The sequence below is a fragment of the Zingiber officinale genome, chromosome 10B (genome assembly GCF_018446385.1).
Source record: "Zingiber officinale cultivar Zhangliang chromosome 10B, Zo_v1.1, whole genome shotgun sequence".
In the NCBI taxonomy this organism is placed as follows: domain Eukaryota; kingdom Viridiplantae; phylum Streptophyta; class Magnoliopsida; order Zingiberales; family Zingiberaceae; genus Zingiber; species Zingiber officinale.
Window position 1 is genome coordinate 53145752 of NC_056005.1, and position 72089 is coordinate 53217840.

The 72089-nt window shown below is 37.9% G+C and overlaps 1 protein-coding gene across 1 annotated transcript; it reads right to left on the minus strand.

The window, feature by feature from the left end:
* Nucleotides 1-17199: 17199 nt before the first annotated feature.
* On the minus strand, nucleotides 17200-29162 carry LOC122029141 (arginine--tRNA ligase, cytoplasmic-like). Its single transcript, XM_042588090.1, has 5 exons — nucleotides 29128-29162; nucleotides 18984-19059; nucleotides 18723-18824; nucleotides 18428-18643; nucleotides 17200-17286 (listed from the first exon to the last, which is right to left on the minus strand). Exons 2-5 carry the CDS (start codon nucleotides 19047-19049, stop codon nucleotides 17200-17202), a joined length of 471 nt encoding a protein of 156 aa, XP_042444024.1. The 5' UTR covers nucleotides 19050-19059; nucleotides 29128-29162.
* Nucleotides 29163-72089: the final 42927 nt, after the last annotated feature.

Below are 72089 nucleotides of genomic sequence, written 5' to 3' on the forward strand. Positions count from 1 at the left end.
GAACCACGAGCCCATAAGGCAAGTAAACATATAGAGCGTAAATACCACCTGATACGAGACATCATCAAGTAAGGAGAAGTTGTCGTCGCCAAGATTACATCAACAGATAACCTGGCAAATACTTTCACTAAGGCCATTCCGGCGAAAGCTTTTGATCGACATGTGGGAGGGATGGGAATCAGATGTATAAGTGGGAGATTGTTGGAGGGTATACCAAAAGCCTAACTTTTGTAAACATTTATTTTTGAAATAAAAGAATCACATTGGTCAAATGTCTATATTTATTTGTTGAATATAGTTGTTCAATTAATTTATTAAGTAGATAACATGGTGTATGTTGTCACATACAGAAGATCATATTATCAGCTCTTTATAAATTATAAACAGTTGCTCACGACTAAGATGGAAAGGAACGAACTATTGGTATAGTCGTAGTGTAATTAGGTATTAGTTTATCTTGACTAATAAATTACATTAGTACACTCTAAGTGTATTGAGTAGGACCATTTTAGGTAAGTTCTTTTTATACTGACTTAATAAAAGAACAAGACCTTAGTTATTATGGAAGTATGTACTCTTAATCCTAATATAATAACAAGCATATATATTTAGTATCTATTTCTTTAACTTATCAAAGGGTTAGATTTAGCTTGATAAATCAATAGGTCCGATAAGTTGGGAAATGATATTACTTATAGTGTGTGTTGTTGATTATAGAAGGAAATTGTGTCCTAGTTATCTAGGTTGAGAATGTCCCCAAGAGGAGCTCATAAGGATTGCCATGTTAAACCCTACAGGTGGATTTAGTCCAACATGACAATGAAGTTGAGTGATACTACTCTTGGAGCTAGATATTAATTAAGTGAGTTGTCAGTAACCTACTTAATTATTGGACATTCGTTATCTTAAACACAGGGAGACTAACACACTCATGTTAAGAAGGAGCCCATAATGTAATTTGGGATTGGTGCGGTAGTGCAACAATAACTCTCTAGTGGAATGAGTTATAGTTGATGAACTTGAGTTGTGTGTTTGGGGCAAACACGGGATACTCAAGCTCTTCGAAAGGCCAAAATCAATTTCTCCTCTAGGTCTCTGTCGTAGTCTCATTAGTGCCTTATAAACCACTTATTAAAAGCCCTTCTTAGTGTCCAAGAAAGGAGGTCAGCCCATTGCTTGGTGACCAAGCAATAGCCGACCACCATCTCCTTAAGAGGGCCGTCCCTCTTGCTTGGTGACCAAGCAAGTAGGGGTCGACCATAATAAATTCAAATAGGAGGGGTGTTTTGAATTTTTAAAATCTTCTCTTTGTAGAAAACTATAAGTTTTAAAAGATAGATTTTAATTTTTAAAACTTTCCTTTTTTGAATTAGGCCACATGGTTTAATAGAGAGTTTTAAAAGTTTTAAAACTTTCCTTTTTTAACCATCCTCATGGTTTTAGAAAAAAGGAAGAGAAGTTTTAAAAATTAAAATTTTCTATTCATGTTAAAAAAGGAAATTTTTGAAGAGAAGTATTAAATTTTAAAACATGGTTTTATTTTTCAAAACTTTCCTTTTAACATTCACATTAGAAAAGAGAGCTTGTAAATTTTATAAAATTATAAATTCTTCTTGTAAAATTTTAAAAAAATATTATTCCTCAAGAGGAAAGAAAAGGAAAAATAAAAGGAAAAACTAGAGGAAGATTTTAATTTTTGTAAAAATCTGGCAAGTAATATAAAAGAAGGGTGAGGAGGCCTCATGAGACACAACTCTTATTCTCGTGCTTGGTGATCCTCTCCTCTCCCTTTGCTCTCTTTTATTTTGTGGTGGTGGTGGCCGAATATTACAAGGAGAAGCTTTTGGGTGGTGTTCATCTTGGAGGATCGTCTCCCACACGACTTCCAAGGCGTCCCTAGAGCTCATTCGATGAATATGATTTTGAGCTTGTTGTATTATATATTCTATATAAATAAAGGCATTTGGTTTGGTTATTATACTTACTTGTATTGGTGCCAAATAAACTAAGTATAGTAACGTCTTACCTATATCAATCGATTGGTTGAATCGATAGTGAGATGATATAGGGAACACTACTCTTAATCATTCCTAGTCGAGTATTAACATTCAGGGACAATGTTAATGCAATAAGACTAGCATGTAGGTCAACTCGATGACTTGATCTCACAAGTCATGGATATAGAGATATCAAGTTGACACATGGGTATGCATTAGAGAATGTATACTGAATGACCCGCCATGAGAAAGTATCATGGATCGTTATATGAGTGTCATATACTTTCTCATGTGGCTATTAGTATGACTACTAGTCCTTAGACCTGAAGTCACCATGGTTCCCTACATAAGGAGTTATGTACTTTAGTTTCGTCAAACGTCACCCGTAACTGGGTGGACTATAAAGGCGATTACTGGGTATGTAACAAATTATGCGGAGGGATGTGAATGATGTAGATGGGATCTATCCCTCCTATATGACGGGAGTGACATCGATATTCTTGATAGAGTGAGACCACGAAGTGCATGGCCATGCCCAAATGAGTCAATATGAGATATTGAGCTCATTTGATTTAGTGAGTCTACTTGGAGTTCAAGATTTAGATTGATCAGAGGATGACACGGTCTATGCTTCACATTGATCAATCTAGATGTCTAGGATAGAAGGACCCTTGTCATATTTTGTGAGGAGTCACAATTAGTAGTCACAAGGTGATGTTGGATCTCAACATTCTTGTAACTTGGGTAGTAATGATGTGTTGCTAGATACCGCTCATTACTTATGCTCCTAAATGGGTTTAGGGGCATTACCAACGTTACAAGAACCTATAGGGTCACACACTAAGGACAATTAGATGGAGATTAGGTTCATATGATGAACCAAGAGGATTAGATTCATTTGATGAATCAAATTGGATTAAGAGTAATCCTAATTGAGCTAATTGAGTCAGACTCAAGTTGATTCATGTGTTCAATGAGTCTAATTTAGATTATGACTCATTGAATCAATTTAATTAAATGAATTAGATTCATTATATTAAATTGGCTTGAATCAAATGGTTGGATTAGATCAACCCTGGGAGAGATGTGGTCAAGTTTGACTTGACTTGAAAGGAAGATGGAGAGTCAAGTTTGACTTGACTATTTGCCACATCACAAGTGAGTTGGCAAAATGTGGACCAATGATGATGCTCCACATCATCATGGTTGCCACCTCATGGAAGTTACTAGTGAGTGCCACCTCATGGAGGTTACATTCCTCTCTTTAATGTGGCCGACCACATTAAATGTGATGAGTTACACAAAGTGGCCGGCCACACTAATGTGATGTAGGTTTTTCATTTTGTGTTTTTACTCTCATTCACTTCATCTCCTTCCTCTAGCCATTTTTTGCTCTCCCTCTCCTCTCCTTGGCCGAATCCCATAAGGTGCTAGCACACCTTGTTTTGGTCATCTCCACCTAGTGTGTTCGTGTGGATACGTATAGAGAAGTATCTATTTTGATACTTTCAAGATCCGGCGAATTTTGGACGAGCGGGAACGCGAAGGGCTTCGCTTCAAAGGTATAACCTTTTCTTTTGTAGATCTAAGTGTAGATCTAGGTAGAAACTCGTATTCGTATATTTTCAAACCTTTTTTCTTCGCACGGATCCGTTGGCTAGGGAGTTTCGGGGTTTCCGCGACGCGAAAAGCGATTTTCGCGGCCCGAAAAACCCAACAGAGAATACGGCAGAAGATCTTGAGGTCATTAGCTTGCAATGAAAAGATATAACTAGTAATTTTCTTCCGCATGTTACTAGTTATTTTTCTTTGTTAGAATTCCAAACATAAGAGGCATGAGATCTAGTTTTTCAAATTAGTAATTCGTGTTTGTGTTTTTCTTTGTTTTTTGAATTTGTGATTCGATTGTTCTTTATGGTTAGACCTAGAGTTATATAAGGAAATTAAATATTAGCTTTCCTTAAAAGGCTTTGTCTAGGCAATGGTGGATGCTCCCATACCCAAGAAGGCCATGTGCCTCGCCATGCAGTCGTGGAAGCCAATTTTGGAAATTAATATTTAATTGAATTTATAACGTAGGTGGATTTGGATCAATATTGTTAAGTTCTACTTACGATCGAACAGATAAGTTAAATTTGGAATCAATGATGTTAAGTTCCATCTGTAATTCCTAATTTAACTACTAAAGAATACAATAGGTTGTTTAGGAATGGTTCGATACTTGTACAAAATTTTTGTACAGTGGAACCGGTACGATCTTCCTAGGACCAACCAACACTATACCCCATGGCCTTAAAAGGTCTCTTGGTCATTTTACCTTCCAAGCAAGATTCACAGGTTGGAAAGTTTTCCACCATTAATGAATCCAAGAGTCCATCAGCTATAAGCCTTTGAATCCTACTTAAGTTAATATGTCCAAGCTTTAGATGCCAAAGATATGTTTGGTTCATTTCCGAAGGTTCCTTTCTCTTATTGGAATTAGAAGATGTGTTATTAATTTCCATTTGTTGTTTTGTGGGAGAAATTGGATTTAAATTATATAAATTACCAACCAATGCACCAGAATAGATAATAACCCTATTTCTCTTTATAACCACATTGTTATTAAAAGAAATAGAATATCCACCCAAATACAGTTTAGAAACTGAAATTAAATTCTTTCTGAAACAAGGCACATAAAGATAATTTCTTAAAACCAAATTTCTATTCATTTCAAAAGATAAGTAGACGTCTCCCACTGCAACAACCACCACCTTAGTAGCATTGCCCATGTAGACGGTTATCTCTCCTTCAAATAGTCGTCGGGTTTCCTGGAACCCCTGCAAAGAGTTACAGACATGATCAGTGGCTCTCGTATCTATACACCAGGTGCTGGTAGATAACACCGCTAAACATGTTTCAACTACTAGAGAATGAGATATACCTTTATTGTTCTCTTTCCTACGAGGATAGTCAGCCTTCCAATGTCTAGCCTGCTTGCAGATGAAGCACTTGCCCTTCGGCTTCTTCTTTCCAGCTTTTGGTCCTGCACCTAGAGGTTTATTCACCTTCTTTGCTGAAACAACTCGTTTCTTCTTCTTCTTGCCTTTCGACTTAGAAGTAGAACCATTTTCAGCATAGTGAATATGAGATCTGTGATGAAATATACCTTCTGTTGCCTGTAGTTCCGTCAGAAGTTCCGCCAACGAATACTCCCTTTTGTTCATGTTATAGTTTAGGCGGAACTGCTCAAAACTTCTAGGTAGCGTTTGGAAAATAATATCAACCTGGGTTTCCCCATCGATTTCACCTCCAAGGATCTGTATTTCGTTCAGATAAGCCATCATCTTGAGGATATGATCCCTTACGGGTGTCCCCTCTGACATGGTAGTTGTCATTAACTTTCTCATTGCCTCTTTCCTAGCAGTCCGACTCTGGTGTCAGAAGAGTTCTTTGAGATTGTTCATTATATCATAAGCCGTTGGTAAGTCTTGATGCTGATGTTGCAATACATTTGACATCGAAGCCAAAATATAACACCACGTCATCTCATCTACCTTTACCCATTTCTTATGTTACTCAATCTCCTCTACACTAGAATCACAATTAGGTGCATTAGGGCAGACCTCTATCAGTACAAACTTATAGCTTTCAGCAGTTAAAACAATGTCCAGGTTTCTTTTCCAATCTATGTAATTGTGACCAGTAAGTTTGTTCTCTTTTAGTATAATGGCCAGTGGGTTGAAAGACTTCCTAAGAATCACAAAATAAAATTTGGTCAAGACTTTAAATTTAGAATAATATTGATTCATCAAACAATACTATTTAAATTTCCCAATACCTCAAAACCCCATGAGTTTTGTATGCCATGATAGTGTGGACGTATACAAAATCAAACATTTGTAAGAGGAGATTTTACCCATTAATTTTATTCTTGTCAACCTACCTTTATGACAAATAAAATTAATAGTTGGTTTTCCTTCGGTCACACATATAATAGCAGTGACTTCGATGGGGAGGATACTATTAAATATGCCTAAGTGTATACCATTACTTGATACTTAGTCCATTAAATAAGATTGTGCCCCTTCCGATGGGGAAGATCACACGCTCCTAATTAATTTTCTATAACCATCCATATGGAAGTTTGATCTAGTGATCCACAAACAAACTCATCCGATATGGAGGAAGACACTCAGAGCCAACGCGCAAGTTTGTTTGCATCACTTACAAACCAGTAATGGAGACCGTGGAATTTATTTAAAAATCTCTCTCCCACTTAGTTATTTAAGGTGAGGAATTTTAACCTAGCAAACACACATCACACACATTACAGTAAATAAAAGCCATAAATATGGAAATTAATTTTCCAACTATTATGGCCTTTTCCATCACTATCCTTCGCGTGCTGCCAACCCTAGGGTTTATGCCGTCGGGTCCATCGAGCTTCCTTTTCCGCTGCGCCTCTGGTCCTTCAATAGCACCACGCCTCGCAAGGATATGATTTGCGATAGAAAAAATAAAATTTTACATACATCGATCCTATATTCCTCAAGAAAATGTACATCAAGTCTAGATCGAACATAAATGTAAAATCCTAGGGCTAATACAGCTCCTGTTGTATTAGTTAAATACAATCATGCACACACAATAAAATGCCCTTGACATGTCCAAGGGTCCAATCACACACAATAACCATAAGCCATAATAGTTGGAGCATGCAACCACAAAGTTAGCATATCCTACTATTATCCTGCCTAAAGTATGTATGACATGTGCATAATTAAACTAAAAACCAAACACACAGAGGCAAACCCTAGCTCTGATACCAATTGTTGGTTAGTCCTAGGAAGATCATACCGGTTCCATTGTATAAAAATTTTGTACAAGTGTCGGACCTATCCTAATAACCTATTGTGTTCTTTAGAAATTAAATTCGGAATCGCAGACGAAACTTAACATTATTGATTCCAAATTTAACTTATCTGTTCTTAATGGTTTAGACTTGGATCGCAAACAATGCTTAACATTATTGATCCAAATCCACCTATGTTATAAATTCAATTAAATATTAATTTTAGAAATCAGTTTCCAGATTAAACATGGCGAGGCACTAGGCCTTCTTGGATATGGGAGCAACCACCATTTCCTAGACAAAGCCTTTCAATGAAATCTAATATTTAATTTCCTTATATAACCCTAGGTTTAACCAAAAGGAATAATCGAATCACAAATTCAAAAAATAAAAAAAAATGCAAACTCGAATCACAAATTTGAAACCTAGAATTATATGCCTCTTGTGTTTGGAATTCATACAAAGAAAAAACTAGTATGATGCGGAAAACAATTACTAGTTATACCTTTCTTTGTATACAATAACCTCTTGATCTTCTACCGTATTCCTCTTCTTATCCCAGATGTCGAGTGGGAGACGATCTACCGAGACGAGAACTACCCAAGCTCCTTCTTCTCCAAGCTACGTTCGGCCACCACAAAAAACTCCAAGAGTGTGAGGTTCGGCCACCACCACCAAGCTCCAAGGGATGCTAGAAACAAAACCTCCTTTCTCTCCTTCATCTCCAAGCAAGATCCGGCCACCTTCCAAGCTTCGAAGGATGAAGAGGTTCGGGCAAGGAGAAGAAAGAAAAAGGAGAAGGGGAAATAAGAAGGGTCGGCCACACCAAGGAAAAGAGGAGGAGAATAGAATAGAGTTGTTACCCATGAAGGCACCCCTACCCCCTCTTTTATAATCCTTGGGCTTGGCAAATAAGGAAAATTTAAATAAAAACTTCCTTATTACTTTGCAATGAAAAGGAAAATTTAATTAATTAAAACCAATTTCCTTTTCTTAAATCCACATGGCCGGCCACCTCATTGCTCCAAGTAAGGAAAGTTTTAACACAAAATTAAAACTTTCTAATTTGTTTCTGGAAATTTTAAAATAAAAATTTCTCTAATAATTTATCCATCCATGGTTGGTTATAAAAGGAATTTTATAAATTAAAATTTCTCTATTAAAACATGTGGATGATTTCCAAAAAGGAAAGTTATCTTTTAAAATTAAAATCTTTCTCTCAATCTACAAATACGGAAATATATTAAATCTTTTCTTAATCTTTTGTAAATACTTCTAAAAGGAAAAATTTATAATTTTAAAACTCTCTTTTAAATCATGAACATGGTTTAAAAAGGAAAGTTTTCTCAAAAATAAAAATCTTCCTTTCAAATAAGGAAAGATATTAAATCTTTTCTTAATCTTTTGTAGAAAATTGTAAAAGGAAAGATTTATAATTTTAAAACTCTCTTTTAAAACCATGGAATCCACAAAAGAATTTTTTTAAAAAAAATTAAAATCCTTTTAATTTGATGTGGTCGGCCACACCAAGCTTGGGTTCAAGCTAGGGCCGACCACACAACTTGGCTCATCCCTTTTTACTTGACCGACCCAAGCTTGGGTTCCAAGCTTGCTTGGCCGACCCCATTAGGATGGGTAAGAAGGTGGGTAAGAGTGGGTATAATAGTTTATAAATAAGAGGATATGATAGGGACCGAGAGGAGGAATTGATTTTGGTCTTCTGATGAAATTAAGCTTCCCGTGTTCGCCCCGAACACCGAACTCAATTTCATCAATAATAATTTATACCACTAAAGAATTATTATTGAACTACTGCACTAATCCCAAATTACATTTTGGGCTCCTTCTTATTATGAGTGTGTTAGTCTCCTTGTGTTTAAGATGTCGAATGTCTACTAATTAAATGAGTTACTGACAACTCTCTTTAATTAATATCTTAGTCCAAGAGTAGTACCACTCAACCTTATCGTCATGTCGGACTAAGTCCACCTGCAGGGTTTAACATGACAATCCTTATGAGCTCCTCTTGGGGACATTATCAACCTAGATTACTAGGACACAATTTTCTTCTATAATCAACAACACACACTATAAGTAATATCATTTCCCAACTTATCAAGCCTTTTGATTTATCAAGCTAAATCTCACCCTTTGGTAAGTTAAAAAAATGAATACTAAATATATGTGCTTGTTATTGTATTAGGATAAAGAGCACACACTTCCATAATAACTAAGGTCTTGTTCTTTTATTAAGTCAGCATAAAAAGAATTTACCTTAAATGGTCCTTCTCAATACACTCAGAGTGTACTAGTGTAATTTTATAGTTAAGATAAACTAATACCAAATTACACTACGACTATTCCAATGGTTTATTCCTATCCATCTTAGTCGTGAGCTACTGTTTATAATTTATAAAGAACCGATAACATGATCTTCTGTGCGTGACACCACGCACCATGTTATCTGTAATATAAATTAATTGAACAACTACACTTAACATATAAATGTTGACATTTTTTACCAATGTGATTCTTTATTTCAAAATAAATGTTTACAAAAGCTAGGCTTTTAGTATACACTCTAACAATCTCCCACTTATACTAAAAGACTAAGCTGCCATATCTGCTGCTATACATCTGATTCCCATCCCCTCCACATGCCGATCAAAATCTTTCACCAGAAGGGCCTTAGTGAAAGGATCTACCAGGTTATCTGCTGATGCTATCTTGGTGACGACAACTTCTCCTCGCTTCATGATGTCTCGTATTAGGTGATACTTGCGCTCTATATGTTTACTTGCCTTATGGGCTCGTGGTTTCTTCGAGTTTGCAACTGCACCGTTATTATCACAATAAATTGTGATGATTTTGGGCAAACCAGGAATCACATCTAAGTCCATTAGGAAGTTCCTAAGCCATACAGCTTCTTTCGCTGCCTCAGAGGCTGCCACATACTCAGCTTCCATGGTTGAGTCTGAAACACATTTCTGCTTAACACTCCTCCATGTAATGGCTCCACCTCCTAAAGTAAACACATAGCCTGATGTAGACTTACTATTGTCCCTATCTGATTGGAAATCCGAATCCCTGTAACCCACAGGGAGAAAATCATCTTCTTGGTAAACTAGCATATAATCTCTAGTCCTTCTTAGGTAGTTTAATATATGCTTTACAGCAGTCTAATGTCCTTGTCTAGGGTTACTTTAATATCTGCTAACCATGCCCACGGCAAAACAAATATCCGGTCTCGTACACAGTATTGCATACATTAGGCTTCCTACAGCCGAAGCATAAGGAACTGCCTTCATGTCCTCTATCTCCTTTGATGTCTTCGGCGACATCTCTTTAGATAAAGCTATTCCATGCCTAAAAGGTAAGAAACCTTTCTTGGAGTTTTGCATGCTAAAACTAGCAAGGATTATATCTATATATGAAGCTTGAGATAGGCACAACATCCTTTTCTGTCGATCCCTTATGACTTTGATCCTAAGAATGTGTGCACGTTCTCCTAAGTCCTTCATATCAAATTATTTGGATAACCATACCCTTACATCCGATAACACTTTGACATTGTTGTCAATTAATAAAATATCATCTACGTATAGTACAAGAAATACCACCACGTTTCCGTTACACTTCTTATATACACAAGACTCATCCGGACACTGAATAAATCCATATGACTGGATTACTTCATTAAATTGGATGTTCCAAGATCTTGAAGCTTGTTTCAGTCCATAAATGGACCGATTGAGCTTGCACACTAGATGCTCCTTGCCTTTTTCAATGAACCCCTCTGGTTGCTTCATATGGATGTTTTCTTCAAGACTTCCGTTAAGAAAAGCTGTCTTGACATCCATTTGTCAAACTTCATAATCCATATGAGCGAAAATGGATAAGAGTATCCGGATAGACTTAAGCATAGATACCGGTGAAAAGGTCTCCTCATAATCGATTCCCTCTTTCTGAGTATACCCTTTCGCAACAAGTCTTGCTTTGAAAGTTTCTACCTTCCTATCTGTCCCTCTTTTCCTTTTGTAGATTCACTTGTATCCAACGGCTTTTAAACCATTTGGTGGTTCTACAAGCTCCCAGACTTTATTAGAATACATAGATTCTATTTCAGAATTCATTGCTTTTTGCCAAGATACTGCATTTTTATCTTGGAGTGCTTCGCCATACGTCCGGGGATTAGGTTCATGTTTACCCAGGATCAAGTCCGAAGACTCTCCCAAAAATATGAATCTCTCAGGTTACCTCGAAACCCTCCAACAACGACGAGGCACTGTCTGTAACTGTGTATCATTTGTGACACGTGTTGCAGTTTCTTGTGGTACTTCATCTTGTACTGTTGGCATTAAAGTAGATGTGTCCTCTCTCATTTCTTTTAGAATAATTTTACTTCTGGGCTTGTGATCCATTATATAGTCTTCTTCTAAAAATTGGGCATTGGTGCTAACAATGACCTTCTGATCTTTAGGACTATAAAATAAACCACCTTTCGTTCCTCTAGGATAACCCACAAACACACGAACTTCTGTACAAGATTCCAACTTATCAGCATCTGCTTTCAACACTTGTGCCGGACTACCCTAAATTCGAATATGTCTCAGACTGGGCTTTCACCCATTCCACAATTCTGTGGGAGTAGAGGGTACTGATTTAGAGGGTACCAAGTTCAGAATGTACACTGTTATTTCCAGAGCGTATCCCCAAAACGAATTTGGTAATTCTGAATAACTCATCATCGATCTAACCATCTCCATAAGAGTCCTATTCCTTCGTTCTGCCACACCATTCTGTTGGGGTGTACCAGGTACGGACAATTGGGATTGAATCTCGGCCTCTGATAAGTAATTCCTAAACTCTCCTAAGAAGTATTCGCCACCACGATCAAACCGTAGTATTTTGATACTTTTACCATGACGTTTCTCCACATCAGCCTTGTACTCTTTGAACTTATCAAAGTACTCAGACTTGCGGCACATCAAGTAAATATATCCGTATATTGAATAATCGTCTATGAAAGAGGCAAATTATTCAAAGCCACCTCTTGCCTAGATAGACATAGGACCACACAAATCAGAATGAACCAGTTCTAACACATCTTTGGCTCTATACCCCTTGGCCTTAAAAGGTCTCTTGGTCATTTTACCTTCCAAGCAAGATTCATAGGTTGGAAAATTTTCCACCACTAATGAACCCAAGAGTCCATCAGCTATAAGCTTTTGAATCCTACTTAAGTTAATATGTCCAAGCCTTAGATGCCAAAGATATGTTTGGTTCATTTCCGAAGGTTCCTTTCTCTTATTGGAATTAGAAGATGTGTTATTAATTTTCATTTGTTGTTTTGTGGGAGAAATTAGATTTAAATTATATAAATTACCAACCAATGCACCAGAATAGATAATAACCCTATTTCTCTTTATAACCACATTGTTATTAAAAGAAACAGAATATCCATCCAAATACAGTTCAGAAACTGAAATTAAATTCTTTCTGAAACTGGGTACATAAAGACAATTTCTGAAAACCAAACTTCTATTCTTTTCAAAAGATAAGTAGATGTCTCCCACTGCAACAGTTGCCACCTTAGTAGCATTGCCCATGTAGACGGTTATCTCTCCTTCAAATAGTCGTGGGGTTTCTTGGAACCCCTGCAAAGAGTTGTAGACATGATCAGTGACTCCCGTATCTACACACCAGGTGCTGGTAGATAACACCGCTGAACATGTTTCAACTACTAGAGAATGAGATATACCTTTATTGTTCTCTTTCCTATGAGAACAGTCAGCCTTCCAATGTCCAGCCTGCTTGCAGATGAAGCACTTGCCCTTCGGCTTCTTCATTCCAGCTTTTGGTCCTGTACCTAAAGGTTTATTCACCTTCTTTGCTGAAACAACCCATTTCTTCTTCTTCTTGCCTTTCGACTAAGAAGTAGAACCATTTTCACATAGTGAACTGAGAACTGTGATGAAATATACCTTCTGCTGCCTGTAGTTGTTAGTGAGAGCCCTAGAGCCGATCATGTGATGATTGTTGTATGGACTCGATGTATCATATTCCTATTTATAAAGGCATTTCTTTATGGTTATTATACTTACTTGTGTTGGTGCCAAATAACTGAGTATAATAATGTCCTTGAGTAGAAGGTTCTTATCTATACAATCGATTGGTTGAATTAATAATGAGATAATATAGAGAACACTACTCTTAATGATTCCTAGTCAAGTATTAACATTCAGGGATAATGTTAATGCGATGAGACTAGTATGTAGGTCAACTCGATAACTTGATCTCACAAGTCATGGATATTAGATATCAAGTTGACACATGGGTATGCATTGGAGAATGTATATTGAATGACCCGCTATGAGAAAGTATCATGGATCGCTATATGAGTGTCATATACTTTCTCATGTGACTATTAGTATGACTATCAGTCCTTAGACTTGAAGTCACCATGGTTCCCTACATAAGGAGTTGCATACTTTGGCTTCGTGAAACGTCACCCGTAAATGGGTGGATTAGAAAGGCGACTATTGGGTATGTAATAAATTATGCAGAGGGATGTGAGTGATGTAGAAGGGATCTATCCCTCCTATATGATGGGAGTGATATCATGATTCTTGATAGAGTGAGACCACTAAGTGCGTGGTCATGCCCAAATAAGTCAATATAAGATATTGAGCTCATTTGAATAGAGTGAGTCTACTTGGAGTTCAAGATATAGATTGATTAGAGGATGACACGGTCTATGACTCAATTGATCAATTTAGATATCAAGGATAGAAGAACATTGTCACATATTGTGAGACTCACAATTAGTAGTCACAATGGTGATGCTGGATCTCAACATTCTTGTAACTTGGGTAGTAATGATCTATTGCTAGATACCGCTCATTGCTTATGTTTCTAAATGGGTTTAGGAGCATTACCAACATTACAAGAACATATAGGGTCACACACAAAGGGCAGTTAGATGGAGATTAGGTTCATATGATGGACCAAGAGGATTAGGTTCATGTAATGAACCAAATTGGATTAAGAGTAATCCAAATTAGACTAATTGAGTTGGACTCAATTTGATTCATGTGTCGAATGAGTCTAATTTAGACTATGATTCATTGAGTCAATTTAAACCAATGAATAGAGATTCATTAAATTAAATTGATTTGAGTCAAAGGTTAGATTTGATCAACCATGGGAGATAAGAGGTCAAGTTTGACTTGACTTGAAAGGGAAGATGAAGGGTCAAGTTTGACTTGACTAAATGTCACTTCATTGTGACTTGGCATGGGCTGGCCAATGATGATGTTTCACATCATCAAGGCTACATCATTGTGTGCCACCTCATGAGGAAGACCAAGAGCCATGACTCTTGGTATTACATGGAGGTATAAAATGCTCTAATAAGTGGTCGACCACAAGAGGGGGAAGCAAAGGTGTGCTTATTCAAGGTCTCTTCTTCTTTCTCTCTTCTTTTCTCTCCTTCTCCTCCATTGCCGAGACCTCTCAAGAGTGCTAGCACACTCTAAGTGGTTCTCTCCACCTTTTGTCCGTGTGGATACGTGTAGAGGAGTGTATACTTGACACTCTATGAGATCCGACAACCATTTGGACGAGCGGGATAAGTGAAGAGCATCGCTACAAGGGTAATACTTCCTTTTTCATGTAGATCTAAGGTAGATCTAGTGTAGACAAATATGTACATGAATACTTTTATCTATCTTCGCACGGATCTGTGGCTAGCTTCGAGGTTTCTGCAACGCAAAAAGTAATTTTTGCGGCTCGAAATTGCTAATAGTGGTATCAGAGTCATGTGCAAAGCTTGTACATGTTTGTATTTATTATTATGAAAAGGTTTCAGATCTATAAGTTTCTGTAATTTTTCTACTTTTTTGGATTTTGTGAGTATTTTTCTTGTAGAGGCGAAGCAACAAGCGCTTGGACACTTGTAGGCTTCAAATACCGAGAAAAACCTTCCGAAACGGCAAGGTCTCACCCAAACCAAATTATTTTTTTGGGACAACAACTTAAGGTGCTATTAGATCAGTTTTGGACACTCGCGATATTTATTTCGCGAGAAGGGGCACTGCCCCTAACCCCGCAAGGGGCATTGTCTCGTGATTGCGCCCGAAAATCGCTAAACGGGACCACCGAGGAGTTGTGACTCATAAAATTTATAAAACAGTAGTAAAATTTTAGAAATTCATGTAAAATACATAATTTAGAATTATGTATGATATTGTGATGGTCATGGCCCAAAAACCCCAATGTGATTGGTTAAAATTGTGTTGTAATTCATAATATGGCCTGCGCGCTATTTTAGTATTATGCGTGTTGTATATGATATGCGATCTGCGCGTCGTGCCTCCCTTATTATGTTCCTATTGTAAATAGATTTTAGACTCGAATGTAACTTGAGTTTCATATTTGTAATGTACAAAATGAAGCAGTGGAAGGTCCACTCAAGGAGGAGTTACGAAGAGGGTGCTGTCAACATATGGCGGTCAAAAGGAGGCGCTTGAAGAAGCCGTTAACCCTAGGTTGATCGTCCGATCTTTTCATTGGCTTGAGAAGATCGTAGTAGGGCCATGACCTCATCACAAATTAATTAATCAGTATATATGTATATATATATATATATATCATTGCTTATGTGTATGTGATGCATGCTAATGTAGGGTAATTAGTGCCTTAATACGTATATGATACACATTTATGATTAGATTAGATCTTAATCAAGTTAACTCGAAATGCCTACCAAGTTTTGATACCCATCACTACCTCGATCATTTGTTGTTGTTGAATCTGTCAAAGCAGAGCAACACATATTATCTTGGTAGGGTGCGGAGGGACAATCTTGGTCCTGCCTATCAAAGCTTGGGTGAGAACAAACTCAATTAGATTGAGTATAACTAGTTAACTCAATTGGATCGGGTAAAACTATAGGCATTTTCCAACGGTTGGGAAGATAGTATAAATAAGAGTTGCATAAAGATGTAATTGGTAATTAGTTATCTACCGATCATACTAAGTCTTGGGTGATTTAGCCAAAGCTAACTCAAGGCATAGTATGATGTGGATCTTGTCCCGTGAGAATTATAACTAATTGGTATGAATCTAGTAGTGTGGTTTGACCACATCCATGACTTGATTCTATAAAAGCCCTATAATTCAGTGGGAGCATCATTTAATTAAAGGCCTAATTAAATGATAAGTGGAATATGATATTTGCTTTCTGCTTTATTTATGTCACTACTAGAAATAAGATCTATAGGGACACACAAAAATGTCCTTATAGTATACTTTTAGTGACATCAAAGCTATGGTGACATCACTAAAAAATGTATTGAAATGCGATGTTAGCATAGACCCTCTAATATTTCTGACATTTGTATAATGTCATTATAAAATATCTATGCTAACTAAAAAAGTGTCTTAAATATTGAAATATACTGACTATCGAAAATGTCACGAAAAGTATACTACATAGACATTTATGTATGCCTTATTATTATCTTAATAAGGACAAATATAAATGTCACCTCAATTAATTTATATTAACAATTATAAATATTTTAAAAATTTTGTATATTATTACTGATATTTATTCATAATACAAAACATTCACCACATAATACAAAAAAATATACATCATCACAATTTACTCATCATCACAATTCACCACTATATAAAATAGAAAAGTTTTACATCCAAAATATCCAATTCATTCACCACGTCATCACAATTCATCTCATCATCACAAAAATACAAATGCAATACTAATGTAAAAGTATTAAATCCAACACTAAGTAAATACTAACAAAACATTGAGTTTTAGAACTAATAAAGTCTTGTAAAATAAAAAGCTCTATTAATTTACTATCAACTATCTTCAACCATCATATGCAAAATCCAAGTACCTGTCACCTACAAATACAATCCAAAAATTTGTATAAGTAAATTAAACAATGAAAATATAAACATAATAAACATAATTTAAAAGATGGAATATCATACCAAGTGAGAAACAAATAAAATATCATTCCATAGGCACTTATCAATGGATAGCATCACACTTTGAAATGAAACCCAGGGAAGTGAACCAGTCAACCTCTTGGGGCACAGTTAAAACCTATCTCAACATTCTTCACAAGATCCATTAAAATTATGAGACATGCTTACATGTAGATAAATTTTTTGCATTAATTTTTTTTAAAAATAAAATAAAGATCTCAGACTATTGGATGAGTATATTATGAATTGTATGTTTATAGAGCATGGTTCCATGACAAACCTTACCACTAAGGCATGATCACATTCTAAAATATGATAAATCCACAAAAACTTAGCAATATCATATCACACTTGAAGGTCACCAATAGCTTGATCCCCAGCATCCTCCCAATTTGGAAATTGTTCAAACAAATACTTGATTAACATGCCAAACTACAGAAGAATAAAATAAATTTATTCAACAACAATTACAAGAGGCAACAATAAGTATATAAAATATAAAGTTTAATTAATGAGTAATTAAAATATAAAATTAACAAAACTACATGGCATCCCTGATAGAACAACAATAGTCAACAATTAAAAGGTAGCGTCATACACAGAATCCACCTTATTCAAAGTTTATATAGACATACAATGCATTAAGTCAAGGTACCACCATAACAGTTCTGGTTAAGTTGTTGTAATGGGAATCACGTTCCCAAGTGCCATGAAAGTATGGCCCTCACTAAAATAATGACACTAAACTTACACCCTTTTCTGTATTATACTAATATAATACAACTTAATATGGAATATATCCTATATTAATATAATAAACTATAGTAGATATCCATAGGTAATACTAAGTGTGCCACTTTAGAGGTGATATACTGATTGCATTGAGTTACTTGGTGGAAAGCATAATAAAACAAAATGCAAAGGAAATTTTACATGGATGCTTTGTATAAGGGCTGCAGAAGAGGTAGTAGGGGTGGCAATCCCTACTACAAGCAAAGGGAGGGGAGGAGAACAGGAGCTTATATGGTGGATTAGTGAACAAATAAATACTGTTTACCATTTATATTACCTTTTTTTAACTTATCAAGTGTAATCACATTCCAAACTAGGATATCAAACAGGGGAATATGTCGGATTTACATGTTAAAAAATTCCATGTCAACATGTATGTCTGTGATTGTAATTCATAACTTTATTTTGTCTGTAAAAGAACTGTTTCTCTTAAAAGTTTAAAAGTAATTTACCACGAGTTGTTTTACAAAACATAGTTGATCAGGCCCCTTTTTGTATGATGAGATACTTGCAAGAACTGCACCAGTGTATAAATTGATCACGAGATACCAAAGGCAAAGCCAGGAGATAGAGAACTAGGTATCAAACTTAGAACATAAGACAGATAATGTATAAATGTTATGCGGGAAGTAACCAATCTCAGTACATTAGACTAATAGTAAAAAAAAAAGATCTGACTTTTAAAGGAAACACGAAATAAAATAACAACAAGATTGATTCTTCAGTAACTTAATTTAGGAAGCCCCTTACAGAAAAGACAAAAAAGAACCACAAATGTTACCTGTGTACCCCAATCACCAACATGATTCCTTCGAAGGACTTCCACGTTTGAAAACTCCAACATGCGAGCTAAAGTGTCACCCATAATGGTGGATCTTAAGTGACCAACATGCATTTCCTTTGCAATATTAGGTGATGAGAAATCTACCACTGCCTTTCTAACTGAAAGTATTGGTGCCCATTGCTCAATCCCATTTACCAACATGTTTTGGATATGTTGTGTCATATTTAAATTTCTGCATAACAGATAGAAGAAAGAAAGATATGACTGAGGAAACAGATCAATCTTTCTTTACCTTAGATATCCACTTGTTTGAAAATTTTATATTCACAAATCCAGGTCCAGCAACAGAGGTAGATTCAATCATCTTAGATTCAGGAAGATTTTTGGCAATTGCCTGTATAAAATGTCATATCAATATTGTTTTAGAGAAAAAAAATGATACAAACCGCCATGAGTATCAGAACAATGTAATATGGCGGCACCTAATTGGCTGTGAATTTTTGACTTTGCAAACATTATGTAGGAACTGATGCTAATGGGAATTATGAGGTACCTGGCCAATAGAACTGGGATTCTTGAACTGGGTTATTTTCCCCTTCAATTGTGACCAAATTACCATTGCATTGTTGCTACATCAAAGTTTTCCTAGTCATTTTCATTCACCAAACAAAGAGCAAATAGTAAAGATGATAACTATAATTATGAAACAATAGAGAAATTAATCTTATAAATATCTAAATTAGAGGAGAATTGCAGTAGCAATAACAATTATACATTCTAACTAATAAGAACTCAAAATGCAATAGACTTGCATAGTCAGTTTTGTTGGTTAGTCCTAGGAAAATCGTACCGGCTCCACTATATAAAAATTTTGTACAAGTGTCGAACCTTTCCTTAAATAACCTCTTGTGTTCTTTAGAAGTTAAATTAGGAATCACAGACGGAACTTAACATCATTGATTCCAAATTTAACTTATTTGTTCTTAATGGTTTAGATTTGAATCGCAAGCGGAACTTAACACTATTGATTCAAATCCACCTAAGTTATTAATTCCATAAATATTAATTTCCAAAATTGGCTTCCAGGACTGCATGGTGAGGCACATGACTTTCTTGGATATGGGAGCAACCACCACCGCCTAGGCAAAGCCTTTTAAGGAAAGCTAATATTTATTTCCTTAAATAACTCTAGGTTAACCAAAAAGAACAATCGAACCACAAATTTGAAAAAGAAGAAAACACAAACTCGAAAATAAAACTATTTCGAAAACTCTAGAATCATATGCCTCTTGTGTTTGGTGTTTCCAAAAATAACAATACAAAGAAAAATAGTATGATGCGGAAAACAATTACTAGTTATACCTTTCTTTGTAAGCAAAAATAACCTCTTGATCTTCTACCGTATTCCTCTTCTAACCTCGGACGTCGTGTGGGCAATGATCTTCCGAGATGAGAACCACCAAGCACCTTCTTCTTCTTTGCAAGGTTCGGCCACCACAAGACTCCAAGAGAGGATGAGGTTCGGCCACCACCACCAAGCTCCAAGGGATGCAAGAATGAAACCTCCTTTCTCTCCTTTTCTTCAAGCTAGATCCGGCCACCACAAGGACTTCAAGAGAACAAGATAATTCGGCCACAAGAAGGAGAAGAGAGAAGAGGAAGAGGCCGACCACAACACCAAGGAAGAGAGGGAGGAAAAGAATAATAGAGTCGTCCACCTTGAAGGCACCTCTACCTCCTCTTTTATATTCCTTGGTCTTGGCAAATAAGGAAATTTAATTAAAAACTTCTTTAATTCTTTTGCCATGAAAAATAAAATTTAATTTATTAAAAATCAATTTCCTTATTTCAATAATATTGGCCGGCCACTTATTTCCCCCAAACAAGGAGAGTTTTAATTAAACAAGAATTAAAACTTCCTAATTTATTTCCAAAAATTTATAAAAATTTCTCCAATAATTTTATCCCTTCATGATTGGTTAGTAAAAGGAAATTTTATAAATTAAAATCTTTCTTTTAAACATGTGGATGATTTCCAAAAAGGAAAGTTATCTCTAAAAATTAAAATCTCCTTTCAATCTACAAATAAGGAAAGATATCAAATCTTTTCTTAATCTTTTGTAGAAACTTATAAAAGAGAATATTTAATTTTTAAACTCTCTTTTAAATCATGAACATGGTTAAAAAGGAAAGTTTTTCTCAAAATTAAAATCTACCTTTCAATCTACAAATAAGGAAAGATTTCAAATCATTTCTTAATCTTTTGTAGAAAGCTATAAAAGGAAAGATTTAAATTTTAAACTCTCTTTTAAAACCATGGAATCCACATAAGAAAAATTTATAAATAAAATCCTTTTTAATATGATGTGGCCGGCCACCTAAGCTTGGGCTCTAAGCTATTGGCCGGCCACCTTAAGGCTCAACCTTTAGGCTTGGCCGGCCCTAAGCTTGAGATTCAAGCTTGGCTTGGCCGACCCCTATTGGTTGGGTAAGAAGGTGGGTATGTGGTGGGTATAAATCTCTATATACAAGAGGCTACGATAGGGACCGAGAGGAGGAATTGGTTTTGGTTTCTCGATGAAATTAAGCATCCCGTGTTCGCCCCGAACACATAACTTAATTTCATCAATAATAATTCATTCCACTAAAGAACTATTATTGAACTACCACACCAATCCCAAATTACATTTTTGGGCTCCTTCTTATTATGAGTGTGTTAGTCTCCCTATGTTTAAGATGTCGAATGTCCACTAATTAAGTGAGTTACTGACAACTCATTTAATTAATATCTTAGTCTAAGAGTAGTACCACTCAACCTTATCATCATGTCGGACTAAGTCCACCTGTAGGGTTTAACATGATAATCCTTATGAGCTCCTCTTGGGGACATTATCAACCTAGATCACTAGGACACAGTTTCCTTCTATAATCAACAACACACACTATAAGTGATATCATTTCCCAACTTATCGGGCTTATTGTTTTATCGAACTAAATCTCACCCATTAATAAATTAAAGAAATAAATATCAAATAGATATGCTTGTTATTATATTAGGATTAAGAGCACACTTCCATAATAACTGAGGTCTTTATTCCTTTATAAAGTCAGTATAAAAGAAACGACCCCTAAATGGTCCTGCTCAATACACTCTAAGTGTACTAGTGTAATTATATAATTAAGATAAACTAATACCTAATTACACTACGACCTTCCAATGGTTTGTTCCTTTCCATCTAGGTCGTGAGCTACTATTTTTAATTTATAAAGAACCGATAACACGATCTTCTGTGTGTGACACCACACACTATGTTATTTACAATATAAATTAATTGAACATCTACATTTGATATATATATAAATGTAGACACTTGACCAATGTGATTCTTATAAATGTTTATACAAAATCTAGGCTTTTAGTATACACTCCAATAATCTCCCACTTATACTAAAAGACAATGCTGTCATAAATGCTGTCATACATCTGATTCCCATTCTTTCAACATGCCCTTTAAAAGCTCTTGCCTTAAGGGCCTTAGTGAAAGGATCTATAGGTCATCATTTGATGCAATCTAGGCGGCAACAACTTCTCCTCGTTTATACGATTTCTCGTATTGGGTGGTACTTGCGCTCTTTTGTCTTTACTTGCCTTATAGACTCATGGTTTCTTCGAGTTTGCTACTGCACCACCATTATTACAATAAATTGTAATAATCTTTGGACAAACCAGAAATCATATCTAAGTCCATCTTGAGATTACTGAGTCATTTAGCTTCTATGACTGTCTCAATGGCTGCCACTTACTCAGCTTCTATGGTTGAGTCCGAAAAAGCACTTTTGCTTATCATTCTTCCATAGTTATGACTTTACCTCATAAAGTAAACACAAAACCCCGAGGTTGACTTACTATTATCCCTATCTGATTGGAGGTCAAAATCCGTGCAACCTGCAAGGACCAAATTATTTGCCTTGTAAGCTAGCATATAATCTCTAGTGCCTCTAAGGTATTTCAATATATGCTTTACCACAGACCAATGTCCTTGTCCAGAGTTACTTTGATATCTGCTAACCATGCCCACGGTAAAACAGATATCCAATCTCGTACACAACATTGCATACATTAGACTTCCTACAGCCGAAGCATAAGGAGCTGCCTTCATGTCCTTTATTTCCTTTGATGTCTTCGAAGAGATCTCTTTAAATAAAGCTACTCCATGCCTAAAAGGTAAGAAACCTTTCTTGGAGTTCTGCATGCTAAACGAGCAAGGATTGTATGAAGCTCGGGATAAGCACAACATTCTTTTCTTGCGATCCCTTATGTCTTTGATCCCAAGAATGTGTGCACATTCTCCTAAGTTCTTCATATCGAATTGTTTGGACAACCATACCCTTACTTCTGACAACACTTTGATATTGTTTCCAACTACCAAAAATGTTATCTACGTATAGTACAAGAAATATCACCACATTTCCATCACACTTCTTGTATACACAAGACTCATTCAGTTATTAAATAAATCCATAGGTCCGGATTACTTTATTAAACCAAATGTTCCAAGACCTAGAAGCTTTACTTCAGTCCATAGACTAATTGAGCTTACACACAAGATACTCTTTGCTCTTTGCAATGAAACCCTTCTGGTTGCTATATATGGATGTTTTCTTCAAGACTTCCATTGAGGAAAGCTGTCTTGACATCCACTTGCCAAATAGATAAAAGAATCTGGATAGACTTAAGCATGGCTACCGGCGAAAAGGTTTCCTTTTTCAACAAGCCTTGCTTTGAAAGTTTCCACCTTCCTGTCTATCCCTGTTTTCCTATTGTAGACCTATATACACCAAATAGCTTTTACACCATTTGGTGGTTCTATAAACTCCCAGATTTTATTAGAATACATATATTCTAATTCTGTATTCATTGCTCTTTACAAAGATGTTGTATCTTTATCTTGGAGCACTTCGTCATATGTTCGGGAATTAGGTTCATGTTTACCAAGGATCTAGTCCAAGGCTTTCCTAAAACATGAATTTTTCAGGTTGCCTAACAACCATCCCACTACGACGAGGCACTACTTCAATTGTGTATCATTTGTGATACATGTTGCAGTTTCTTGTGATATTTCATCTTGTACAGTTGGTACTAGATTAGACGTGTCCTTTATTGTTTTCTTAAGAACAAATTTACTTATGGGCTTGTGGTTCATTATATAGTCCTCTTCTAAAAATCGGTCATTGATGCTAACAATGACCTTTTGATTTTTAAGACTATAAACCTTCTTTCGTTTATCTAGGATAACCCACAAACAAGTGAACTCCTGTCCAACTTATCATTGTCTCTCTTTAACATATGTGTTGGACTACCCGAATCCGAATATGCTTCAAAATAGGTTTACACTTATTCAACAATTCTATATGAGTAGAGAGTTCTGACTTGGAAGGTACTATGTTCACTTTCGTTTTCAGAGTATATCCTTAAAATGAATTTGGTAATTTTCTGAATAACTCATCATTATCTAATTATTCTATAAGAGTCCTATACCTTCTTTCTACTACACCATTCTATTGGGGCGTACCAGGTGCAGTTAGTTGGGATTGAATCCCTACTTTTGATAAGTGACTCCTAAATTGTCCCAAGAGGTACTTGCCACTACGATCTTACCATAGTGACTTGATACTTTTACTTTAACATTTCTCCGCATCAGCCTTGTACTCTTTGAACTAATCAAAGCACTTAGTCTTGCGGCACATCAAGTAAATGTATTTGAATCTTGAATAGTTGTCTATAAAATAGACAAAATATTCAATACTATCTCTTGTCTGGATAGTCATAGGATCACACAAATCAGAATGAACCAATTCAAACATATTTTTGACTCCATAACCCCTTAGACTTAAAAGCTTCTTGGTTATTTTTCCTTCCAAGTAAGACTCGCAGGTTGGAAAGATTTCGACTACCAATGAACCCAAGAGTTCATTGGTTATTATTCTTTGAATCCTACTCAAGTTAATATAACCTAGCCTTAGATACCAAAAATATGATTGGTTCATTTTCGAAGGTTACTTTCTCTTAAAGTTTGAAAATTAATCTCTATTTATTGCATCGTGGGAGTTATTGGATTATAAATTGTCAACTAACATACCAGAATAGATAACTTCCCTATTTTCTTAATAGCATGTTTGTTATCAAAATAGACAGAATATCTATTCTTTAATAGTTTAGAAACTGAAATCAGGTTCTTTCTAAACTTAGTACGTAAAGACAATTTCTAATAATCCATATTTTATTCCTATCAAAGGATAAACATCTCCCACTGCAACAGCTGCTACTTTTACAACAGTGCCCATGTGGACGGTGATTTATATAGTTGTCAGATTTTCTGGAACCCCTGCAATGAATTACAGACATAATCAGTGGTTCTTGTATCTACACACCAGGTACCGGTAGATAACACCACTAAATATGTTTCAACAACTAATAAAATACAATGTTATTGTTCTCAGTTCTGAGAGGACAGTCTACCTTAATGTCCAAGTTTTCCAATCATTACAATTGGGACTACTAAGTCTATTCTATAGTATAACAACTAGGGGATTGACTAACATTTGAAATCCTAAGAATCACAAAAATATTTGGTCAAGACCAACATCTCAAAATCCCCTTGAATTTTGTATGCCACGTTAGTGTGGACGTATACAAATTCTAATAAGAGATTTCATCCATTAATGTTATTATCTCGTCAACCTATGACAAATAAGATTAATAGTTGGTCTGTCTTTGATCAAATATTTGGTCAAGACTCTAAATTTAAAATAATATTGATTCTTCAAACAATACTATTTAAATTTACCAACACCTCAAAACACAGTGAATTTTGCATGCCACGTTAGTGTGGACGTATACAAAATCAACATTTGTAAGAGGAGGGTTTTACCCATTGACTATCTTGTCAATATAACTTTTTGACAAATAAAATTACCTCAAACACCATGAATCATGTATGCCACGTTAGTGTGGACGTATACAAATTCAAACATTTGTAAGAGGGGTTTATTAATTTTATTATCTTGCCAATCTAGTTTTATGACAAATCAATAGTTGGTTTCCCTTTGGTCACACAAGTGATAGTAGTGACTCTGTTGGGGAGGATACTATTAAATGTGTCTAAGTGTATATCATTACTTGATACTAAGTCCATTAAATAGAATTGTGCCCCTTCAGTTGGAGAAGATCACACACATCCTAAATAACTTCCTATAACCATCCATTAAGGAAGTTTGATCTAGTGATCCGCAAACAAACTCATCCGTTGTGGAGGGAGGCACTCAGAGCCAACACACAAGCTTGTTGCATCACTTATAAACCAGTAATGGAGACCGTGGGATTAATATACTAATCCCTCTCCCATTTAGTTATTTAAGGTGAGGAATTTTAACCTAATCTAGCATTCATCACATGCACACACACATCACAGTAAATAAAGCAATAAATATGGAAATTAATTTTCCAACTATTATGGCTTCTTGCCTCACTGTACTCCGTGTGCTTCAACCCTAGCTGCTGCCATCTTTAGCCACCGCCATCAGGTCGAGTCGTCGCATCAATCTTGCTTCTTATTCCGCTGCGCCTCTGGTGCTCCAAAAGTACCACACCTCACAAGCATCCGATCCGCGACAAATATAGAATTTTACATACATCGATCCTATATTCCATAAAGAAATATACATGTTTTCTAGATTGAACAAAAATGTAAAAACCTAATAACTAATACAGCTCCTGCTGTATTTAATTACATACAATCATGCACACACAATTAAATGCCCTTGCCATGTCCAAGGGTCCAATCACACACAATAAAAATATGCCATAATAGTTGGAGCCTGCAACCACAAAGTTAGCACATCCTAGTATTATCTTGCCTTAATTATGTATGACATGTGCACAACCTAATTTGAAAACCAAACACACAGAGGCAAACCCTAGCTCTGATACCAATTGTTGGTTAGTCCTAGGAAAATTGTACCGGCTCCACTATACAAAAATTTTGTACAAGTGTCGAACCTTTCCTTAAATAACCTCTTGTGTTCTTTAGAAGTTAAATTAGGAATCGCAGACGGAACTTAACATCATTGATTCTAAATTTAACTTATTTGTTCTTAATGGTTTAGATTTGAATCGCAAGCGGAACTTAACACTATTGATTCAAATCCACCTAAGTTATTAATTCCATAAATATTAATTTCCAAAATTGGCTTACAAGACTGCATGGCGAGGCACATGGCCTTCTTGGATATGGGAGCAACCACCACTGCCTAGGCAAAGCCTTTTAAGGAAAGCTAATATTTATTTCCTTAAATAACTCTAGGTTAACCAAAAAGAACAATCGAACCACAAATTCGAAAAAGAAGAAAACACAAACTCGAAAAAAAACTATTTCGAAAACTCTAGAATCATATGCCTCTTGTGTTTGGTAATTCCAAAAATAACAATACAAAGAAAACTAGTATGATGCGGAAAACAATTACTAGTTATACCTTTCTTTGTAAGTAAAAATAACCTCTTGATCTTCTACCGTCTTCCTCTTCTAACCTCGGACGTCGTGTGGGCAACGATCTTTTGAGACGAGAACCACCAAGCACCTTCTTCTTCTTTGCAAGGTTCGGCCACCACAAGACTCCAAGAGAGGATAAGGTTCGGCCACCACCACCAAGCTCCAAGGGATGCAAGAATGAAACCTCCTTTCTCTCCTTTTCTCCAAGCTAGATCCAGCCACCACAAGGAATCCAAGAGAACAAGATAGTTCGACCACAAGAAGGAGAAGAGAGAAGAGGAAGAGGCCGGCCACAACACCAAGGAAGAGAGGGAGGAAAAGAATAATAGAGTCGTCCACCTTGAAGGCACCTCTACCTCCTCTTTTATATTCCTTGGTCTTGGCAAATAAGGAAATTTAATTAAAAACTTCCTTAATTTTTTTGCCGTGAAAAAGAAAATTTAATTTAATAAAAATCAATTTCCTTATTTCAATAATATTGGCCGGCCACTTATTTCCCCCAAACAAGGAGACTTTTAATTAAACAAGAATTAAAACTTCCTAATTTGTTTCCAGAAATTTATAAAAATTTCTCTAATAATTTTATCCCTTCATGATTGGTTAGTAAAATGAAATTTTATAAATTAAAATCTTTCTTTTAAACATGTGGATGATTTCCAAAACGGAAAGTTATCTCTAAAAATTAAAATCTCCTTTCAATCTAAAAATAAGAAAAGATATCAAATCTTTTCTTAATCTTTTGTAGAAACTTATAAAAGAGAATATTTAATTTTTAAACTCTCTTTTAAATCATGAACATGGTTAAAAAGGAAAGTTTTTCTCAAAATTAAAATCTACCTTTCAATCTATAAAAAAGGAAAGATTTCAAATCCTTTCTTAATCTTTTGTAGAAAGCTATAAAAGGAAATATTTAAATTTTAAACTCTCTTTTAAAACCATGGAATCCACATAAGAAAAATTTATAAATAAAATCCTTTTTAATATGATGTGGCCGGCCACCTAAGCTTGGGCTCCATGCTATTGGCCGACCACCTTAAGGCTCAACCTTTAGGCTTGGCCGGCCCTAAGCTTGAGATTCAAGCTTGGCTTGGCCGACCCCTATTGGTTGGGTAAGAAGGTGGGTATGTGGTGGGTATAAATCTCTACATACAAGAGGCTACGATAGGGACCGAGAGGAGGAATTGGTTTTGGTCTCCCGATGAAATTAAGCATCCCGTGTTCGCCCTGAACACATAACTTAATTTCATCAATAATAATTCATTCCACTAAAGAACTATTATTGAACTACCGCACCAATCCCAAATTACATTTTTGGGCTCCTTCTTATTATGAGTGTGTTAGTCTCCCTGTGTTTAAGATGTCGAATGTCCACTAATTAAGTGAGTTACTGACAACTCATTTAATTAATATCTTAGTCCAAGAGTAGTACCACTCAACCTTATCATCATGTCGGACTAAGTCCACCTATAGGGTTTAACATGACAATCCTTATGAGCTCCTCTTGGGGACATTATCAACCTAGATCACTAGGACACAGTTTCCTTCTATAATCAACAACACACACTATAAGTGATATCATTTCCCAACTTATCGGTCTTATTGATTTATCGAACTAAATCTCACCCATTGATAAATTAAAGAAATAAATATCAAATATATATACTTGTTATTATATTAGGATTAAGAGCACACACTTCCATAATAACTGAGGTCTTTGTTCCTTTATAAAGTCAGTATAAAAGGAACGACCCCTAAATGGTTCTGCTCAATACACTCTAAGTGTACTAGTGTAATTATATAGTTAAGATAAACTAATACCTAATTACACTACGACCTTCCAATGGTTTGTTCCTTTCCATCTAGGTCATGAGCTACTGTTTTTAATTTATAAAGAACCGATAACACGATCTTCTGTGTGAGACACCACACACTATGTTATCTACAATATAAATTAATTGAACATCTACATTTGGTATATATATAAATGTAGACACTTGACCAATGTGATTCTTATAAATGTTTATACAAAAGCTAGACTTTTAGTATACACTCCAACAAGTTTATCAAGCACACAACAGAGAAACAAAGAGGCTTTGCTAAAATTTGGCTGAAGTGCTTTGCTAAAGAAGAATATAGTAAGAATTTCACCATTGATAATCACCGAACTTTGCTTGGCATGTCGCAACAATGGGCTAGACTTCATCTGGGAATAACGATTCAATGGATTCTTTTATGGTTGGGGAATCAATCAGTGTTACTTTCATGGAGGTAGGGTTCAGATTGAAATACCTTGAAAGCTTCAAATTTCTTAGACCAAAACCTCCACTCACTACTTCTTCCGTAAACCTAAGGAATCACAGAGGAGGCAGTGTTGTGGAGGAATTGTGGTGGAGACAAGCGATGGAGGCCAGCGGCGGCGGTGGCAGTGACAAGGATGCGTGAACATGGGTGAGAGGAGTGGTGATGGCGAGAATGGGTTAGGGAGGAAAAAGGGTGAGGAGCAGCGATAGAGATGATGAGCGTGGGGGAGAGGAGTGGCGACGACAAGAGCAGGTTAGAGAGGAAAAAGGGAGAGGAGGTAGCGGCGCTTGAGCGTGGTGATCTGAGCGGCGACGGTGAAAGTTAGGGATTGTACGCGAGAAGAAAGAATCGACGCTTGAGGGAACAGTACGCTCGAGCAAAATCTATAACGCGGCTATGAGAAAAAAATGCACGTTATACATTAAATATGTTATATGATGACATTATTAAAATTTGTCACCATACATAACCTAAAATGATATTTTAATACTTAAAATAACCTCTTTTGATATATGTTATTATAGATTATTTATAATGACATTAAAAATTAAATGTCATAAAGAAAGTGTCATAATAGACCATATTTCTAGTAGTGTGTTGTAGATTACCATGTCGACGAACACGAATATTTTCTCCTTGCGTTCTATCCTTGATAAGGACAAGCTCAATGAAGCTAATTTCCTGGACTGGTACAAGAATTTGAGAATCATTCTCACACAAGAAAGAAAAATGTACGTCCTGGAGCAGCCCATTCCGGAGGCACCTCCTGCCACTGTCACGCGAGCCGACCGAGATGCTTATAAGAAGCATCAAGATGATACATTAGATGTGCCATGCCTCATGCTCGCAACCATGAATTCTGAGTTTTAGAAGCAACACGAGTTGATAACTGCTTATGATATGGTTGAACATCTTCATCAACTATATCAAGGACAAGCAAGGCACGAGAGATTCGAGATCTCTAAGGCACTGTTTCAGTGCAAGATGCAAGATGGGACTCCTATAGGTCCATATGTACTCAAGATGATTGGGTACATAGAGAACCTACAGAGGTTGGGATTCCCACTTAGCCAAGAACTAGCCACTGACTTGATCTTGCAATCCTTGCCAGAAAGTTATAGTCAATTTGTCATAAATTACAACATGAACGAAATTGATAAGACATAAGCCTACTAAGCATGTATATGAATGAGCTCAACCTAATAAGAAGGTAAAGCCCAACTCCATTTTGATGGTGAAAAGCATAAAGGCAAGGGCACAAACCTAAAAAAAGGAGTCGGAGTCTGCCAAGGGCAAAGGGGTAATGAAACCTAAAGGAGGAGGATGCTACCGCTTCTGATACTAGGCTTGTGACTGACCTTGGAGAGAGGAACCGCAAGGATACCGAAGATCTTAAGAAGAAGAGAAATGAGATTTCTACTTCAGGTATATATATTATTATAAGAAGTCAATCTCTATCTTCATTCATCGTGGGTATTAGATACCGGATGTGCTTCTCACATTTGTACTAGTTTACAAGAACGAGAAATAGCAGGAATGAGCAAGAAGGGTGAGGCCTACGAGGAGGCAATGGAGCATGTCGCCGTCATTGTTCTGAGGACCTTACTTTCACTCATCTTCGCTAGGTTAGAATTATATGAATGTTGTTATGTGTCCTTCAAAAAGAACATCATTTCAGTTTCTTGTTTAGACAAGAAAGGCTTTTCATTTATAATAAAGAACAAATGTTATTTCATTTATTTGAAAGATATGTTCTATTGTAGTGCACCTCTAATGAACGGACTCCACATTCTAGACTTAGAGAACCCCATCTATAACATAAGTACCAAAAGATTCAAGTCAAATGAAATGAATCAAACCTATCTCTGGCATTGTCGCTTAGGTCATATAAATGAGAATCGCTTATCCCAGCTCCAAAAAGATGGTTTGCTAGACTCATTTGATTTTGAATCATATGAGACATGCGAGTCATGCTTACTGGGCAAGATGACCAAAACTCCCTTTAGTGGACACAGCGAAAGAGCAACTGACTTGTTAGGACTTATACATAGTGATGTATGTGGCCCTTTCAATGTCACTGCTAGAGGTGGTTATAAGTACTTCATTATATTTACTGATGACTTCAGTAGATATGGTTATGTGTATCTGATGACACATAAGTCACAATCCTTTTAAAAGATCAAAGAATTCAAAAATGAAGTATAAAACCAACTAGGCAAGAGTATTAAGACTTCGATCAGATCCAGGTGGTGAATACCTTAGCCATGAGTTTCGTGACTATCTAGATGAGTGTGAGATTCTATCCCAACTCACTCCTCCTAGAACACCAAAGTGGAATCATGTATCCGAAAGGAGGAATCGTACCCTATTAGATATGGTATGATCTATGATGAGTCACACAGATCTTCCTATATCTTTTTGGGGATATGCTAGAACCTTCACACTTACCGTGTTCCATCCAAAGTTGTGATAAAAATACCATATAGGATGATGGACGAGATGCTGATCTTTTATGAGGATTTTGGATTGTGAGGCTTCAGACTGCGACAGTCTCTCGAGGACCCAATCCGATAAGTGTTATTTTATAGGATATTCCAAGGAAGCGAAGGATATTTCTTATTAGTCCCACCAAGTGTTTGTGGCTAAGACTGGGTCTTTCTAGAAAAGGACTTTGTTTCTAGAAAAACTAGTGTATCTTGAAGAAGTTCAAGATATGGACCATAACAAGCCTTGATGGAAGTTGAATTGGAAATAGAGGATGAGATTGTTGCACAAGGAGTTGAGGAACAACCTTCAGTAGACCTACCTCTTATTGGGGGACAGGCGTCATCGAGAGATACTCATTTCTCTTGTCTCTCGATCATGATGACATTATGCTCGTTGAGAATGAGCCTACCTCCCTATGAAGCTGTGATGAGACCAGATTCGAGAAATGGCTAGAGGCCATGAGATCCGAGATGGAATCCATGTACACCAACCAAGTATGGACTTTGGTTGATCCACCAAGGCGTCCCATTGGGTGTAAGTGGGTCTTTAAGAGAAAGACGACATGGATGGACTTATGCATACTACCTATAAGGGTCGTTTGGTAGCTAAAGGTTTCAAGCAAATTCATGGTATTGACTATGAAAATTTTTTTCCAAGAGATGTTTAAGTCCATTCGGATCGTGCTTGCTATTGTAGCATACCATGATTATGACTGACAGATGGATGTCAAAATCGCGTTTCTAAATGGAAACTTGCTCGAGGATGTGTACATGACACAACCTGAAGGTTTTGTAAATCCACTGCATACTGGCAGAGTATGCAAGCTGCATAAGTCCATTTATGGACTAAAGCAAGCTTCTCGGAGCTGGAATCTTCGATTCGATGATGCGATCAAACAGTTTGGTTTCATCAAGAATGAAGATGAACCCTGTGTCTACAAGAAGGTTGTTGGGAACACAGTTGTCTACCTTGTATTGTATGTGGATGACATACAACTCATTGGAAATGACATCCCTTTACTGTAGTCTGTAAAGACTTGGCTGGGGAATTGTTTCTCAATGAAGGACTTTGGTGAATCAGCCTGTATTCTAGGCATAAAGATCTATAGAGATAGATCTAAAAGATTGCTTGGCCTAAGTCAAAGTATATATATTGACACGATATTAATACGATTTACCATGCAGTGTTCCAAGAAAGGATTTCTGCCGATGTCACATGGTGTGAGTCTTTCGAAGACTCAAAATCCCTCTTCTAGAGAGGAGAGAGACCGCATGGATAAGATCCCTTATGCTTCAGCCATAGGATCTATCATATACGCCATGTTATGTACTCGTCCTGATATTTCGTATGCTTTGAGCATGATGAACAGATACTAGTCAGATTCAGGTGAGCGTCACTGGATAGCGGTCAAGAATATTCTTAAGTACTTGAGAAGGACTAAAGAATATTTCTTGATATTTGGAGGCGATGGCGAGCTAGCTGTAAAGGGTTACAGTGATGCCAACTTCCAAACTGACCAAGATGATTATAGATCGCAGTCTGGGTTCGTGTTTTGCTTGAATGGTGGTGCTGTGAGCTGGAAGAGTTTGAAGCAGGACACAGTTGCAGATTCTACAACAGAGGTCGAGTATATTGCTGCATCAGAAACAACAAAGGAGGCAGTTTGGATCCGCAAGTTCATTATTGAGCTTGGGATGGTTCCTAGCATAGTCGATCCTATATAGCTCTATTGTGACAACAATGGAGCAATTGCGCAGGCTAAGGAACCTCACTCACACCAGCGGACCAAACACATATTACGACGCTTCCATCTCATTCGAGAGATCATCGATAGAGGAGATGTGAAAATTTACAGAGTACCCACAGAGGCTAATGTCGCTGATCCCTTGACCAAGGCTTTAGCACAGAGAAAGCATGATAGCCACACTAGGTCATTGGGTGTTAGGGCCTACACTGATTGGCACTAGTGCAAGTGAGAGATTGTTAGTGAGAGCCCTAGAGCCGATCATGTGATGATTGTTGTATGGACTCGATGTATCATATTCCTATTTATAAAGACATTTCTTTATGGTTATTATACTTACTTGTATTGGTGACAAATAACTGAGTATAATTGAGTCCTTAGTAGAAGGTTCTTATCTATATCAATCGATTAGTTGAATTGATAATGAGATGATATAGAGAACACTACTCTTAATGATTCCTAGTCAAGTATTAACATTCAGGGACAATGTTAATGTGATGAGACTAGCATGTAGGTCAACTCTATGACTTAATCTCACAAGTCATGGATATTAGATATCAAGTTAACACATGGGTATGCATTGGAGAATGTATACTGAATGACCCGCCATAAGAAAGTATCATGGATCGTTATATGAGTGTCATATACTTTCTCATGTGACTATTAGTATGACTATCAGTCCTTGGACCTGAAGTCACCATGGTTCCCTACATAAGGAGTTGCATACTTTGGCTTCGTCAAACGCCACCCGTAAATGGGTAGAATATAAAGGTGACTACTGGGTATGTAATAAATTATGCGGAGGGATGTGAGTGATGTAGAAGGGATCTATCCCTCCTATATGACGGGAGTGATATCATGATTCTTGAAAGAGTGAGACCACTAAGTGCATGACAATGCCTAAATAAGTCAATATGAGATATTGAGCTCATTTAATTAGAGTGAGTCTACTTGGCATTCAAGATATAGATTAATTAGAGGATGACACGGTCTATGCCTCAATTGATCAATTTAGATGTCAAGGATAGAAGAACATTGTCACATATTGTGAGAGTCACAATTAGTAGTCACAATGGTGATGTTGGATCTCAACATTCTTGTAACTTGGGTAGTAATGATGTGTTGCTAAATACCGCTCATTGCTTATGTTTCTAAATGGGTTTAGGAGCATTTTCAACGTTACAAGAACCTATAGGGTCACACACAAAGAGCAGTTAGATGGAGATTAGGTTTATATGATGGACCAAGGGGATTAGGTTCATGTGATGAACCAAATTGGATTAAGAGTAATCCAAATTAGACTAATTGAGTTGGACTCAATTTGATTTATGTGTCGAATGAGTCTAATTTAGACTATGATTCATTGAGTCAATTTAAACAAATGACTAGAGATTCATTAAATTAAATTGATTTGAGTCAAAGGGTAGATTTGATCAACCACGGGAGATAAGAGGTCAAGTTTGACTTAACTTGAAAGGGAAGATGAAGAGTCAAGTTTGACTTGACCAAATTCCACTTCATTGTGACTTGGCATGGGCCGGCCAATGATGATGTTCCACATCATCAAGGCTACATCATTGTGTGCCACCTCATGAGGAAGACCAAGAGCCATGACTCTTGGTATTACATGGAGGTATAAAATGCTCTAATAAGTGGCCGACCACAAGAGGGAGAAACAAAGGTGTGCTTATTCAAGGTCTCTTCTTCTTCCTCTCTTCTTTTCTCTCCTTCTCCTCCATTGCCGAGACCTCTCAAGAGTGCTAGCACACTCTAAGTGGTTCTCTCCACCTTTTGTCTGTGTGGATATGTGTAGAGGAGTGTACACTTGACACTCTACGAGATCCGACAACCATTTGGACGAGCGGGATAAGCGAAGGGTATCGCTACAAGGGTAATACTTCATTTTTCATGTAAATCTAAGGTAGATCTAGTGTAGACAAACATGTACATGAATACTTTTATCTAGCTTCACATGGATCCGTGGCTAGCTTCGAAGTTTCCGCAACACAAAAAGCGGTTTTTGCGGCTCGAAATTGCTAACAGTAGTTCTGTCAGAAGTTCCGCCAACGTATACTCCCTTTTGTTCATGTTATAGCTCTAGCGGAATTGCTCAAAACTTCTGGGTAGCATTTGGAGAATAATATCTACCTGGGTTTCCCTATCAATTTCACCTCCAAGGATCTGTATTTCGTTCAGATAAGCCATCATCTTGAGTATATGATCCCTTACGGGTGTCCCCTCTAACATAGTGGTTGTCATTAACTTTCTCATTGCCTCTTGCCTTGCAGTCTGACTCTGGTGTCCGAAGATTTCTTTAAAATTATTCATTATATCATATGCCATTGGTAAGTCCTGATGCTGATGTTGCAATACATTTGACATCGAAGCCAAAATATAACCAATCTGCACAACCGATCTGCAATAAAAGTAAATGTCCAATGAACCGATCTGCACAACTGGTGGCAAAAAAGAAACCAATGCCTGAAGTTTGGAAAAGGAAGGACCAGATCGAATGCTTCAAATGTAAAAGAATGGGGCATTACAAATTTCAATGCTCGGAAAGAAGATCCAGATCCAGATCCAGGGAGAGCAATTAAGGTAAATAAATTTATTTTACATGAAAATTTGTATGCTTTAGATCTTTCCTATTTAGATTGTACTATGAATTTTAAAAAGAATGAAAATCCTACATAAACATCACTTAACAAAAATAATTTAATTTAAAAAAATTTAAATAATTCAAATGTAACTAAAAATGATCAAATCAACCCAAACCTTAATCAAGACCTAGATCTAGTTAATCAAAATTTATTTACTCAAGATAATTTAAATTTAAATTAAAATAATAATTATCTAAAGTTAATTAACAATAAATAAAATTTAACAAAAAATTTAGAAAATAAAAATAAGAAACTAAACAGTAAAAATTTAAAATTTAATACAAATTCAAATTTTAGAAAACTAGAAAAACAAAATAATTTTTTGAAAAATAAAACTGATAAACTAGAAAACATTATTAATAATTTTATCAACTCACAAAATCTAGATCTATGTTACAAATCAAAACTAAATCTAAAACAAAACTTCCACAAATCTAGTTATAATCATTTATTCTTTAATTATGAAACTAATCAATAATAAAGCAAAAATAATAAAACAACAAAAATAAAACAATAACAACAATAATAATAACAGTAATGATAAATAATATGACTTGTTTGAATTGATTGACTTTCCATGATCATGCATACTTACCTGTTATATATCATGTCATGCATTCTCTCCTTATACTTAGCTTAGAATGGTTAGTTAAAAAGGTTTACCAAACCCTAATAACATAGCAATGGAATGGGTTGGGATGATAGATAGTACGTCAAGGAAGCTTTGTCGAAGGTATGTCTAGGCTGAATTTTGTGTATTCTACCTAGTGCACTAGACTTAGAGAATTTGACCGAAGCTACCCTAGTCAAACATGGGCTAGTTAGACCAAAACTTAGTATTATGTTTTTTGGGCAGGAATATTTTGGAAAGTATTAGTAAGTGGCCCACCATTGATACACAAGAAGGTCATATACCTCACTAATGAACAAAAAACTTATCCTTAGGAAGTTTACTTAATTATGTAAAATACTGAAAAAGGTCGAATAACCATAAGGGAATTTTTCAAAATTTTTAGAAATTTTTCGGGAATTTTTTGGAGCCCGTATGGCTTAGGTTACAAGGATAAATATTGGGCCCTGGAAAGCATGTTTAGGCTACCTCGTTTTCACGAGGAAAAGTTAGATTTTTCCTTTTTCTTTTCTTTTTCTTTTATTCTTTTCCATCGGTTCCTCCCCCACGTGCCCGAGCCCTCACCCGACGCCTACCTGCGCCGATTCCCTTATTCTCCTCTCCCACCGAACTCGTGTCATGCCCTAACCGCACCTAACCAGCGCCGCACACGACCTTCTCTCCCTGAGCATACAAAACCCAAGTGATCCCTTTCCTCGCGTCGCTCTCTCCTCTCCTAATCTCCATTGTCTTCCTCCTCTGCTCGTCGCCTCATCGTCGTAGAGATCTCAGACACCGCCGAGGTAGTGCCCTAGTTGAATTCCTTCCACCTCCGCCGACGTCTTCTCCTCCTTGGCACTCGAGCACCGCCCGACATCTATTGGCACCGCATTTTCTCTTTTGTGCCCTAGCAGTGTGGTCTCGCTGTGCCACATCGGTCGCCAGCACCGATCAAGATGACAACCCCTGTGCCCTAGCGCAGTGTCCGATCCTCCTCTTCTCTGGATTTTTCCCTGACTTGTGTCCTTGCATAGTCGCCGATTTTGTCTCTTTCCCTCCGGTGGTCTGCGATTGGGTGGTAGGTGCATTGCCTTGTGATTCGGGTGATTTATTGGTTTTCCTTGTTGTAATCTTCTTCCGATGATGGACTACAGGGGAGGTGTCGGATCAATTTCTTGCTCGATTCCCTAATCAGTTATTGGTCTTCTTCCTTGCTGCTGACCAAGGTCCCTGTTGAGGTAAGAGTAGGTTGTTAGATAAGTTATTGCTTGATTTGTGATCCCCACTTATCGATATCAACTTGATCTTATCTGTAGGGAAAGATTTCAGCAAGGTTGTGCTGTGGATCTATAATCAAGGCTGTGAGGTGAAAGAGGATTTGTTGTGGGGTTGTTCTTGGTTCCAGCAGTAACAACCACCTTGTTCCAGCAACCTTATCGGCTATGAATTGAGGTAAGGTGTAGGGGAATTTGATACAAATTGGTTAAGTGTGAATTAGGTATATATTTATGTGTTGATTAGGGTTTTATCCTAATTTAGGGTTAGAGATTTTATTTAGCTATTTATACGAATTTAGCTAAATAAAATATATATATGTATTGTTTGACACAGGACTTTGAATCGAGACGGTGTCTCGATGAGGGATCTATTTCAGATACGATCCTCGTATTGGAGGCGGGTACCTTGACTTATCTATTTTGATATATCATATTGATATGCTTAGTAATATTTAACAAGTAGCAATATTTATGTTCACTGTTGCATTGGTATGTCATTATCTATTACCTGAGCATGCTTTATTTATTTCCTGCTGTTGCATTCATGTTTTTTTGATTATATATGACCCTAAGGTAATGACATACCATGCCTTATTATGTTCAAGACCTAGGTTTTTATACTATATCTGATCTATGTACCTAGACCATTGATTTGATCCATATATTGTTTGGTACACATTTAGGTAGAGATGGATAGGATTAGGATATTTCCAGACTTAGTGTCATGCATCATCTCGCATGATTGCATGCTGTACGATTGTTGGCTCCATTATTGTTGAGCACATCTCCAGTTACATGGATCTACACACACAACCACTCATGGGTTAGTGGTTTTTATCAGGTAGGGTGTGTTGCAGTAGGTTGCTCTGTCAAGGGCTCCGCTGGTCCACTCATGGGTAGTGTGACACAACGTAGTAGCAGGACAGGGATCCCACCTCTAGACTGGCTCAGGGAGATGAAGGCATTGTGCTCCCCCACTTATGATTTGGAGTAAAGAGGATAGGTGTACTCCGACAGCATCCCATCCACTCGGTCACTCAGGAGCAGTGATGGCAGAGTGCACGGTTGTCACAGCCCTACCCACTCGGTCTCACCATCGTGTGTGAGACGGCTAACTGACAGTAGGGGTGACCAGGACATGTCATTGGCATTATACGCATTGATGCATTTATTGCTTGTGTTTGCTGCACTTATTTGCTGCATATTTGGTGGATGCATATGTTTGACATATATACAGGATTTATGATACTCTCTCTCTGTTGACCTTATTATCTCTATACCAGGTCCTGGTTAGTATAGTTTTTCTCTTGTTTATTTCAGTTTGTATTTATCATTCCTATATTAGGAGACTGTATGCATAATTATTGCTATTAGTTATTTCTTACTATGCATGTCAGTAGTTATCCACTGAGGAGTTGACCCACCCCATTGATATTACTATTTCAGGTTGAGGCTATCCGGAGATATCCAGTCGCTAGTCCCCCTACAGATTGCAAGGATGTTTGTTTGGTCTTTTGGTTTTTCTTATTATACTATCTAGACTGTGTTTTAGACTTATTCTAGTTTTGGCACTTGGATCTTATATGATCCTTTATTATTGTTGGGTTTTATTTGGATATGTTTTTCCACATGCCTGCCTGGACGACAAAAGAGGTGAGTTGATTTTATTTGTGTCATTGTGATTTGAGTTTTATGGGTGTAGTTGAGTAGAAATATGATTTGAATTTTATGGGTGTAGATGAGTAGGAATATGATTTGAGTTTTATGAGTATAGTGGAGTAAGATATTTGAGATGTTTTCTTTATCGTTGCTTATGTTTGTTTTCTTTACTATTAAACTATGTGGGTGCTTGCTTTATATATATTGTTATTGTTCTGACCATATTGGCCGAGGTATATGTGGCCCTGAGGGCATTGTAGGAAGTTTCATATTATCACCCGTACAGGGGAGATGCTACCGAAATTTCTTCTAGCAGAAATCCGTACAAATCCAAAAGTACCCAGTTTGACCCATAAACTGGGTTCTGATACCAAAAATATTGGTATCAAAGCGAGGTTTCGGATGCTTGGTTTTCGTATTTTGGTTTTGCGTGTTAATCTGATACCAATATTTTTGGTATCAGAGCTTGGTTTGCGAGTCAAACTGGGTACTTTCAGATTTGTACGAATTTTCATTATGTTCATGTTTCGGAATTCCGTTTTGGATTTGTACGAATTTTCGTCGATTTTCTCGTACGACATTCCGAGGTTATGTATGGGGGCTGGACAGCGACAGAACATCTCCTGATGGTAAATAGGTAAAAAGATAATTTTATAACTTTTGTTACTTGTAGTAATATCTGAGTTATAACTTAACAGATATGAGGAAATCTACATGTGCATCTGCGATGAGACGTGGTGCTGGACGACCACGTAAGAGGACTTTGGAATCTCTGGCAACGGACTTACCAGAGATGCCTACTGGGGTTGAGCCTGTCAGTCTAGGACAAACTCATGATACTGCGGGCGCGTCGGGCTCTCAAACTCTGGTGGCTTCGTTAAAGGTACACACCCATACATTATACACTGTACCACCCGTGGCAAACCCGGTACCTCCACCTGTAGCGCCTGCGGCGTGAGTACCCGGTACCATCACCACCTGGACCTACCGTGTACCCTGAACCAGTGGCACCCGTACCCCCAGTGCCTATAGTGTACCCAGCACCCACACCAGTGGTACCGTTTGCTCCATTCCCGGTATCATCACCTACCGTACCTCTAGCCGCGGCCACTCATATCGACTTGCAGTACCACCAGTGGCACATGCTCCAGTTTATGCAGCAGCACCGAGAGTACCTCCCCCGGTCTATCTAGCAGTACTACCTGTACCACCAGCTCCGGGGATTTTGCTAGTTCCTGCGACGATCCCTACCCACCTTACTAATATTGTCGCGGCACGAGCCCGGATTCCAGCATTGGCAGAGTCAATGAAGAGTTAATTCATACTATTCCGAGGAGAGACTGATCCGAGTGTGGCCCAGTCTTGGATTGAGGCTATGGACTGGACATTCTTATACATGGCTTGCTCTGAGTGGGAGAAAGAAGAGCTGGCTGCTTTCCATTTACGGGATGAGGCCGACACCTGGTGGGTTACGCAGCGTTCCATAATAGGCGAGAAGAACATCACCTGGGCCAGATTCAGAGAGGCTTTTGAGAGACGCTACTTCCCATAGGTATATCAGATGACTCATCGATAGGATTTTCTGAGTCTGCGACAGAACAACGGCTCGGTGACAAAGTACAATGCTGAGTTTAATCAGTTGACCATATTTTGTCCAGAACTAGTTGCTGAGGACAGTTCCCGTATGCATCAGTTTATTCAGGGATTGGATTAACATCTACAAGTAAAGCTTTCCAGTTTTGGGAACTCATCTTACATAGAGACACTGGACCGAGCCTTTACGATTGAGTCAGCTCACCAGAGAGTGTATCCGGACAAGAAAAGGAAGCAGACAGTTCAGACATCAGGGCAAATCTAGCAGGCATAGGCGACCAGACAACAGCAGAGTGGTCGCAGTCGGCCAGGTCAGGGAACTTCTGGGGCATTTGGTCAACCTTAGAAGTCGAGGCGATCTTCATCAGGACGTTTCCAGCCTCCTCAGCAGACCCGAAAACAACCCGCCAGTGACATCCACTGCGCCCGGTGTGGATCCAGAGAGCACACCACATCAACCTACACCTTGGGACAATCAGTTTGCTATTATTGCAAACTACCTGGGCACATGAGCCGAGATTGTTCGCTGAAGGCTCAGCATATCGCTTTAGGAGTTTCTGGTCATGGAGTTTAGCTCAGTCAGACAAGGACTCAGCGAGACAAGCATAGAGCCCAAACTTCGCATCGTCAGCAGAGGACAACTCCCCCTGCAGCAGCTGCATATGGTATGCATGGACAGGAGCACCCTAGTGCCCTAATAGTACCATAGAGTTCTACCGTGGGATCGCCATATCAGCTGCAACCATAACCCCTAGTCCAGTATCTGCAACCCCAGCCTTTGGTTCAGTGCTAGACGCAACAACAACCACTAGTTCAGTACCAGGCGCAGTTACAGCCACCAGTACAGTATCAGTTGTAGTCCTCTCTTCCACCTCTGGCCCCGTATCCAGCACCACCTCAGTGGTCGGCTCTTGCTCAGATGCAACCGCCGTTGGTGAACTTAAAACGGAATCTCGAAAAACGAGTAATTTTTGCTGGGCCTGTATCCTTTTTTTAGGTTCACTAGGATTCTTAGTGGTTGGAACTTCCAGTTATCTTAGTAGGAATTTGATCTCTGTATTTCCATCTCAGCAAATCGTTTTTTTTCCTCAAGGGAGCGCTACCACCTCCACCTCCTCCAGAGACTAGACGGATTCATGTGGTTACCAGAGAGGATGCGCAGCGGGCCGCCGAATCCATTTTCCGCGGTACGATTTTCATTTATGTATTATCCGCTGATATGCTGATAGATACTGGTAGCTCGCATTCTTTTATATCCCGTACCTTTATGAGGGAGATTGGTAGATTATCCACTATTAGACTGTAGTGACTGACTATCTCTCTACCATTTGGTGATACTTTGGGCATCACTCTGGAGGTCAGAGGTTGCCCGTTAGACTTTGGCAACATGATACTTACGGTGGATCTTTTAGTATTGGAAATGGTCGAGTTTGATATTATTCTTGGCATGGACTGACTGTCAATATATCATGCCACTGTTGATTGCTAGATGAGGGTGGTCACATTCCGGCCTCCGAACCAACCCTTGTGGGAATTCACTGGCATTAGAGATGATGTCATATCGACTATTTCGGCGATTCAAGCTCAGAAGCTGCTGTCACATAGCTGTCAGGGTTTTCTGTTATCTTTGATTCATACTAAAGATGACAGTAGTTCTCAACTCTCTGACGTTCCAGTTGTCTGAGAGTATCCGGATATATTTCCAGAGGAGCTACCAGGTTTGTCTCCCAGAAGGCAAGTGGAGTTTGCTATTGAGTTGATTCCAGGAACCGCACCGACATCAAGAGCTCCTTACCGTATGACACCAAAAGAGTTGAATGAACTGAAGGTTCAACTCTAGGAGCTTTTAGATAGGGGATTTATACTCCCTAGTGCTTCTCCGTGGGGTTCTCCGGTATTATTTGTCAAGAAAAAGGATGGTACTCTGAGGTTATGCATAGATTATAGACAGCTGAATGCAGTGACCATCAGAAATAAGTGCCCCTTACCACAGATCAAGGATTTATTTGATTAGCTCAGAGGTACATCAGTATATTCTAAGATTGATCTGCAGTCCGGATATCATCAGCTCAGGGTCAAAGAATCTGATATTCAGAAGACAGTATTCCGTACCAGATACGGCCATTATGAGTTTTTGGTAATGCCATTTGGGCTTACCAATGCTCCAGCAGTATTTTTGGATCTGATGAACCGCGTCTTCCTAGAGTATCTTGATCAGTTTGTTATCATTTTCACCGATGACATATTGGTCTACTCACGTTCCGAGGAGGAACATGCACAGCATCTTCGCACAGTCTTGGAGACTCTTCGACGACATCAAGTATACACAAAGTTCAGCAAGTATGCTTTCTGGCTATCTTCAGTCGATTTTATGGGACACATGGTCTCTAGCCGAGGTATTTCAGTAGACCCTCAGAAGATCAAGGTAGTCACCAATTAGGAGCAGCCAAAATCAGTACAGGAGATTCGCAGTTTCTTGGGACTGTCAGATATTACAGACGTTTTGTCGAGGGTTTCTCCCATATTGCTATGCCACTCATACGCCTGACTAGGAAAGGCGTGAAGTTCACGTGGTCTGAGACCTGCAAGACCAGCTTCCAAGAGTTGAAGCGGAGATTAGTGTCAGCTCCAGTTTTGATTTTGCCCGTTGGAGAGGATGGATTCGTACTTTACACTGACGCATCTCTTCAGGGTTTGGGTGTTGTTCTGATGCAGCACGGTAGAGTAGTCTCCTATGCTTCTCATCAGTTGAAGGAGCATCAGAAGAACTACCCTGTACATGATCTAGAGCTAGTCGCTGTCATCTATGCTTTGAAGATTTGGCGAGATCATCTGTACGGCATTACCTTTGAGATTTTTTACTGATCATAAGAGTCTCAAATATATTTTCACTCAGAAGGAACTTAATCTCCGATAGAGGAGATGGATGGAGTTCCTTAAGGATTATGACTGTACTATTAGTTATCACTCAGGGAAGGCTAATGTGGTTGCCGATGCACTCAACAGGAAGTCTAGAGGGACTTTGGCTTGCCACTGAGCTTCAGTCACGGACTTGATTAAGGGTTTCTCCGAGTTGGGCCTTGAGGAACAGGGACAGACAGAGCGAGGTGTTTTGGTTACTATGGTTGCTCAGTCGTCGATCAGGACAAGTATCCGAGAGGCCTAGGCTGGTGATCGACATTTTCAGTTCATTGATAGCCAGATAGCTTCCGGGCAGCAGACAGAGTTCACCCGAGATGATGCAGGTATTATATATTTCCGAGGCTGATTATGCGTATCTCCATCTCACCCGGTCAGGGAGGAGTTACTTCAGGAGGCTCATTGATCCCAATTTGCTTGTAACGCCCACCCTTCCCCTACTTATAGCAAGGGCGGTGCTACGCGAACATACATATATGCATATGCAATCATTGCAGCGGAAGAAAAATTTATTTATTCAAAACTTAATCATATATAAAACCATGTGAACATGCCAGCATTCATGCACATAAAATTCATTTACTATCTATTACTTGAAACATGATACATGCTTGTTTAGCTAAAGCATAATGCGCACTAATTAAGAGGGAAACTAAACATGGATCTTATTCTCTAGAGTTCATGATAACTAACAATTCTCTAATTAAATAAGTACTTAACATTTCAAGATTTCATGGAAACAAGTATAAGTTCACCTTAAGTATAAACTATCCCAACAAGTTCAGGTTAATATCATCAAAAGTAGCAAGAAAAGAAATAGTTCACATGCAAAAGCTTAAAACATATATAAGTCTTGAAGCACAAAACACAGATCTCTTCTACTATGCCACCGCCACACACATCTTTGCCCTCCCTGCTGCTCCCCTTAGTTTAGCCATTCTTTATCCTTTTCTGCAGTATAAGGAAATTAAAACTATAAGCACATAGGCTTAGTAAGATCCTTTCCTACTCACAAAAAAAACATAAATCATGGAGTAGTGATATGTTCATTTAACCAACATCTAAATTCAACATTTCATGCTAGCATAAAGTAGTGTCATACTCATTTGGGCAAAATCATAAACATAGCATATGAGAGCATAAACATAGGATAGTAGCATGTTCATCTAGGTATCATAGACATATCTCAAGAGAGCATAAACATAAGATAGTAGCATATTCATCTAGGTATCATAGACATATCTCAAGAGAGCATAAACATAAAGCGTAATGATCATATAGCATGAAATAAATATATGCGAGATGTTCTTTTGAAAACATGTATCAAAATCACATAGCATGAAATAAATGTATGCAAGATGTTCTTTTGAAAATGTATATCATATAGGTACTTAAACATAAATCTCAACATGAGGACCCGACTTTGTACCACATACATGAATTGCGCGCATCTAAATAAATCTGAGGTAGCTAATCTCGAACCTACTAGGAACTAGGCCCGTGCTTCGACCTAGGGGCAACTTAGGAGCCCATCCCATGGACCATTCTTAGGGTCCGGTACAAGCCATAACATATCATGTTTCTTGTCATATCATGAAGAGTTCTCTTAGTCCCGATTTATAGGGAAGCATTTCTTAGGCATTTCTTCATACATAAGCCTTGTATAAGCATAACATGGTGACATAAAATTTCACATATCACATAGCATATCATGAAGAGTCATTATCATGCATAGTTGGGGTTTTGATCTTTCTATAAACCCTAACTCATATCTTTGCCGAAACTTGCATGGGACATGATCTTAAATCTTAAGCAACTTTAAACAAGAAAAGCATCCTACTAGCATCACATAATACATAGTATATCGTAGGAGAAAGCATAACAATTCTAGTTGGAGTTAAACTTCCCTAATCCATTTCATTTCCTTCTTGGTTGAAACTTACAAAGGTATAGTCCTAGGTTTTAAGAAACATAAAGCATGGAAACTTTAAACTAGCATCATATAAAGGATTACACACCATGAGGAGTCATAAGCAAGCATAGTTTAGGTTTTAAACTTTCTCTAACCCTTTTATTTCTTATTGGCTGAAACCCTAAGGAGAATGGCTCTATGTTTTTAAGCAATATAAAGCATGAAAACTTTAACTAACATCATATAATGGATTACACATCATGAGGAATCATAAGCAAGCATAGTTTAGGTTCTAAACTTTCTCTAACCCTTTTATTTCTTATTGGCCGAAACCCTAAGGAGCATGACTCTAAGTTTTTAAGCAACATAAAGTATGAAAACTTTAACTAACATCATATAATGGATTACACATCATGAGGAATCATAAGCAAGCATAATTTAGGTTCTAAACTTTCTCTAACCCTTTTATTTCTTATTGGCCGAAACCCTAAGGAGCATGGCTCTAAGTTTTTAAGCAACATAAAGCATGAAAACTTTAACTAACATCATATAATGGATTACACATCATGAGGAATCATAAGCAAGCATAGTTTAGGTTCTAAACTTTCTCTTCTTGGCCTAACCCTAAAGCATAGTTCTAGGTTCATTAAAAAGAAACTTTAAGCATGAAGCTCTAAACTAATATCATAGAATTCATGGCATAGCAAATAAGACCTTTAGCAAGCATAGATGAGTTTCTAACCCTAACTTCAAGTCATGGCCGAAACTTCTAAAGCATGGTTCTAGGTTCCATAAAAATAGAAATCTTTAAGCATGAAGCTCTATCACAACACTTCATGTGGAAACATAACAAGCATGGTTAACATTTTTTTAACTCTCCTCAACCCTTGTTTCATGTCTTGGCCGAACCTACCAAAACCAAATCCTAGGTTTTTAAGCATGAAGTTCTACCACATAATAGCTTACACATCATGAGGAAACATAACAAGCATGGTTAACATTTTTTTTACTCTCCTCAACTCTTGTTTCATGTCTTGGCCGAACCTACCAAAACCTAATCCTAGGTTTTAAGCATGAAGTTCTATCACATAATGGCCTACACATCATGAGGAAACATAACAATCATGGTTAACATTTTTCTAACTCTTCTTAACCCTTGTTTCATGTCTTGGCCGAACCTACCAAAACCAAATCCTAGGTTTTAAGCAACATTAAGACATGGAAAAACACTCAAAAAATACTTGTACTGTAGGTGAGGGAGATACTTACATCCTCTTGCTTGGGTTTATTAAGAAAATACCCTTGGTGAAGAAGAAGAAGAAGAAGAAGAAGAAAGCTTTTGCTTCTAGAACTCCCTTTTTGCTTATCTTGCTTGTAAGGGAAAGTAGGTTTTAAAGACTTCCCTTTGTGAAGTTCTCCTAGGAAGAAAACCCTTAGTTTGAATTCGGAAATGGGAGAGGGGAAGCTTGAAGTTTCGGTGGAGGAAGAAGAAGGAGGAAGGAGAACAAAACCAATTTCCCTTGCCCTCTTATTCCTTCTTATTCTAAATGAAAGGAAGAGGGAGGAATGAACTTTTCTTCCCCTACCTTTTTATTCCTATTTATTCTAAATAAAAGGAAGAAAGGGAAAGAACACAACTTGTCATTTTCTTGCTCTCTCTTCATCACTCTCATTATTCTTGGTGAAAGAAAAGGTGTCCCATTACTTTCCTTACCTTTAACCACAAATTCCCTTTCTTTTCTAACCACACTTCCTCTTGGGCTATTGGTTACCCTATACCACTTAAAGCTTGCTACTTGTTAAGAGGTTCAAGTTTCAAGCCTTGACCACTCTTCTTTTTTTTCTTTTCTTTTCTTTTTGGTTCCATCTTCTCTTATTCTTAAAAGAAATTTATATGAAGTTGCTGGGTGTTACAATCCCCATACCTTCTAAAAAGTTCATCCTCGAACTTAGAATAGCTCTGGGTATCTTTGTTCCTTTTAACACATAATTTCCCTTCCTAGGGTTGGGATAAAGCCGACAGCGACATTAAGGTGGCACGGGACTTCCTGTTGAGTGCATCGGCCCCTTTGTTCGCCTTCCCTGGATGATAAAAGATCTCGCAGTCATAGTCCTTGTCTAACTCGAGCCATCTGCGTTGTCTCATGTTTAAGTCTTTCTGTGTGAAAAAGTATTTCAGACTCTGGTGGTCTGTATAGATCCTACACTGAGCTCCATATAGATAATGCCTCCATATTTTGAGAGCAAAGACCACAGCTGCTAGCTCTAGATCATGAGTGGGATAATTTCTTTCGTGTTCCTTGAGTTTCCTAGAGGCATAGGCAATGACCTTGCCATTCTGCATGAGTACAGCTCCGAGTCCTAATCTGGAAGCGTCACTGTACATATCGAAACTTTTGTTACTTTCCGGAAGAGTGAGAATTGGAGCACTGGTCAATCTCCTTTTCAATTCTGTGAAACTATTCTCGCAGTCATCTGTCCATTCATACTTCTTGTTCTTCCTGATAAGAGCTGTCATAGAGGCTGCAATTCTAGAGAAACCCTCTACGAACTTCCTGTAATAGCCTACTAGCCCGAGAAAACTTCTGATCTCACTGGCATTCTTTGGCTTGTTCCAGTTACTCACAGCTTCAATCTTTATTAGGTCGACCATTACTCCGTCCTTGGAGATAATATGACCAAAGATTGATACTCGATCGAGCCAAAACTCGCATTTGGAGAATTTTACATATAGCTGCTTCTCCCGAAGAATTTGCAACACAATGTTAAGGTGTTCGGCATGCTCTACTTGGTCTCTCGAATAGATGAGGATATCGTCGATGAAGACGATCACAAATTTATCGAGGAATGCCGAGAATACACGATTCATCAGGTCCATAAACATAGAAGGAGCTTTCGTCGCTCCGAAGGGCATAACTACGAACTCATAGTGTCCGTATCTTGTTCGGAAAGCCGTCTTCGGTATATCATCCTTTTTCACTTTTACTTGATGATAGCCAGACCTCAGGTCAATCTTAGAGAAGACGGTGACACCTTTTAACTGGTCAAACAAGTCATCAATCCGTGGTAGAGGATACCTGTTACGGTTCCGCAAGTGTACGAAAATGTCGCAAGTAATATAAAAGATTATCGTATCCACAGAGACTGGAATAAGCACTAGAAATATCTCAAAGCGAATTAGCTAAACGACTAATCAATTGGTTTCAAATGCTAAGGATGAAAAACAAATCTAAAATGAAAGATTAACAAACAAGAGTTTGGGGTTTGAGTTATGATAAAGGGAGGTTCTAGGAGTTTTGGTTTCTTTATAAGATCTCTTGAATGTATATGGTTTACCAATTCTTATTTCTCAATTGTCTAATATTTGTAGAAGGTTGCCGGTTCTCTCTTGCAATAGATAACCGGCTTAGGACTGAAAAATGTATCAAAATGTGATCAATTAGATATGAACTTACGTTGTCCTTACACAGGATTGAACCTATTACTATGCTTCCCTCGGATACCAACATAGAAGTTCATAGCTTCTTAACCCATAAAGATACAAGGATTCAATCATAAAATCTATCCTACCCTCTTGAATATTCTCATTTCCCCTTCAAGGTTACCCCTCAAACGTCCTTACACGGGCTTGCACCTGTCACGTGGATCCCTCAGAAAATCGAGTGAGAGTTAATCTCTACAAAGTCTATAAGATATCCAAATAATCAATCAAGAATGAGAATTAAGCCTTAATCACAATTAATCATTCAAGATCTAATCGATACAAACTAGGCAACATCATAGAAACAAAGAAATAACAAATCCACAAGAGTTTACATCAATTTATCTTACAAATACTCCCTCCATCCTAGAACAAAATGATCTACTCCATAAAACGAAGAAAGAAAACCAAAGATAAGAAGATTACAAACATTTCTTCCATCCCAATCCAAGAAGAGGAGAGAAAGAAAACTTATCTACAATATAGCTCCATCTTCGGATCCAATCCTCGCTCCCGGAGTCGAATTCGCCAAGATTTCCCTTTAGATCACCCAAAAATCCTCCCAAGAATAGGAGGAATCCACCAAATCTTGCTTTCTCCCAAAGGGGAGAAGATCCCCTTTCAAATCTTCAAAGAGGCTTTAAATAGAGGGGGGTTTTCGGGCGCCACACGGCCCCGAGGCATGGCCGTGTGAGGTTCACATGGTCAAAGCCTTTCCCCTCTCAGTCATCCTTACACGGCCGTGTGGTGTACACGGCCTTGGACAACTCCCATCAAGACCTCCAAGCACGACCGTGTAGATCCACACGGCCTGGACTACCCCTACTTCTAGAAACCTGACACGGTCGTGTGGTGCACACGACCAGAACACTTTTAAGCGCTGGGAACCCAACACAACCGTGTGGTGCACACGGCCAGGGCCTTCTTGGTCTTTGGAAACCTTACACGGCCATGTAGATCCACACGACCATGTAAGGATTAAATTCTGATTTGCTTCAAGACTCGGCATGGCCGTGTGAGGTTCACACGGCCAGGCCTACTCCCTTGTCTGTTTCTCCTGGTTGTCCACACGACCAGAGCACTCCACCCAGGCAGGGCCGTGTGTGGCTCACGACCAAGTGCTTTCTCCCATGCTTAGCTCATGAATTTGTCCAAGAATGTAAAATCTTCACCAAATTCGACTCCTGTGTACAGAAAATGCACAAAAGCAGATCTTCGAACAAAAAGAGTAAATATGCTAAAAGGAAAGCTGGAAGTACAGAAAATGCATAGATCAAGCAAGTTCAAAGTATGTAAATGTGCGTCAAAACATGCATAAAAGTATATAAAATCTACGCACATCACACCCCCAGACTTAAACCTTTGCTTGTCCTCAAGCAAAATGCTGCAATCTAAATTCATATGTTCTACAACGCATTCATAAACCCTAATGTACTTTCCTAACTCTATCAAAGAGTTCCAATAACAAGCATAATCATGGAAACAAATCAAGTATGGCTCAAGTTAAGTATCCTGTGCACAGTGTAAAAGTAACTCAAAAACCCTTCAAGTTTCAATCTATGTCCTAGTCAAGTCGTCATCAAATTTGATTTCCTAATGTTTCCAGTGAGAGTCAAGTAACCAGTGATAGGCACTTACTTGCCACTCACTTGGTTCATATTTCTCAACCAACCCAAGGTCTCAAAGGTGTGCTCAATCTCAAGAGAAGCTAAGCAGTCATTTTCACAGTAACCTAACTCGGTCTCAAAGGGGTGACTTGCTAGATTCCACTCACGACAACTGTTTTTTATATCCCTTATTCATCATTTTTTTTCATTGCTTTTCTTTTTCAATTTTTTTCATAAGTATTTGTATTGGGCAAATCTTATTTCACAAGTGTACATTTAGCACAAATGTTGGGATATTTTGATTTTTCCAAATGAGCTTTCATGAGTTGAGCCTCATCCAGTAACCAAAATGAAGTTTGAAAAATCACCATGGAAACCAAGTACTAAGCAAACAAGATGAATCATGACTATTTCAATGATATCAACCATTCAAGCATCAAGTCAAGGTGTAGTGAAAGTAAGATTCTTAAGATCAAGCCAAGACTAAAAACTCATCTCCATATGATTCTTAGCTTGTTTCATGCTACCCAAGATAGAGAAAAGAAGTACATAAAGCTTACTACTATCATCATTTACAACATCATGAATCTAGATAATGAACGTGCTAACATTTTATCTTGAAAACAAGAAAGCATAAAAGTGAAGATTGATGTTCTCAAGATGTTTGCCAAAATTATTTCAAAAGATAAACAAACACTCAAGCAAGACAATCAAAATAGAATGCAAAACAAAAACTACACATGCAGAAAATAAGAAAACAATCAAAAACTGAAACAAAAAGAAATCATGTTTGACACCCCCCAGACTCAAACTTTTTATCGTCCCGATGAAATCTATATGGTGGAGGTGGAGGTGGAGGGGGACGAGGAAAAGGGTGCCTACGACATGGCTGACCAACGGGAAAACTCCGGAAACCAGGAGTTTCGCTTAGGATTATATGATACTCAAACAAAGCATCAACTTGTTGGCTAGTGACACTCATGCTCTGCATAAAGTCTCTCATTCTAGCTTGATCAGTATCATAATCCTGGACAAATTCGGCCACTTGACCCTGAAAAATTCTTGTGAACTGAAAGTGATCTTGTACTTCTCTAAACTGATTATCTGATAAAGAGAAGCGGCCTTCCAACATTCTTCGTTGGGCATCATGCTTCTCGTGGAGCGATTCTAGAGAAGTACGGAAATCAGAAAAATCAAATCTGGAGGAACCCGTACCATAAGAAAAAGAATGCCTAGCAGGATCCGGACATTCGGAAGGCTGCGGGTATCCAGAGTGTTCAATGTGTAGCTCTGTGTCTCCGGATATAGAGGGAACATATTCGGGATCGATATCGGTGATTACCCAATTAGCAGGGTTACGAACAGACGTTCGTCCAGGACAAGGGAGAGGTAGAGGAAAACCATTCCTCCTAGGAAATGCAAACCCATTCTCATCCTGAACAATCATTTTCATGGCAAGACATGCATCAATGTCTATCATGTCATTGCCATGAATTATTTCCAACCCATCTAAATCAAGATCTAAATTATAAGCTATTCGGGTAATCAATCCACCAAAGACAATTGATCCCAACGATGCCCTTGCGGCTCTTAACAAGGTTTGAACAAAATGAAAACCAGAATCGAAATTGACCTTATGAAGCATGGCCCATAAAGCATAAAGCTCTATTGTAACACCCCTAGAAAGCCTAGATAAGAAAGTAAGGATAATGAGAGTTTGAAGGTAGTGAAAAGAAGGTGTAAATATTCTAAGTTGAATATTAAGATGGGAAGGATTTAGATGATTAAAACTTTATGAAAGAAAATAAAGTTGAGAATATAAATCATCTATATTTATAATACATGGAATTAATGTAAACAAAAGGAAGGAATATGAGATAATATATATGTGTATGAAATATTTATGCATAATGCATATACATGAATTATTTTGTACAAAAATATGTTAGGAGAAGGATTTGATCCTTGGTTCTCTTGTGGATGCATGCATGTGTTAACCAAGTGTGATAGGAGTGAATATTGTAAAAGGAGAGATGGGAATTATAATTAAAGGAAAGAAAGGAGAGAAATTAAGAGAAAGAAAAGAGAGAAACTCAAGAAGCATTTCTCTAGCATATTCTTTCTCATTAAGAGGAGAAGTAAATGAGGAGGATGAATCAAGTCAAGTTTTCCTCCCCTCACTTTAGTATAAATAGGCATGGAGGGGGGGGGGGCTTCATCCTCAACTCACTCTACTCCTCTCCTCCATTTGTGCCGAGAGCAACAACTCTCCCCCTTCTTTCTTTCTTTTTGTTGCCGAGCAACACAAGAGGAAGAAGCCTCCTCTTCTTCCTCCTCCTCTCCACCAAAAGACCTAGCCACTTCTTCCTCCATTGGTGCCGAGCAAAGCAAGCAAGGAAGAAAGGTCCACAAGCAAGTTCTCAACTCTAGGAAACTTAAGCAAAGAAGGTAAGCTTCCCCTCACCTGCGGTACAAGGCTTTCATGAGATTTTCGGATTCTTTTTCTATGCCTTGAAAGAAAGTTTTCCCCTATGTTTGTATACATATATGATGCATGATCAGAGGTGTATGTAACCCTAGAATTTCAATCAAAAATATTGTAAATAGGTTAGGAAAATTATTGTCTAACCAAACTAGTGCAAGTTTCCCTCTATGAAATGCTAAGGACCTTCCTATGGTTTTCTTGCTTGGAAGTTGATTGGAACCAAAAGAACCCCACTCTCATGTTTCGGCCAAGAAAGAATTTAGGGTTAGGAGGACCTTGAATTTAAAATAACTATGCTTATATGACATGATATAAAGTTCTTAAGAGTTGTATACTTGTATGTTGAAAGAAACTCATGAACCTTACTCTTAATATTTCGGCCATGGTAAGGTGATAGTTTAGAGAAGCTTAAACAAAATTCTAATATGCTCAATGACCTCTGTGATATTATGTTATGAAAGATGATTAATGCTCTCATGTTTAATTGAAATGTAGAAAATTAGTTACATGATTTATGACATGTAAGATCACAAGAGTCCTAGCTTGTTTATGATCCAACCTTGTGTATGATGTTCTTAGTAAATCTTGCTATGAAATTTACTTAGGTTTCCCATGCTTTAGGCCACTTAAAGGAAGTTTATATTCTATGAATTTCGGCCAAGTAAGGTTTAAAGGACCTAGAGGCCTTGGAAATGAAACCTAAGGGGTTAAAAGTACTTCTTATGAAAACTTGATAATGTGTGAATGTGATACATGTTTGTATGACCTAAATGAATCATTATGTGTTCGGCCATGAAGGGATAGATGCCCTAGAAACCCTAGAACAAAAATTAAATATGTCTATGCCATGCTGTATGAAAATGATATGATAATAAGTTGGAATGCATGATTGCTTTAGTTACGAAATGATATGCATAATGAAGTTATATTATGAAATATGCCATGATGTGTTATAGCATAGAAAATGCTATACATAATGAAAAGAAATGAAGTTATGTTATGATATGTGATAGCATAGAAAATGCTATACATAATGAAAAGAAATGAAGTTATGTTATGATATGTGATAGCATAGAAAATGCTATACATAATAAAAAGAAATGAAAAAGACTAAATGCATGAAAGATTGTTAAGGACATGATATGATAGTTATGCATGATAAGTTATTTTTATGGTTTGTACCAAGGGTGGGCTCCGTAAATGCCCCGGGGTCGATGGAGTAAGACTCGGGCCTCGTCAGTAATGGGCCTTTGAGTGCCCTAGGTCGATGGAGTAAGACTCGGGCCTAGTATGTATGCATGGTAGGGCTCAAGACTTGCTACCTTGGACCTACGCATTAAGTATGTGGTACAAACCGGGATCCCAAATGATGATGATATTAATTTCAAGTACTATTAAGTATAAGTTTTCAAATTCACGATGCATTGCCTACATTCATATGTGCTTGAATTATATGATGATATGATATAATGTCATGTGATATTATGATATGAATATGATGCCCTTGTATGTCTCATGCTTGTGATTTATTTGTTTTATGATATGATATTCATGCTTCTATGAAATGATATGTGGATAAGAAATATGCATGATATGTTTGAATAGAATGATATGTTATGTTATGATTAGTTGAGACGATGATATGTTGATCCATTCTTGATATACGATGATTCTCGGTTTTAGTGAGTAGGAAAGGAACTTACTGAGCCATGAGTGCTCATAGCTTACTTTCCTTGTACCGCAGATAAAAGAGAAAGTTGGATGTACAACAGGAGCAGCAGGAGGAGCAGATAGTGATGTGTGTGGTGGTGGCTCGGCAAGAACGATTTGAACAAATTAATATTTTTAGTTATAAGTTCAATTTATGCACATTTGAACAAATCAGAATATGTGATATTATGTTTAATAAATTAAATTCTTTAAAGTTTTTATTCTTCCGCTGTTATAACTAAAGCATGTACGTAAGTAGTATAAGAACGTAGCGCCACCTTTGGTTGGGTAAGAAGGGTGGGCGTTACATCTATCTTTTTAACTACCCCGTCACTCTCTCCCCTACCAAAAATAGTTTTGCTCATAATTCTATGTAGGTACCTAAAAATGGGGTTTTGCATATGAGAAGCCTTAGCTCTTGAAGGCTCATAAGGTTGATCCAATCCAGTTAATGCATTCCAAAAATGATTCCAATTAAACCTTGAATCAAACCTACGAGGGCTACCGGTAGACAATCCAAAACAAGAATTAAAATCACTAAATGCCCATTGAAATTCTTGATTCATCAATCTAAATGAAAATTTTCCAATATAATCATCCTCGTTAACAAAATGGACATCTAATGAACTTAAAAACTCCAAAACAAGACGAGGATATGTAGGCAAATGTGTGTACATAATATCACCCCACTCTAAAGACCCAATCAACAAATCTACATCTTCCCTAATTCCGAGCATATCAAGAACAGTTGGGTCCATGTATCTAGTACACACAATTTTTCTATTGACAAGAATTGCAAATCTAGTTATATGATCATCATTTCTAAATACTATATTGAATTCATTGTCATTACCTTCGTTGTGCGAAGTCCTCTTTCCTTTGCCCTTCATCGGTTGTTTTCCTTTATCCCTAGATGGTTCCTTCTCTTTATTTCCACTAGATCCACCACCTCCTTTACGAAGTTTCTTCAAAAGATTGGACATGTTGTTGAGTTTAGATGAGGGAAGGGACTATTTAGGGGGAGAACAAAGATCTTGAGTGTTGGAGAGGAAAAGAATATGGATCTAAGAGAGTTTGAGGAGAAGGTTGAAGAAAGGTGGAGTTTTGAAGAGATTGGAAGAGAAAAAGATGCTTTAGGAGAGGTGGGCGTGTGCGGGACACGGCCAAAGTTTGGACGTGTAAGGAAGAAACGGCCTCTTAAGAGCCTCTCCACACGGGTCGTGTAGATCTACACGGCTCCTCCCTTTTCCTCCTCGGCTTCACTCACACGGCCGTGTCTGGGACACAGCCACATCCTTCTTCTTCTTGGCTTTCTTCACACGGCCGTGTCTGGGACACGACCTTCTGAGTTCTCTTCTCTGGATTTGGCACATGGTCGTGTTTGATACACGACCGATGCAAGCTTTTGCTCTGATTTCTCCACACGACCGTGTCTGGAACACGACCGAAGAACTCTCCTCCTCTGGATTCTTCACACGGTCGTGTCTAGGACACGACCTTGCTCCTTTCCTTATCTGTAGACTTTACACGGTCGTGTCTGGTAGACACGGCCAGGTCATCTTCCTTCTCTGCATCCTTTGCTTGGCCGTGTACAGCACACGGCCATACCTTGTTTTATTCCATTTGATGTTTAATCTCCTAATCCACTTCTCCAATACTTCCATGCCCATGAAGAAGTCATGGCCAGCTCATGGAAGTAGATTTTAACCTGAAAACAAAACTAAAACATAGTGAAAACAAAATAAAGATGAAAATACAAAATACAACTAACTAAAAGAACCCTTGGGTTGCCTCCCAAGAAGCGCTTGTTTAGGGTCTTTAGATCGACCAATCCAACTCATTCTTCTCATTTCCTTGCCCTTGGAGGGCAGACATATTTTTTATTTTTATTGAGAGGTCTCCTCCCAACATCCTCCACCAAATTGTTCTTTTCATTAGGTGGCCTCCCATGAGGATGGAAATTCCATTCCTCAAGTTTGTAAATGCTTGCCCTGCTACAAGCATTTAAAAGAGAAGAAACATGGTTAGAGACATTAGATAAATCATACTCCAACCGTTCCTTACCAATTACCAATGACAACTTATGATTTTTAACATCAATAATTGCTCCAGTTGTAGCAAGGAATGGTCTTCCTAATATGATAGAAATTTTAGGGTCCTCTTCCATGTCCAACACAACAAAATCTGTGGGAATAATACTCCCACCAACTTCTACTGACACATCTTCAATAATACTCATAGGGTACCTGCAGGAATGATCAGCAAGTTGTAGTGCCATAGTAGTAAGTTTAATATTTTTGAGACCTAACTTATTACAAATTGAATAGGGAATGAGGCTAACACTTGCCCCCAAATCATAAAAAGCTTTTTCAATGAATTCTGTTCCTATATTGAAAGGAATATAAAAGCTCCCTGGATCCTTCAATTTCAGGGAAGTGTTCTTCACCAAAAGAGCGCTGCATTCCTCAGTTGGTGCAATGGTCTCTACATCTCCTCTCTTTCTTTTATTTGACATGATGTCCTTCAGGAATTTGGCAAACTTTGGCATTTTAAGAATAGCATCTATAAGAGGAACTTCAACGCATATCTCTTTAACCTTCTCCAAAAATTTGCCAAATTCTTCTTCCTTTTTAAGCATATTGAGTCTTTGGGGAAAAGGGATAACTTTGCTCTGATGGTTCAGTGGAAGAGTCTCTTCAACCTCAATGGTATTCTCCTCATTATCAAAAATCTGACTAGGTGTAGGAGGAGAGAGCTCTTCTTCATTTTGCATCCCTTTTTGAGCAGTCACTTGGAGATTTCCCAAGGTCTGTCTGCTCCTAAGCTCAATTATGTTGCAATGCTCCCTAGGATTTACATCAGGTTTTCCAGAAAGTTATCCTAGTGCTCTAGAAGATGAGGAAGCTAGCTGGGCAATTTGGCTATCCTGAATATTTTGATGCTTTTCAGAATTATCCATTCTCTAAGTAAGCTTTAATAGATCATGCTTCATTTCATTTTGATTGGAGATAATTTCTTCAAGCATCTTTTCAATTTTTGATGTAGGAAAGCCTTGAAAAGATTGTTGCTGAAAATTTTGTTGCCCAGATTAAAAATTTGGTCTTGCCCCCATAAATGGTCCTTGATCCTGATTATTTCTGTAAGAGAAATTTGGATGATTTTTCCATCCAGGGTTGTAAGTATTTGAGTATGGGTTGTTCTGTCTTTGATTGAAACCCATGATTGCATCGCATTGCTCCAATTGATTAATTTGTGCAGTGATAAATCCCAATGGACATGAGTCATTTAAATATTCTGAACTCCCACATACCTCACAAGATATAGCAATGACATTTACCATATTTGAACTAGTCCCCATATTCTCAAATTTTTTTGTAAGAGCATCAAGTTTTGCAGCCAATAAAGTCACTGCATCAACATCAAACTTTCCTGATGCTTTTGTTATTGGGTTTATTGAAGGATGACCACCACTTCTTTCATTTGCCCATTGATGATGATTTTGTCCTACACTCTCTATGATTTCCTCAGCTTCATCCAAATTTTTATTCATGAGTGCCCCTCCAGTAGCTGAATCAAGGGACACTTTGGTATGATAATTAATACCATTATAGAAAGTATGCAACACTAACCATCTTTCCAAACCGTGGTGAGGGAATTGTCTGAGCATACTATTGTATGTATCCCAAGCTTCAAATAGAGATTCTGAGTCAGTTTGTTTGAAACTTGTAATCAAATTTCTCATATGAGCAGTTTTACTTGGGGGATAGAATTTATCAAGGAATTGTTGCTCACATTGTTCCCAGGTGGTGATACTGTTGGGAGCCAAAGAATTCAACCATTCCTTGGCCCTATCTCTCAAAGAAAACCAAATAATAATAACCACACTACTTCTGAAGAAACACCATCCATTTTCATTGTCCCACATATTTCATAAAAGACCTCTATGTGTTGATTAGGGTCTTCATGTGGTCCTCCACCAAACTGATTTTGCTGCACCATGGAAATAATTGTAGGTTTGATCTCAAAATTATTTGCCTCCACTGAGGGTCTTGAAATACTAGATCGTAAACCTCTAGCATAAGGTGCTGCATAATCCTTTAGTGGTCTATTAGCCATGTTCAAATGCTCTTGTTCTTCAATTTGTCTCTGCAGAATTCTTCTTCTATGAAATGTTTTATCAATTTCAGGGTCAAGAGGAAAAAGTTCTCCTGCAAAGTAAGATCTTCGCATACACAAGAACAAGATTGCAATAGAAACTAAATCAACCAAAGAAATTAAAATCAGAGAAAGGTAAGATTGGAATGTTAGAAAACAAAAAATGTAGAATTAAAATTGCTACAAAAGAATTTCCAAGAAGTTAGAAAGTATACAGGAAAATGAAAACAGAACACTAAAGATTAGTTACAAATATGCAAATGAAAAGAAATAGAAATGTTATGTTTAGTCTAACTCAATTGATAATTCCTAATGTTATAGCGCAGTCCCCGGCAATGGCGTCAAAAACTTGTTACGGTTCCGCAAGTGTACGAAAATGTCACAAGTAATATAAAAGATTATCGTATCCACAGGGACTGGAATAAGCACTAGAAATATCTCAAAGCGAATTAGCTAAACAACTAATCAATTAGTTTCAAATGCCAAGGATGAAAAACAAATCTAAAATGAAAGATCAACAAACAAGAGTTTGGGGTTTGATTTATGATAAAGGGAGGTTCTAGGAGTTTTGGTTTCTTGTAAGATCTCTTGAATGTATATGGTTTACCAATTATTATTTCTCAATTGTCTAATATTTGTAGAAGGTTGCCAGTTCTCTCTTGCAATAGATAACCGGCTTAGGACTGAAAAATATACCTAAATGTGATCAATTAGATATAAACTTACGTTGTCCTTACACAAGATTGCACCTATTACTATGCTTCCCTCGGATACCAACATAGAAGTTTATAGCTTCTTAACCCATAAAGATACAAGGATTCAATCATAAAATCTATCCTACCCTCTTGAATATTCTCATTTCTCCTTCAAGCTTACCCCTCAAACGTCCTTACACGGGCTTGCACCTGTCACGTGGATCCCTCAGAAAATCGAGTGAGAGTTAATCTCTACAAAGTCTATAAGATATCCAAACAATCAATCAAGAATGAGAATTAAGCCCTAATCACAATTAATCATTCAAGATCAAATCGATACAAACTAGGAAACATCATAGAAACAAAGAAATGGCAAATCCACAAGAGTTTACATCAATTTATCTTACAAATACTCCCTCCATCCTAGAACAAAAAGATCTACTCCATAAAACGAAGAAAGAAAACTAAAGATAAGAAGATTACAAGCATTTCTTCCATCCCAATCCAAGAAGAGGAGAGAAAGAAAACTTATCTACAATATAGCTCCATCTTCGGATCCAATCCTCGCTCCTGGAGTCGAATTCGCCAAGATTTCCCTTTAGATCGCCCAAAAATCCTCCTAAGAATGGGAGGAATCCACCAAATCTTGCTTTCTCCCAAAGGGGAGAAGATCCCCTTTCAAATCTTCAAAGAGGCTTTAAATAGAGGGGGGTTTTCGGGCGCCACACGACCCCGAGGCATGGTCGTGTGAGGTTCACACAGCCAGAGCCTTTCCCCTCTCTGCCATCCATACACAGCCGTGTGGTGTACACGGCCGTGGACAACTCCTATCAAGACCTCCAAGTACGGCCGTGTAGATCCACACGACCTGGACTGCCCCTACTTTTGGAAACCTGGCACGACCGTGTGGTGCACACGGCCAGAACACTTTTAAGCTCTGGGAACCCTGCACGGCCATGTGGTGCACACGGCCAAGGCCTTCTTGGTCTCTGGAAACCTTACACGGCCATGTAGATCCACACGACCATGTAAGGATTAAACTTTGATTTGCTTCAAGACTCGGCACGACCGTGTGAGGTTCACACGACCAGTCCTACTCCCTTGTCTGTTTCTCCTGGTTGTCCACACGGCCAGAGCACTCCACCCGGGCGGGTCGTGTGTAGCACACGGCCAAGTGCTTTCTCCAATGCTTAGCTCATGAATTTGTCCAAGAATGTAGAATCTTCACCAAATTCGACTCCTGTGTACAGAAAATGCACAAAAGCAGATCTCCGAACAAAAAGAGTAAATATGCTAAAAGGAAAGCTGGAAGTATAGAAAATGCATAGATCAAGCAAGTTCAAAGTATGTAAATGTGCGTCAAAACATTCATAAAAGTATATAAAATCTACGCACATCAATACCTGTTCTTGATCGTCACCTTATTTAGCGCTCGGTAGTCTATGCACATTCGCATAGACCCATCTTTCTTTTTCACGAACAGTACTGGAGCTCCCCATGGAGAGTGACGAGGGTGGATATGTAACACCCATAAAGTACTTAACGAGATTTTAGATATTTTTATCATGAATAAAAATAGGCCTTATGTGGAATTTGCAAAAATAAAAATAGAACCAAAAAGAGAGATGACCAAGGCTTGAACCTTGGATCTCTTACTAGATATATGTATGTGTTAACCAATAGACCAAGAGAAATTATTGTTAAAGAAAGAAGTGACAATATAGTTAAGGGTAAGAAAAGAGATTTTTCATTGAGAAGGAGAAGTTAGAGTTGCCTCCCCCTCTCAAAAAGAAAAGAGGATTTTTACTTCCTCTTTTTCATTAAGGAGAAGTAAAAGAAAGGAGAAGGAAAAGTACATTTTCCCCTCCTCCTCTCATGATGAATAAAAGGGGACTTTAAGAAGAAAACTCATTTTCTTCTCTTCCTCCTCCCTCCTCTTCCTCACCGTGACCAAGGATCTTCCCCTGCCTCTCCTTGCCGAAACCCAAAAACAAAGAAGACCCCTCTCTAGGAAGGCTCCACAAGCAAGATCCCTTTTCCTTAAGCGAATAAGGATGTAAGTATTCCCTCACCTGTGGTACAAGTTGCTTACGGTATTTCTCGAAAGATTTGAACTCTTAGAATTAGAAATAAAAAGAAGAGAAGAAACCATGCTTATGAACTTTAGTAGGTTATGATATGAATTTAGTTAGAAAGGAAATTATGTGTGTGATGTTAAGCTTGATCTTCTTGATAAAAATATAGGGTTCATGAGGCTTAAAACCTAATCTAACTTGCTCATAGATTTATTTATGATGTGTTATGAAATTTGCTAGAGATTCATGTTCATATGTTATCTAGAATTTATGTTCTTGCTTGAAGAAAGTTTCGGCCATGATAAAAATATAGGGTTCATGAGGCTTAAAACCTAATCTAACTTGCTCATAGATTTATTTATGATGTGTTATGAAATTTGCTAGAGATTCATGTTCATATGTTATCTAGAATCTATGTTCTTGCTTGAAGAAAGTTTCGGCCATGATAAAAATATAGAGTTCATGAGGCTTAAAACCTAATCTAACATGCTCATAGATTTATTTATGATGTGTTATGAAATTTGTTAGAGATTCATGTTCATATGTTGTTTAGAAGCTATGTTTGTGCTTGAGGAAGTTTCGGCCATGATGGAAATATTAGGGTTCATGAAACTCAAAACCTAATTTAGTATGATCATAGACCTCCATGTGATGTTTGTTGCATGATGTTTGGAAGCTATGTTTGTTGCATGATGTTTCGGCTATGATAATTTTTAGGGTTCATGAAGCTCAAAACCTAAGTTAGTATGCTCATAGGTTTCTTGATGATATGTTATAAAATGGGATAGAAACTTGTACTTATATGTTGCTTAGAAGTTCATTTCCTACATGATGGAGTTTCGGCCATGATGAATCCTTAGGGTTCATGAAGCTCCAAACCTAATTTAGTGTGCTTATAGACTTCTTTATGATATATGATGGAATTAGCTAGGTGTTCATGTTACATGTTGTTTAGAACTGTATATTCTTGGCTTATGAAGTTTCGGCCATGATAAGAATTTAGGGTTTCATAAATCTCAAAACCTAATCTAGCATGCTCATAGACTTCCTTATGATATGTTAGCAATTTGGCTAAGTATTTATGTTCATGTGTTGCTTAGAAGTTTACTTCTTGTTATATGATGTTTCGGCTATGATAAAGTGTTAGCGTTCATGAAACTCAAAATCTAATTTAGTATGTTCATAGACTTCTTATGATATGTTATGAGATTTGCTAAGTATTCATGTTGTATGTGGCTTAGGAGTATTCTTTTGTTATGAACTTTCGGCCATGACTATAACTTAGAATTCAAGAAAGTTTTAAACTTAAACTTAGCAAGCCATGAATTTGTTTATGATATGTTTTATGTTTAAGTGTGCATGCTTTATGATAAGATCAGTAACATGTTGATTATGTATGTTATGAATTATGCATGAGATGATCCTTATGATGATTATGTACTCAAGCATGTATGTTTTCAATATGTTGCATGCTCATCCATGTAAGCTTATGAACCAAGCATAATAATGGTTTTATATGATGGCCATGTGCCAAGAATGCATGCCTTATGATATGATAAGAAAATGGCAAGGAGTTGCTTCCCTTAAGTTGGGATTAAGAGCACCCTTCATGATTAAGACAAGAGCATGACATTTATGATGATATGATATGACAATTATGATGATATGATATGCATGACATGTACTTTACTTTGTATGGCTTGTACCAAGGGTGGGCTCCATAAGCGCCCCTAGACCGACGGACTATGAACGGGTCTAGTAAAAAGGGATGAGCTCCTTAGTACGCCCCTAGACCGACGGACTATGAACGGGTCTAGATCCCTAGTAGGTTCGGGGCTAGCTATCCTGTCCTAGGGATTGCGCGCATTTATGTATGTATGTGGTACAAGCCAGGCCCTCATGATGATGATATTATGTTCAAGTATTAAAAGATATGTATAAAGACATTTTGCACTCAACATGACATATGTTTTAAAAAGACATTTTGCATAATGCACCCATGCTTATATGATATGTTTCTTTCTATGTTTCATGATATGTTATGCTTCTCATGATTTACCTCATATGATTACTTTGTTTATGATATGTTAGAAACATGATTCGTAAGAATATGTTATGATAAGAAACTATGCTCACCTATTGATGATTATGATTTTTCATTGATGATATGCTTGTATGATTATGCTTGAGATACGGATTTTGTGAGTAGGAAAGAATCTTACTGAGCTCGTGTGCTCATAGCTTACTTCCTTGTACCACAGATAAAGGCAAGGGGATGGATGACCTAAGGGAGCTGCAGGAGAGACAAGGAGGTGTGTGTGGCAGTGGCTCGGCTAAGACAAATAAGACCTGCTATAATGTTTTGTTATGTTTGACATGAACCATTGTAATTATGTTACATTCCAGTATAACTCTATGACATTTCCACTGCTTTATGTCATAAGAAAGAATTTTTGAATATGTATGTATCCTGGAATAGTTAAGTAAGTCAGTAGCCCCGTCCCTTTGAGTAGCAGGGAGGGCGGGCATTACAGGATAAGTCCCTTGTCGAGTAACTCTCGTAGCTCTCCCTGAAGTTCCTTCAATTCAGTCGGTGCATACGGTAAGGTGCTTTAGACATTGGTTTAGTACCAGGAATCAATTCGATCTCAAATTCAATTTCTCTATCGGGGGCCAACCCTGGTAGTTCATCGGGGAATACCTCTGGGTAGTTGCAGACAACTCTGACATCTTCTAGCTTCTGGTCCTCTGCTTGGCTGGTATCGACCACATGTGCTAGAAATCTAGTGCATCCCCTGTCTAACATCTTTTGTGCCCTTAAGGCTGATAAGAATTTCTTAGTTCCTTCCCTGGGTTCTCCAATAAATTCAAATATCGGTTTTGCCTCTGGACAGAAAACCACTTTTCTTTTACGGTACTCGATCGAAGCACCGTACATGCTCAGGAAATCCATGCCCAATATAATGTCATAATCCTGCATGTCGAGCACTATCAGATCACAATAGAGCTCCCTGTCTACGATTCGGATAGGAGTGGCTCGCAGCATATGGTTAGATGGCGTCACTTCTCCTGAAGGTAGGGTCGTTGAGAACTTGTAATCTAAAGCTTGTGGTGGCACGTCTATCTTCTTTGTGAAAGGCGTGGAGACGAACGAGTGTGTTGCCCCAGTATCAAATAATACAGTAGCATGCTGACTGAAAATAAATATCTGACCTGTGACAACAGTGGAAGCATTCGCCACGTCTTCCTTGGTGAGAGAGAAAATCCTGGCATTTATCATAATTGGTGGGGCTTCCAATCTCCCTTGGCTTATCGAAGTACCTTCTATCGCAGCTTGCATCTAGTGTAGCTGTAAGGGAGCACTCCGGTTCTGAATATACTGCTGAGGACGTGTCTGAACCTAGGTAGGGTAGTCCCTGGCTCGATGTCCTTCTAGTCCATAGTTAAAGCACCTATTTGTGCCCTTACGACATACCCCTGGATGCTTCTTTTCACATGTGGTACACTGGGGGTACATGGGTTGTTTGTTCGCTGGACCACCCTTAGAGTTGTTCCATTGCTTCCTCTTACCATTGTGGTTTCCTTTCCAGCTGGCTTTTGTACATTGAGGTTTCTGTCCTCCCGACTAGGCTTGACTCTTGCCCTCATTCAGCGCCTTCAGGTAGTGTTCGGTGATCAGGGCACTGTTGAACAGCTCTTTTACGGTCTGCGGCCTATTAACCCCGGCGGCCACATTCAGAACTATTTCGGGTCTGAGCATCTTCAACATGAGTCTGACCCTTTCTCTTTTCGTACTGACCAACTCTGGGCATAGGTGTGCTAGTCGGTTGAATCTTTTCACGGCTTCATTAACTGATAGGTCACCTTGCCGGAACTCAGTGAACTTATCGTTGTGCTTGTTTGTCACACACATATGGAAGAATTCTTCGAAAAATTCATCTTCATAATCCGTCCATCTCATTTGGTTCACTTGCCTCTTTGCTTTAACCCTGTCCCACCACATTCTGGCATCTCCCGCAAGGCAGAATGATGCACACTTGACCTTTTCATGTTCAAGCCAGTCCAGTAGCTCTACTATACTTTCCATAGTCTTGAACCAGGCCTGGGCGTCCCATGGTTCACAAGTGCTGGAGAAATTTTTCGGCTTCAGCCTCTGCCACTGAATTAAATACACCTCTTGTCGAACTACTGGGGCTGGGCCTATCGGTGGTACTGGTGCAGCTGTAGGTACGACTGACATCTGATTCTGGTTCACTGGTGGGGTGGTAGGGTTCCCTTGCTGATTCATCAGAGCATTAATCACCTGTTGTTGTTATGTAACCTGACGCTGGAGTTCAGTAACCACATGCATCAGATCAGGTGGGGTTACTATCTCATCGACTCGGTTATTGTGTCTCCTAGCCATGCTATCTTCATATATGACAACAAAGCTAGCATAAGTTATCATCATTCCTAATAAGGCTAGCATAAGATTATTATCATTTTAACCTACATTCATGCATACTTAAATTAAAGCATTCCTTATCATACATAAAAGAAATAGAGTAGGCTTAAAACTTCTTACTTGGAGCGGCAGGATGGAGGCTTAATGTGAGTGTAGTGGAAAGGCAGACCTGCTCTGATACCAAACTGTAACGCCCGCCCTTCCCCTACTTATAGCAAGGGCGGCACTACGCGAACATACATACATGCATATGCAATCATTACAGCGGAAGAAAAATTTATTTATTCAAAACTTAATCATATATAAAACCATGTGAACATGCCAGCATTCATGCACATAAAATTCATTTACTATCTATTACTTGAAACATGATACATGCTTGTTTAGCTAAAGCATAAAGCGTACTAATTAAGAGGGAAACTAAACATGGATCTTATTCTCTAGAGTTCATGATAACTAACAATTCTCTAATTAAATAAGTACTTAACATTTCAAGATTTCATGGAAACAAGTATAAGTTCACCTTAAGTATAAACTATCCCAACAAGTTCAAGTTAATATCATCAAAAGTAGCAAGAAAAGAAATAATTCACATGCAAAAGCTTAAAACATATATAAGTCTTGAAGCACAAAACAAAGATCTCTTCTACCATGCCACCGCCACACACATCTTTGCCCTCCCTGCTGCTCCCCTTAGTTTAGCCATTCTTTATCTTTTTCTGCAGTACAAGGAAATTAAAAACTATAAGCACATAGGCTTAGTAAGATCCTTTCATACTCACAAAAAAAACATAAATCATGGAGTAGTGATATGTTCATTTAACCAACATTTAAATTTAACATTTCATGTTAGCATAAAGTAGTGTCAAACTCATTTGGGCAAAATCATAAATATAGCATATGAGACCATAAAGATAGGATAGTAGCATGTTCATCTAGGTATCATAGACATATCTCAAGAGAGCATAAACATAAGATAGTAGCATGTTCATCTAGGTAACATAGACATATCTCAAGAGAGCATAAACATAAAGCGTAATGATCATATAGCATGAAATAATTATATGCGAGATGTTCTTTTGAAAACATGTATCAAAATCACATAGCATGAAATAAATGTATGCAAGATGTTCTTTTGAAAATGTATATCATATAGGTATGTAAACATAAATCTCAACATGAGGGCCCGGCTTTGTACCACATACATGAATTGCGCGCATCCTAAATAAATCCGAGGTAGCTAATCTCGAACCAACTAGGAACTAGGCCCGTGCTTCGACCTAGGGGCAACTTAGGAGCCCATCCCATGGACCATTCTTAGGGTCTGATACAAGCCATACAAAAGTAAAATAACATATCATGTTTCTTGTCATATCATGAAGAGTGCTCTTAGTCCTGACTTATAGGGAAGCATCTCTTAGGCATTTCATCATACATAAGCCTTGCATAAGCATAACATGGTGACATAAAATTTCAAATATCACATAGCATATCATGAAGAGTCATTATCATGCATAGTTGGAGTTTTGATCTTTCTACAAACCCTAATTCATATCTTGGCCGAAACTTGCATGGGACATGATCTTAAATCTTAAGCAACTTTAAACAAGGAAAGCATCCTACTAGCATCACATAATACATAGTATATCGTAGGAGAAAGCATAACAATTCTAGTTGGAGTTAAATTTCCCTAATCCATTTCATTTCCTTCTTGGTCGAAACTTACAAAGGTATAGTCCTAGGTTTTAAGCAACGTAAAGCATGGAAACCTTAAACTAGCATCATATTGTTGGTTAGTCCTAGGAAAACGTACCAGTTCCACTGTACAAAAATTTTTAGTACAAGTGTCGAACCTTTCATTAAATAACCTATTGTGTTCTTTAGAAATTAAATTAGGAATCACATGTTGGAGTGTATACTTAAAAGTTTAGCTTTTGTACACATTTATTTTGAAATAAAGAATCACATTGGTCAAATGTTTACATTTATTTGTTAAATGTAATTGTTCAATTAATTTATATAGTAGATAACATGGAGTGTGGAGTCACACTTAGAAGATCATGTTGTTGGTTCTCTATAAATTATAAACAGTTGCTCACGACTAAGATGGAAAGGAACAAACCATCAGAATAAACGTAGTGTAATTAAGTATTAGTTTATCTTGACTAATAAATTACACTGATACACTTTAAGTGTATTGAGTAGGATCATTTAGGTAAGTTCTTTTTGTACTGACTTAGTAAAAGAACTAGACCTTAGTTATTATGCAAGTGTGTGCTCTTAATCCTAATATAATAACAAGCATGTATATTTAATATTTATTTCTTTGACTTATCAAAGGGTGAGGTTTAGCTCGATAAATCATTATGCCCGATAAGTTGGAAAATGATATTACTTATAGTATGTGTTGTTGATTATAGAAGGAATCTGTGTCCTAGTTATCTAGGTTGAGAATGTCCCCAAGAGGAGCTCATAAGGATTGCCATGTTAAACCCTGCAAGTGGACCTAGTCCAACATGACAATAAAGTTGGGTGGTACTACTCTTGGAGCTAGATATTAATTAAATGAGTTGTCAGTAACTCACTTAATTAGTGGGCATTCGTAATCTTAAACATAGGGAGACTAACACACTCATGATAAGAAGGAGCCCATAATGTAATTTGGGATTGGTGCGGTAGTGCGGTAATAACTCTCTAGTGGAATGAGTTATTATCGATGAACTTGAGTTGTGTGTTCGGGGCGAGCACAGGATACTCAAGCTCATCGGAAGGCCAAAAATAATTTCTCCTATAGGTCCCTGTTGTAGCCTCAATAAAGCCTCAAGTTCATCCAAAGAAAAGCCTATCTTGTGTTGGTGCGGGAAGCATCCGACGATCGAACTCGTGTTTTGATAATGGCAAAGGATTCAAAGTTAAGGTGTTTTGTATTCTAACAAATCTACTTGAGGATTTCAGGAAAGTCCTAGCTGCGGTTAGGCAAAGGAAAAAAACCCTAGGGGGTGGTAACCCTAGGTCATAGGGGGTGGTAACCTTATGCGGAAAGTCTTGGTAGGTCGATGTCTTCAGACAAAAGTCCTAGGGGGTGGTAACCCTAGGTGGAAAGTCCTGGTGTCGCGAACCAGGTGAAAGACTGGACTAGTCGGGAAGCGGATGTCCAGCAGAAAGTCCGGAAGCATCGAGTGATGAGCAAAAGTCTAGTCGATCTGGAGGATCGACTGGCAACAGGTAAATCTCCTGAGTGGAGTAGGTGATGACGCGTTCCCTGTAGAGGGAACAGTAGGCGTCGGGTCAACCTAGGGTTTCCGGTTGGAAATCCGAAGTCAGACTCGGACAGTCCGGAGACTGTCTATACTTCATTCATCATATTTATTGTGCTAACTTTGTGTTGTAGGATAGTGTTTGGGACTAACGTATCTTGCAGGTGCAAAGGAGCAACCTAAAGCCTCAGATGAATAGTGTCCGAGGCGCCTCCATGGAGCTTGGAGGCGCCTCGGGTGCAAAAGATGACCTGGCTGCGAAGCTTCAATGGAGGCACCTTGAAGGGGGTTTAAGGCGCCTTGGAAGGCGCCTTGAGCAGGGTATAAGGCGCCTTAAACAGGTGAAGTTCGACCAGTTCAAGTGTCATCCACGCGGAGGACTCGGCAACACGGAGGCGCCTTGAACAGCCTTCAAGGCGCCTTGAACACCCTTTATAAGGGGGTTTCGACCAGCACTTCAAGAATGAAGTTCTGAGCTTTCCCTCTTCAACGTGCTGCTAACAAAGTCATTCCGAAGTGCTGCTGCGACATTCCGACGATCCGGAACTTCAATCTTCTTCTTTCTTAAGTTGTCGATACAAGTTTATTTCAATACTTTCAGTGTAATTTGTAATTTCTATCGTGATTATAGTTGTTGCCCACCGGAAGTGATCAAGGATCGCGGGCCTTCGAGTAGGAGTCGCCGTAGGCTCCGAACGAAGTAAAAAGCTTGTCTCTTTGTGTGTTTGTTTACTTTCCGCTGCGTGTTTTAACTCCGATAATTTCACGATTCCGATAAACGTAAAATTTAGCCACGAGCGCTATTCACCCCCCCTCTAGCGCGGTCTCGATCCAACATCTTGGTGTCCAAGAAGGGGTCGGTTCATTGCTTGGTGACCAAGCAATGGTCGACCACATATTCTCTAGAAGTGGTCGGCCCTTGCCTTGGGCAAGGGGGTCGGTCGAAATATTTAAATTAGGAAGGTTGTTTTTGAATTTTTAAATTTCCTCAGATATTTACAATTTGTAAAATGAGAGATTTTAAAAATTTATAAAATTTTCCTAATTTAAATTAGGCCACAAGGTTTTAAAAGAGAGTTGTAAAATTTATAAAACTTTCTTTTAAAAAAAGAAATATTATTAGAGATGTTTTAAATTTTAAAACTTTCCTTTTAATATCCACATTAGAAAAAAGAGAGTTTGTAAAATTTTATTAGAAGTTTTCCTCTTTTAAATTTTATAAAAAAATTTTCTTTCTTTCCCTTTTAATAAGTGGTCGGCCACCTTGCTTGGTGCCCAAGAAAGGGGCCGGTCAAATAATTAAACATCAACAAATAGTTGTTTGATTAATAAATCAATCTAGGATTGATTAATTAAAAGGAAAGAAAAAGAAAAAATTAAAAGGAAATAGGAATGAGTCTAATTTTTTATAAAACTCTTTCCATAATTTTCCGTTGGGAAACTAATATAAAAGGGGGGAAGGGGAGGCCTTGAAAAACAGAACAATTGATATTGTGTTGTTGGAGATCATCAAGTGGCCGGCCCCTCTCCCTCTCTTCCCTTTGCTCTCTTTTGCTCTTTTGTGGTGGTGGTGGCCGAATTCTAGAGAAGGTGGAGAAGCTTTCCGGGTGGTGTTCGTCTTGGAGGATCGTCGCCCACACGATGTCTAAGAGGAGGCGAAGGATACGGAAGAAGATCTCGAGGTTTTTAGCATACAAGGAAGAGGTATAACTAGTATTTAATTTCCGCATCATACTAGTTAATTTTTCTTTGTATAAATACCAAATACAAGAGGCATTCGATTCTTGTTTTTCGAATTTAATTTCGATGTTGTGCTCTTTTTCTTTTTTCCTTGTGATTTGATTGTTCCTTTTGGTTAACCTAGAGTTATATAAGGAAATTAAATATTAATTTTCCTTAAAAGGCTTTGTCTAGTCGGTGGTGGTTGCTCCCATATCCAAGTGCCTCACCATGCAGCACTGAAAGCCAATTTTGGAAACTAATATTTAATTGAATTTATAACCTAGGTGATTTGGATCAAACGTGTTAAGTTACGTAGG

Bases quoted from the DNA above. Each gene is read 5' to 3' on its own strand.
- LOC122029141 (XM_042588090.1), bottom strand. From the start codon at position 19,049: ATGGTAATTTGGTCACAATTGAAGGGGAAAATAACCCAGTTCAAGAAT. The intron at 18,825-18,983 runs GTACCTCATAAT...CATTTTATACAG, and splicing joins ATCCCAGTTCTATTGGCCAG to GCAATTGCCAAAAATCTTCC. The intron at 17,287-18,427 runs GTAACATTTGTG...ATTCTTCTGTAG, and splicing joins TTGGTGATTGGGGTACACAG to TTTGGCATGTTAATCAAGTA.